The following is a 72,089-nucleotide window of genomic DNA, read 5'->3' as shown; positions in this document are numbered from 1 at the left end:
GACCGAAGCTTTCACTGAAAGCTTGGCTGACTAATAAGCCATGTCTAATTCCTGGACCGGAGTTCTAGACTAATATTGCATGATTTCTGGAATTCTCATTAAGAATTTCGAATTCCTTATTTTCTTTTTCCAAGTAATTTTCGAAAAATACAAAAAAAAACAATAAAATCATGAAAATAAAAAATACTTTGTGTTTCTTGTTTGAGTCTAGTATCAATTTTTAAGTTTGGTGTCTTGCATGTTTTTAATTTCCTTGCATTTTTCGAATATATGAAGTATGTTCTTCATTAATCTTCAAGTTGTTCTTGATGATCTCCTTGCTCTGATCTTTAAATTCTCTTGTTTTGTGTCTTTTGTTGTTTCTCATATGCATTCTCAATTTGTTAGTGTCTCTAATATGAAAATTTCTAAGTTTGGTGTCCTGCATGCATTGTTTATTTGATCTTAGTCTTCCATGATTAGTTTCATTTTGTTGTTTCTCATCATTAAAAATTCAAAAAAAATTTCAAAATTATGTCTTTTCAAGTCAATAATACAGAGAATTGAAGATTCAGAACATACAGCAGAGGAATCACAGAGAAAAAGCTGGGTGTTCAAAACGCCCAGTGAGGAAGGAAATCTGGCGTTTAAACGCCAGCCAGGTACCCTGACTGGGCGTTAAACGCCCAAAAGGGTAGTATTTTGGGCGTTAAACGCCAGAATGGTATCCTTTTTGGCGTTTAACGCCAGGATAGCACAAGGGAGCTAAGTTAGTTTTTAATTCAAATCTTTTTCAAATTTTCATCAAATCTTTCTAATCATATCTTTTTCAAAATCAAATATTTTCCATTTTTCTTCACAATTTTCGAAAATCCTTGCTAACAATTAATGATTTGATTCAAAAATTTCAAGTTTGTTACTTTCTTGTTAGGAAAGGTTTAATTTTTGAATTTTATAATCATATCTTTTAAATTTCTTGTTAGCCAAGTCATTAATTTTAAAATCAAATTTTTTTAAATTATTTTTTAATCATATCCTTTCAATCATATCTTTTTAAAACCATATCTTTTCAAACATATCTTCTCACTCATATCTTTTTTTTCAAAATAATTTTCAATCATATCTTTTTGATTGCCAATTTCAAAATCTTTTTTTTAACCATTTAACTACTTTCTCAATTTTAATTTTCGAAAACCATCAACCACTTTTTCAAAATTCCTTTTAATTATTTCAAAATATTTTTAAATTTATTTTTGAAAATTCTTCCCCCCCTTTTCACCTACTTCTATTTAAGGACTAACATTCCTCCTCTATTAGTAATTCGGACTCTCTCTCTATAAGTTCGAATTCTCCTCTCTACCTTCTCCTTCTATTCTTCCTTTCTCTGACACCTCAAGGAATCTCTATACTGTGACATAGAGGATTCCATACTTTCTTGTTCTCTTCTCTTTCATATGAGCAGGAGCAAAGACAAAGGCATTCTTGTTGAAGCTGATCCTGAACCTGAAAGGACCTTGAAGAGAAAGCTAAGAGAAGCTAAAGCACAACTCTCTAGAGAAGACCTGACAGAAATTTTCGAAAAAGAAGAAGACATGGCAGCCAAAAATGACAACAATGCCAACAATGCAAGGAAGATGCTTGGTGACTCCATTGCACCTTTTTCTAACTTCTGTGGGAGAAGCATCTCTATTCCTGCCATTGGAGCAAAAAAATTTGAGCTTAAGCCTCAATTAGTTTCTCTAATGCAACAGAACTGCAAGTATCATGGACTTCCATTGGAAGATCCTCATCAGTTTTTAGCTGAATTCTTGCAAATCTGTGACACTGTTAAGACCCATGGGGTTGACCCCGAGGTCTACAGACTTATGCTCTTCCCTTTTGCTGTAAGAGACAAAGCTAGGACATGGTTGGACTCACAACCTAAAGAAAGCTTGAACTTTTGGGAAAAGCTGGTCAATGCCTTCTTGGCAAAGTTCTTTCCACCTCAAAAATTGAGTAATCTTAGAGTGGAAGTACAGACCTTCAAACAGAAGGAAAGCGAATCCCTCTATGAAGCTTGGGAAAGATACAAGCAGTTGATCAGAAGGTGTCCTTCTGGCATGCTTTCAGAATGGAGCATCATATGCATATTCTATGATGATCTGTCTGAACTGTCCTAGATGTCACTGGACAACTCTACAGGTGGATCTCTTCATCTGAAGAAGACGCCTGAAAAAGCCCAGGAACTCATTGAAATGGTTGCAAATAACCAATTCATGTACACTTCTGAAAGGAATCCTATGAATAATGGACAACTCAGAAGAAATGAATTCTTGAGATTGACACTCTGAATGCCATATTGGCTCAGAATAGAATATTGACTCAGCAAATCAATATGATTTCTCAGAGTCTGTCTAGAATGCAAGCAGCAACAGGCAGTACTAAAGAAGCTTCATCTGAAGAAGAAGCATATAATCCTGAGAACCCAGCAATGGAAAAGGTGAATTACATGGGAGAACCCTATGGAAACACCTATAATCCTTCATGGAGAAATCATCCAAATCTCTCATGGAAGGACCAATAGAGGCCTCAACAAGGCTTCAACAACAGTAATGGTGGAAGAAATAGATTTAGCAATAGCAAACCTTTTCCATCATCTTCTCAGCAACAGACAGAGAATTCTAAGCAGAGCCACTCTGACTTAGCAACCATAATCTCTGATCTGACTAAGACCACTCAAAGTTTTATGACTGAAACAAGGTCCTCCATTAGAAATTTGGAGGCACAAGTGGGTCAGCTGAGTAAGAAAGTTACTGAACTCCCTCCTAGTGCTCTCCCAAACAATACAGAAGAAAATCCAAAGAGAGAATGCAAGGCCATAAACACGTCCCACATGGTCGAATGCATAAAGGAGGGAAAGACAGTGATTTCCACTAAGGAAGACCTCAATGGACATCCACTGGCCTCCAAAGAGTTCCCTAATGAGGAACCATGGGAATCTGAGGCTCATACAGAGACCATAGAGATTCTATGGAATCTACTTCTGCCATTCATGAGCTCTGATGAGTACTCTTCCTCTGAAGAGGATGAAGATGTTACTGAAGAGAAAGTTGCTAAGTACCTTGGAGCAATCATGAAGCTAAATGCCAAGTTATTTGGAAATGAGACTTGGGAGGATGAACCCCCTTGCTCACCAAAGAACTGAATGACTTGACTAGGCAGACATTATCTCAGAAGAAGCAGGATCCTGGAAAGTCCTCAATACCTTGTACCATAGGCACCATGACCTTTGAGAAGGCTCTGTGTGACCTGCGGTCAAGTATAAACCTTATGCCACTCTCTGTAATGGAGAAACTAGGGATCCTTGAGGTACAAGCTGCAAGAATCTCACTAGAGATGGCAGACAATTCACAGAAACAGGCTTATGGACTTGTAGAGGATGTTCTGGTAAAGGTTGAAGGCCACTACATCCCTGCTGACTTCATAATCCTAGACACTGGGAAGAGCATGGATGAATCCATCATCCTTGGTAGACCCTTTCTATCCATAGCAAAAGCTGTGATTGATGTTGACAGAGGAGAGTTGGTCATTCAAGTGAATGAGGACTACCTTGTGTTTCAGGCTCAAGGATCTCTCTCTATAACCATGGAGAGGAAGCATGAAAAGCTTCTCTCAATGCAGAGTCAAACAGAGCCCCACATTCAAACTCTAAGTTTGGTGTTGGGAGGCCAACACTAAGCTCTGAACATCTGTGAGGCTCCATGAGAGCTCACTGTCAAGCTATTGACATTAAAGAAACACTTGTTGAGAGGCAACCCAATTTTATTTAATTATATCTATTTATTTTCTGTTGTTATTTTATGTTTTCTCTAGGTTGATGATCATGTGGAGTCACAAAAACAACTGAAAAAGCAAAAACAGAATGAAAAACAGCATTAAAAATAGCACACCCTGGAGGAGAAGCTTGCTGGCGTTTAAACGCTAGTAAGGATAGCAGAATGGATGTTAAACGCCCAATCTGGCACCATTCTGGGCGTTAACACCAGAAATGGGAACCAGACTGGCGTTTAATGCCAGAAATGGGCACAAAGCTGGCGTTTAACGCCAGAAAAGGGGAGAAAAGTTGGCGTTAAACGCCAGAAATGGGCAGCAACCTGGCGTTTAACGCCAGGATTGGCAATCAAGGTGGCGTTTACATGCCAACATGGTGCAGGGATGAGAAATCCTTGACACCTCAGGATCTGTGGATCCCACAGGATCCCCACCTACCTCAACTCTATCTCTTTTCTTCTCTCTCTTTCACACCTTTCCATAACACTCTTCCCACCCACCATTGACCAATCACCTCAATACCTCTTCCCCAAAATCCCCACCTACCTCACCATTCAAATTCAAATCACTTCCCTTCCAAACCCACCCACACATGGCCGAAAACCCTCTGTCTCTTACCCTATAAATACCCCTCCTCACTACCTTCATTTTCACACAACATACACACTACTACCCCCCTTGGCCGAAACCTTCACTACCCTCTGGTGCACGAAAATTACTTCACACTATGTAATTCCGCACAACTAACCAGCAAGTGCACTGGGTCGTCCAAGTAATACCTTACGTGAGTAAGGGTCGAATCCCACGGAGATTGTTGGCTTGAAGCAATCTATGGTTATCTTGTAACTCTTAGTCAGGAAAACAATTCACTTATCAAATTGAATTACGAAAAATAAGAGAGTATGAAATAAATACTTATTATGCAGTAATAGAGAATATGTTGGGGTCTTGGAGATGCTTTGTCTTCTGAATTTCAGCTTTTCTCTTGTATTCCTCTTCCCTCATGCATGGAAAAGTGCAAAGTTCCTTCCATGGCAAGCTCTATGTAAGGTGTCACCGTTGTCAATGGCTACTTCCCATCTCCTCAGTGAAAATGGTCCAAATGCTCTGTCACAGCACGGCTAATCATCTAGAGGTTCTCGATCATACTGGAATAGGATTTACTATCCTTTTACGTCTGTCACTACGCCCAGCACTCGCGAGTTTGAAGTCCATCACAGTCATCCAATCCCAGAATCCTACTCGGAATACCACAGACAAGGTTTAGACTTTCTGGATTCTCCTGAATGACGCCATCAATTCTAGCTTATACCACGAAGATTCTGATTATGGAATCTAAGAGATACTCATTCAATCTAATATAGAACAGAAGTGGTTATCATGCACACGTTCATGGGTTGAGGAAGGTGATGAGTGTCATGGATCATCACCTTCTCCATAATTAAGCGTGAATGAATATCTTAGATAGGAACACGCATGTTTGAATGGAAAATAGAAGTACTTGCATTAATTCATCGAGACGCTGCAGAGCTCCTCACCCCCAACAATGGGGTTTAGAGACTCATGCTGCCAAAAGGTACAAATTTCAGATCTAAAATGTCATGAGATACAAAATAAATCTCTAAAAGTTGTTTAAATACTAAACTAGTAACCTAGGTTTACAGAAAATGAGTAAACTATGATAGATAGTGCAGAAATCCACTTTTGGGGCCCACTTGGTGTGTGCTGGGGATGAGACTAAAGCTTCTCACGTGCCTGGGCTGTTTTGGGCGTTCAACGCCAGGTTGTAACCTGTTTCTGGCGTTGAACTCCAACTTGTAACCTGTTTCTGGCGCTGGACGCTAGACTACAACATGGAACTAGCGTTGAACGCCAGTTTACGTCATCTATCCTTGATCAAAGTATGAACTATTATATATTTCTGGAAAGTCGTGGATGTCTACTTTCCAACGCAATTGGAAGCGTGCCAATTGGACTTTTGTAGCTCCAGAAAATCCATTCTGAGTGCAGAGAGGTCAGAATCCAACAGCATCAGCAATCCTTTTTCAGCCCGAATCAGATTTTTGCTCAGCTCCCTCAATTTCAGCCAGAAAATACCTGAAATTACAGAAAAGCACACAAACTCATAGTAAAGTCCAGAAATATGAATTTTTTCTAGAAACTAATGAAAATATACTAAAAACTTAACTAAAACATCCTAAAAACTACATGAAATTAACCCCAAAAAGCGTATAAAATATCCGCTCATCACAACACCAAACTTAAACTGTTGCTTGTCCCCAAGCAACTAGACAAATAAAATAGAATACAAATAAGTCATGAAGCAATAATATCTCAGAGTTTTTGAGTGAAGCTCAGATTCTAATTAGATGAGCGGGACTAGTAGCTTTTTGCTTCTGAACAGTTTTGGCATCTCACTTTATCCATTGAAGCTCAGAATGATTGGCATCTATAGGAACTTAGAATTCAGATAGTATTATTGATTCTCCTAGTTCAGTATGTTGATTCTTGAACACAGCTACTTTATGAGTCTTGGCCGTGGCCCTAAGCACTTTGTTTTCCAGTATTACCACCAGATACATAAATGCCACAGACACATAATTGGGTGAACCTTTCCAGATTGTGACTCAGCTTTGCTAAAGTCCCCAATTAGAGGTGTCCAGGGTTCTTAAGCACACTCTTCTTTTTGCTTTGGACCTTGACTTTAACCGCTCAGTCTCAAGTTTTCACTTGACACCTTCACGCCACAAGCACATGGTTAGGGACAGCTTGGTTTAGCCGCTTAGACCAGGATTTGGTTTCCTCAGGCCCTCCTATCCACTGATGCTCAAAGCCTTGGATCCTTTTTATTACCCTTGACTTTTGGTTTTAAGAGCTATTGGCTTTTTCTGCTTGGTTTTTTTTTTTGCAAGCTTTGTATTCACTGCTTTTTCTTGCTTCAAGAATCATTTTTATGATTTTTCAGATTACCAATAACATGTCTCATGTTCATCATTCTTTCAAGAGCGAATATATTTAACATTCAAGAACATCAAATTCTAAAGACATATGCACTGTTCAAGCATTCATTCAGAAGGCAGAAAGTATTGCCACCACATGTAAACAATTAGAATTTGTTTTATTAAAAACTCAAAAAATATTGCCTCCTTATTCTAAAGAAAATCTTCTATTTTATTCATGTTTAATGATGATGAGAAAAATAAATTATAGCTTAATTGGAGATAAAATCACTACTAATTACTACTATAACTTTTAAAGTAAAACTCAAATAAGAACAATTATCACAGAGTTAAGGCTAAGATTAGAACTCAACAACCTTGAGTTTGGGATGTGGATGTTCCTCTAGTCTGTGGGGTGCTTGGTCCTTCCAGAGATAACTTCTGACACTTTAGTTCCTTTAAGTCACGCCCTTGCTCTTCTTGTTCCCTGAGCAGTTTGCAGAGCATACTATTTTGATTTTGCTGTTCTTCCTTTATTTGGTCCATAGATTCTTGCAACTTGGTGACAGATTCTTCAAGCTGTTCCCAATATTCAAATTGAGGGACTTCCGAGAGGAATTCTTGCACCCTCCTCTTGATGGGGTCATCCTGCATTTGTTGTTTTTCCATTGTGGTTTTAGTGATTGGTTGCTCCACTGAGATGTACTCCGTTATTCCCATCCTTACTCCAGCATCTTTGCAGAGCATAGAGATTAGTCTTGGATAAGCCAACCTGGCATCTTTGGAGTTCTTGTTTGCAAGTATGTAAAATTCAGATGGAATCAGTTGATGAACTTCCACTTCTTTTCCCAACATAATGCAATGGATCATCACTGCTCTTTTGACGGTGACTTTAGAACGGTTGCTAGTTGGCAATATAGAACGCCCAATGAAGTCCAGCCATCCTCTGGCAACTGGTTTGAAATCTTTTCTCTTGAGTTGATTTGGGACACCCTTGCTGCTGGTGGTCCACCTGGCTCTAGGGATGCATATATCCTCTAGAATCTTATCCAGGCCCTTGTTTGTTCTCATCATTCTCCTATTGAAGGAGTCTGGGTCATCTTTCAGCTGAGGTAGCTTAAAGATCTCCCTGATTTTGTCAAGGTGGATGTGAACAATCTTTTCTCTGACCATATTCTGATAGTCATAGAGGGAAGTTCCAGATATTCTCTGTCTGTCTGTTTGCCATAGATTAGCGTAGAATTCCTGAACCATATTCCTTCCCACTTTCGTTTCAGGATTAGCTAGGACTTTCCAGTTCCTGTTTCGAATCTGCTCTTAGATCTCCGGATATTCATCTTCTTTCAGATCGAACTTGACTTTCGGGATCACTGATCTTAGACCCATTATTTTGTAGTAATGGTCTGAATGTTCTTTGGTTAAGAACCTCTCTTGATTCCAAAGTGGTTTTGGAATACTCTCTTTCTTGCCTCTTGGAGTGGGTTGTTTTCCTTTAGGAGCCATGATCTTAGTGGGTATGGTTTAGTGATCACGGATAAACACACCAAACTTAGAGGTTTGCTTGTCCTCAAGCAAAAGAAAAGAAAGGAGATGGGTAGAAGGAGAGCTTGTGTCGAATGATGGATGAGAGGAGGGAGGCCGAATGTGGTTTTAAAAGGGAGGGGGGTGGGATTTTCGAAAATATTAAAAAGATAAGATAAAAGATATGATTTAAAAAAAGTATGATATGAAAAGATGTGAATTAAGATTGAAAAGATAAGAAAGATATTTGAAAAAGATAAATTTGGATTTTGAAAAAGATAATGTGGAGATTTGAAAAAGATATTGATGAGTTGAAAAGATTTTAGAAGGAAAAGAGATAGATTTGTTTTAGAAAATTTGAAAAAGAGTTGGATTGGATTGAAAAAGAATTTGTGTTTATGGATTAAGATACATTTGATATTTTTAAAGTAGGGTTTTTAGAAATTAGGGTTCTTAGAAATCAGGGTTTGTAACATGTTTATGCAAGAAATCATGAATTGAAACATGAAAATCAAAATTAAAATGAAAAATATAAAAAAAACGAATTTATCTCCTCCCCACCATCCTGGCGTTAAACGACCAAATGCTGCATGTTTTGGGCGTTTAACGCCCAATTGCTGCTTCTCCTGGGCGTTCAACGCCCAGCTGTTGCTTCTTTCTGGCGTTGAACGCCAGGAACTCCTTTGTCACTGGGCGTTTTTTTGAACGCCCAGGACACTGTAAATCTGGCGTTAAACGCCCAGAAGGAGCTTCTTTCTGGCGTTTAACGCCCAGATAGCTATCCTTACTGGCGTTCAACGCCCAGTGGATGCTTCTTTTGGGCGTTGAACACCCAATTGTGCCTCTTACTGGCGTTTTCTTGCCAGTGAGCTTTTTCTCTCTGTTTTGCGTGCTGAATCCTTCTGTAACTCTGTGAACTTATGCAATGGACTCTTTACCTTATTAACAATGAACTTTATATAAACAAATAGAATCAAGAATAGGGCAAAATGCCAGAGAAAGTGATGCCAATGGCTGGGTTGCCTCCCAGCAAGCGCTTCTTTATTGTCTTTAGCTGGACCTTGCTGAGCTTTTTAATCTAGCCTCAGCCTTGAGCACTCTTGCTCAACATTACCTTCAAGATAGTGCTTGATTCTCTGTCCATTAACAATGAACTTTCTATCAGAGTCAATGTCTTGAAGCTCCACATAACCATATGGTGATACACTTGTAATCATATATGGTCCCCTCCACCGGGATTTCAGTTTTCCGGGAAATAGCCTGAGCCTAGAGTTAAACAACAGAATCTTTTGTCCTGGTTTAAAGATTCTAGATGACAGCTTTCTGTCATGTCACCTTTTAGATTTCTCTTTATAAAGCTTGGCATTTTCGAAAGCAGTGAATCTGAATTCCTCTAGCTCATTCAGCTGGAGCAATCTTTTTTCTCCAGCTAGTTTGGCATCAAAGTTTAGGAATCTGGTAGCCCAGTAGGCCTTATGTTCCAGTTCCACGGGCAGGTGACAAGCCTTACCATACACAAGTTGGTACGGAGAGGTCCATATAGGAGTCTTAAATGCTGTTCTGTAAGCCCACAGAGCATCATCCAAGCTTCGTGCCCAATCCTTTCTACGGGTACTTACAGTTCGTTCCAGGATTCTTTTTAGTTCTCTGTTAGAAACTTCAGCTTGCCCATTTGTCTGTGGATGATATGGAGTCGCCACCTTGTGGCAAATCCCATACCGGACCATGGCAGAGTAAAGCTGTTTGTTGCAGAAGTGAGTGCCCCCATCACTGATTAGTACCCTAGGGACACCAAACCTTCTGAATATATGTTTCTGGAGGAACTTCAGCACAGTTTTAGTATCATTGGTGGGTGTGGCAATGGCCTCTACCCATTTTGATACATAGTCAACTGCCACCAGAATATAAGTGTTCGAGTATGATGGTGGGAAAGGCCCCATGAAATCAATTCCCCATACATCAAACAACTCAATCTCTAAGATTCCTTGTTGAGGCATGGCATAACTATTAGGCAAATTACCAGCTCTCTGGCAACTATCACAGTTACGTACAAACTCTCGGGAATCTCTGTAGAGTGTAGGCCAGTAGAAACCACAATGGAGGACCTTGGTGGCTGTTCGCTCACCTCCGAAATGACCTCCATATTGTTACCCATGGCAATGCCATAAGATGCTCTGTGCTTCTTCTCTAGGCACACACCTACGGATTATTCCGTCTACACATCTCTTAAAGAGATAGGGTTCATCCCACAAGTAGTACTTTGCATCAGAAATTAATTTTTTCTTTTGTTGCCTGCTGTACACCTTGGGTATGAACCTTGCAGCTTTATAGTTTGCAATGTCTGCAAACCATGATGTTTCCTGAATGGCGAACAAATGTTCATCTGGAAAAGTTTCAGAGATCTCAATAGAGGGAAAGGGCGCCCCTTCTACTGGCTCTATTCGGGACAGATGATCAACCACTTGGTTTTCTGTCCCTTTTCTGTCTCTTATTTCTATATCAAACTCTTGCAGAAGCAATACCCATCTTATAAGCCTGGGTTTTGAATCCTGCTTTGTAAGTAGATATTTAAGAGCAGCATGGTCAGTGTACACAATCACTTTTGATCCTACTAAGTATGATCTAAACTTGTCAATGGCATAGACCACTGCAAGCAATTCATTTTCTGTGGTTGTGTAATTTTTCTGGGCATCATTTAAAACACGGCTAGCATAATAAATGACAAGCAGAAGTTTGTCATGCCTCTGCCCCAGTACTGCACCAATGGCGTGATCACTGGTATCACACATTAATTCGAATGGTAATGTCCAGTCTGGTGCAGAGATAACTGGTGCTGTGACCAGCTTAACTTTCAGAGTTTCAAACGCCTGCAGGCGCTCTGTGTCAAACACAAATGGCGTGTCAGCAGCTAGCAGGTTGCTTAGAGGTTTTGCAATTTTTGAAAAATTCTTTATAAACCTCCTATAAAATCCTGCATGCCCCAGAAAGCTTCTGATTGCCTTAACATTGGTAGGTGATGGTAATTTTTCAATTACCTCTATTTTAGCTTGATCCACCTCTATTCCCTTGTTTGAAATTTTATGCCCAAGGACAATCCCTTCAGTCACCATAAAGTGACATTTTTCCCAGTTTAAAACCAGGTTGGTCTCTTGGCATCTTTTCAGAACCAGTGTCAGCTGATCAAGATAGGAGCTAAATGAGTCTCCATATATTGAGAAGTCATCCATGAAGACTTCCAGAAATTTTTTCACCATATCAGAGAAAATAGAGAGCATGCATCTCTGAAAGGTTGCAGGCACATTACACAGCCCAAATGGCATCCTTCTGTAAGCAAACACTCTAGATGGACATGTGAATGCTATTTTCTCTTGATCCTGGGGATCTACTATAATTTGGTTGTAGCCTGAATAGCCATCCAAAAAGCAGTAATAATCATGACCTGCTAGTCTTTCTAGCATCTGGTCTATGAATGGTAAAGGAAAATGATCCTTTTTGGTGGCTGTATTGAGCCTTCTGTAGTCAATACACATGCGCCACCCTGTAACTGTTCTTGTAGGAACCAGTTCATTTTTTTTATTATGAACCACTGTCATGCCTCCCTTTTTGGGGACAACTTGGACAGGGCTCACCCAGGGGCTATCAGAAATAGGATAAATAATCCCAGCCTCCAGTAATTTGGTGACCTCTGTCTGCACCACTTCCTTCATGGCTGGATTTAGCCGCCTTTGTGGTTGAACCACTGGCTTAGCATTATCCTCCAATAAGATCTTGTGCATGCATCTAGCTGGGCTTATTCCCTTAAGGTCACCTATGGACCACCCAAGAGCTGTCTTGTGTGTCCTTAGCACTTGAATTAGTGCTTCCTCTTCCTGTGGATTTAAAGAAGAGCTTATGATCACTGGAAAAGTGTCACATTCTCCCAGAAATGCATATTTTAGGGATGGTGGTAATGGTTTAAGCTCGGGTTTAGGAGGTTTTTCTTCTTTCTGAGGAAATTTCAGAGGCTCTTTCAATTCCTCTGAATCCTCTAGATCAGGCGGAACATCTTTAAAGATGTCTTCCAGCTCTGATTCGATACTCTCAGCCATGTTGATCTCCTCCACCAGAGAATCAATAAGATCAACTTTCATGCAGTCTTTTGGTGTGTCTGGATGCTACATGGCTTTGACATCATTCAACTTAAACTCATCCTCATTGACTCTCAGGGTTATTTCCCCCTGTTGGACATCAATGAGAGTTCGTCCAGTTGCTAGGAAGGGTCTTCCTAGAATGAGAGTAGCACTCTTGTGCTCCTCCATTTCCAGCACTACAAAGTCAGTGGGAAAGGTGAATGGCCCAACCCTAACAATCATGTCCTCAATCACGCCTGATGGGTATTTAATGGAGCCATTAGCAAGTTGGAGACATATCCGGGTCGGTTTAACTTCTTTAGTTAAACCAAGCTTTCTGATGGTGGATGCAGGTATTAGGTTGATGCTTGCCCCAAGATCGCATAGAGCTGTCCTGGTGCAATTACCTTCTAATGTGCATGGTATCAGAAAGCTTCCGGGATCTTTAAGCTTTTCTGGAAAGCTTTTCAGAATGACTGCACTGCATTCTTCAGTGAGGAGAACTCTTTCAGTTTCTCTCCAATCCTTCTTATGACTCAAGATCTCTTTCATGAACTTGGCGTAAGAAGGTATTTGCTCAAGTGCCTCTGCAAACGAAATCTTTATTTCAAGAGTCCTGAGATAATCTGCAAAGCGAGCAAATTGCTTATCCTGGTCCTCTTGGCGGAGTTTTTGAGGATAAGGTATCTTGGCTTTATATTCCTCAACTTTGGTTGCTGCAGGTTTATTTCCTACAGAAGTGGTTGAAGAAGCCTTTTTAGAGGGGTTGTCATAAGCACTTGTGTGTGTCTGATCCCTCACTGGCAATTGAGTGCCAGGGTTGGAAGCTGGAGTGACGTTAGACGCCAACTCCTCATCTATTCCTGGCGTCTGAACGCCAGAACTGTGCTTTCTTTGGGCGTTCAACGGCAGTTCCTTGCTTGTTTCTGGCGTTGAACGCCAGTCCTGAGCATGGTTTGGGCGTTCAGTGCCAGCCTTCCACCCAATTTCTGGCGTTTTAGCGCCAGAATTATTTTTCCATGGGCTCTTACTGTCCTCAGATGGATTTTGGGTAGTTTGCTCATTTCTTGGCTTCCTGCTGCCTTGAGGTGGGGTATTTAATATTTTTCCACTTCTTAATTGAACTGCTTAACATTCTTCTGTTATTTGTTTTGACAGCTGCTACTTTGTTTGCTTTAATTGTACTTCCATATTTATATTAGCCATCCTTGTCTCTTGTAGTCTATCCTTGAATTCGGCTAACTGCTTTGTTAGAAAATCCAATTGCTGATTGAATTCAGCAGCTTGTTCTACAGGACTGAGTTCAGCAGTTACTGTTTTAGCCTCTTCTTTCATGGAAGGGTCACTGCTTAGGTACAGATGCTGATTTCTGGCAACTGTATCAATGAGCTCTTGAGCTTCTTCAATTATCTTTCTCATGTGGATAGATCCACCAGCTGAGTAGTCTAGAGACATCTGAGCTCTTTCTGTAAGCCCATAATAGAAGATGTCTAGCTGAACCTACTCTGAAAACACTTCAGAGGGGCATTTTCTTAGCATCTCTCTGTATCTCTCCCAGGCATCATAAAGAGATTCATTATCTCCTTGTTTAAAGCCTTGGATGTCCAGCCTTAGCTGTGTCATCCGTTTTGGAGAAAAGTATTGATTCAGAAATTTTTCTGTCAGCTGTTTCTATGTCTTTATGCTAGCCTTAGGTTGGTTATTTAACCACCTCTTAGCTTGGTCTTTTACAGCAAATGGGAATAGTAATAATCTGTAGACATCCTGATCTACTTCCTTATCATGTACTGTGTCAGCAATTTGTAAAAACTGTGCCAGAAACTCTGTAGGTTCTTCCTGTGGAAGACCGGAATACTGGCAACTTTGCTGCACCATGATAATGAGCTGAGGATTCAACTCAAAGCTACTGACTCCAATGGAGGGTATACTGATACTACTCCCATATGAAGCAGTGGTGGGGTTAGCATATGACCCCAGAGTCCTTCTAGACTGTTCATTTCCACTTAGATCCATGATGGAGAAGGGGAGATGATGTAAAATAGAGAAAAAATATTTTTATTTATTTATTTATTTATTTATTTTGAAAATAAAATAAATTAAAATAAAATAAATAAAAATGGGTGAAGATTTTTGAAAAATGGAGAGAGAGAAAGAGAAAAAAAAATATGGTTAGGAAGTTTTGAAAAAGGTAAGATTGAAAGGATATGATTGGAAAAGATATGATTTGAAAAAGATATGATTTTTAAATTTGATGACTACTTTAATGCTAATTTTTCGAAAATTATGAGTGGAATGAAGAAAATATATATTTTTTTATTTTTGAATTTTATGATGAAAGAGAAAAACACACAAAAGACACACAACTTAAAATTTTTAAATCTAAAGCTTCTTGTTTTCAAAAATTTTGGAGGAAAAACACCAAGGAACACCAAACTTAAAAATTTTAAGATCAAAACACAAGAAAGACTCAAGAACACTTTGAAGAATCACAAGAACAACAAGAACATGAAGGTAGAACACCAAACTTAAAATTTTTAGAAAACCAAAATAAAATTTTCGAAAATTATCAAAAGATTAACAAGAAAACACCAAACTTAAAGTTTGGCACAAGATTTAATCAAAGAAAAAATATTTTTGAAAAGAAAGATCTTAAAAATAAGATACCCAATTACCAAGAACATAGACCAATGCTCTAGCCAATTGGACAGTAAATGTAACACTTGTTTTGAAGAAGTATTTTTTATAACTAAGAATAAAACTTTTTTTTTTGTTTTAAAAAGAAAATAAAAACATGCAATTGACACCAAACTTAAAATATGAAACTAAACTCAAACAGAAGAACTCAATTATCAGTTTATAAAATTTTTGAAAAATTAAAAGAAAAGAGAAAATAAGGATTTAAAAAAAGAAAATTTCAACCAAAAACAATAATAGAAGACTCTAAACCAAAAAGAAAAATTTTCCTAATCTAAGCAACAAAATGAACCGTCAGTTGTCCAAACTCGAACAATCCCCGGCAACGGCGCCAAAAACTTGGTGCACGAAAATTACTTCACACTATGTAATTCCGCACAACTAACCAGCAAGTGCACTGGGTCGTCCAAGTAATACCTTACGTGAGTAAAGGTCGAATCCCACGGAGATTGTTGGCTTGAAGCAATCTATGGTTATCTTGTAACTCTTAGTCAGGAAAACAATTCACTTATCAAATTGAATTATGAAAAATAAGAGAGTATGAAATAAATACTTATTATGCAGTAATGGAGAATATGTTGGAGTTTTGGAGATGCTTTGTCTTCTGAATTTCAGCTTTTCTCTTGTATTCCTCTTCCCTCATGCATGAAAAAGTGCAAAGTTCCTTCCATGGCAAGCTCTATGTAAGGTGTCACCGTTGTCAATGGCTACTTTCCATCTCCTCAGTGAAAATGGTCCAAATGCTCTGTCACAGCACGGCTAATCATCTAGAGGTTCTCGATCATACTGGAATAGGATTTACTATCCTTTTGCGTCTGTCACTACACCCAGCACTCGCGAGTTAGAAGCCCGTCACAGTCATCCAATCCCAGAATCCTACTCGGAATACCACAGACAAGGTTTAGACTTTCCGGATTCTCCTGAATGATGCCATCAATTCTAGCTTATACCACGAAGATTCTGATTATGGAATCTAAGAGATACTCATTCAATCTAATATAGAACGGAAGTGGTTGTCATACACACGTTCATGGGTTGAGAAAGGTGATGAGTGTCACGGATCATCACCTTCTTCATAATTAAGCGCGAATGAATATCTTAGATAGGAACACGCATGTTTGAATGGAAAATAGAAGTACTTGCATTAATTCATCGAGACGCTGCAGAGCTCCTCACCCCCAACAATGGGGTTTAGAGACTCATGCTGCCAAAAGGTACAAATTTCAGATCTAAAATATCATGAGATACAAAATAAATCTCTAAAATTTGTTTAAATACTAAACTAGTAACCTAGGTTTACAGAAAATGAGTAAACTATGATAGATAGTGCAGAAATCCACTTCTGGGGCCCACTTGGTGTGTGCTGGGGCTGAGACTAAAGCTTCTCACGTGCCTGGGCTGTTTTGGGCGTTCAACGCCAGGTTGTAACCTGTTTCTGGCGTTGAACTCCAACTTGTAACCTGTTTCTGGCGCTGGACGCCAGACTACAACATGGAACTGGCGTTGAACGCCAGTTTAAATCGTCTATCCTTGAGCAAAGTATGAACTATTATATATTTCTGGAAAGCCCTGGATGTCTACTTTCCAACGCAATTGGAAGCGTGCCAATTGGACTTCTGTAGCTCCAGAAAATCCATTCTGAGTGCAGAGAGGTCAGAATCCAACAGCATCAGCAATCCTTTTTCAGCCCGAATCAGATTTTTGCTCAGCTCCCTCAATTTCAGCCAGAAAATACCTGAAATTACAGAAAAGCACACAAACTCATAGTAAAGTCCAGAAATATGAATTTTTTCTAGAAACTAATGAAAATATACTAAAAACTTAACTAAAACATCCTAAAAACTACATGAAATTAACCCCAAAAAGCGTATAAAATATCCGCTCATCACCCTCCATCTCCTCCATTTCATCTTCTTCTACTCTTTTCTTTCTTCTTTTGCTTGAGGATGAGCAACCATTCTAAATTTAGTGTGGGAAAAGCTGAAGCTTTTTGTTTTCCATAACCACTAATGGCACCAAAGGCCGGAGAAACCTCTAGAAAGAGGAAAGGGAAGGCAATTGCTTCCACCTCCGAGTCATGGGAGATGGAGAGATTCATCTCAATGGTGCATCAAGACCACTTCTATGAAGTTGTGGCCAAGAAGAAGGTGATCCTCGAGGTCCCTTTCAAGCTCAAAAAGAGTGAAAATCCGGAGATCCAACATGGGATCCGAAGAAGAGGTTGGGAAATTCTCACCAACCCCATTCAACAAGTCGGGATCTTAATGGTTCAAGAGTTCTATGCTAATACATGGATCACCAAAAACCATGATCAAAGTGTGAACCCGGACCCAAAGAATTGGCTTACAATGGTCCGGGGGAAATACTTAGATTTCAATCCAAAAAATGTAAGATTGGCATTCAACTTGCCAATGATGCAAGGAGATGCACGCCCCTACACTAGAAGGGTCAACTTTGATGAAAGGTTGGACCAAGTACTCATAGACATTTGTGAAGAGGGTGCTCAATAGAAGAGAGATTCAAGAGGGAAGCTGGTTCAACTAAGAAGGCATGACCTCAAGCCCGTGGCTAGGGGATGGTTGGAGTTTATTCAATGCTCAATCATTCCTACTAGCAACCGGTCTGAAGTTACCATAGACCGGGCTATCATGTTCCATAGCATCATGACTGGAGAGGAAGTAGAAGTTCATGAGGTTATATCCCTAGAACTCTACAAGGTGGCAGACAAGTCCTCTACCTTGGTAAGGTTAGCCTTTCCTCATCTTATTTGTCACCTCTGCAATTCAACTGGAATTGACATAGAGGATGACATCTTCATTGATGAGGACAAGCCCATCACTAAGAAAAAGATGGAGCAAACAAGAGAGCCCACTCATGGACCTCAACAAGAGCATGAGGAAATCCCTCATCATGAAATCCCTGAGATGCCTCAAGGGATTGATGCCAGGGCATTTTGGCCAGTTTCACTGACCTTTTCTTTATGATTTTAAGGTAGTTTCATGCATTTTCTTACGAAATAAGCAAGTTTTGGGTAAATAATCACTTACATCTTGATTCAAGCAAACATTGTGAATTTTACATGATTTCATGAGAATTATGCATGAATTAAAGGACAAATTGAATGATGCATGTCTCATAACTTGGATCAGAGCTTTGATGCAATTTATTGCTTCATTTCAGGATAAAGGAAGCAAGGAAGAACCACGTTAGCAGCCACGATAGTCTAGCTAATGTGACCATTAACGTGGAATGAAGACTAGCTTGCAACGTTAATGAGAAAAGTGATTGCCAATAACGCCTTCGTGAGCCATCATAGCCCACGTTAGTTGCCACGTTAACTATGTTAACGTGGAAGCTAACGTGGAAGAGAAGTAGAACTCCAACGTTAGTGGTAAAAGTAAGTGCCACTAACGTTCCAAAAGGGGCAATTGGCCACATTAAGAGCCACGTTAACTTAGTTAACGTGAGCTCTAACGTGGAAGAAGAAGATGATGCCAACATTAGTGACACTCACCTTTGTCACTAATGTTGGACTAAGCACATACTGGCTACGTTAAAAGCCACGTTAACCTAGTTAACGTGGACTCTAACGTGGAGGGAGCAAGAATCATCAACGTTAGTGACACTCACCTTTGTCACTAACGTTGGATTGAGCCACTATGAGGCACGTCAGTTGCCACGTTAATTACATTAACATGGAAGCTAACGTGGAGAAGAGGGATGATGAGCCAACGTTAGTGACACTCACCTTTGTCACTAACATTGGAGATGGCTATCAATACCACGTTAGAAGTCACGTTAACTTAGTTAACGTGAACTCTAACGTGGAAAGTAGGGGCGTTCTGAAGCGTTAGTGACAAAGGTAAGTGTCACTAACGCTCTCGAAGATTTGGCAAGCCTACGTTAAAGGCCACGTTAACTATTCTAACGTGAACTCTAACATAGGAAGAAAGGGGTACTTTCAACGTTATTGAAAAAGGTAAACCCCAGTAACGTTTGCAAAGGGCCAAGGGTCAACGTTAGTGGTCACGTTAGTGCCACTAACGTTGAAGTTAACGTGGACCACTTTGGGTTAGGAACGTTAGTGAAAAAGGTGATTGTCACTAACGTTCTCAATCCCACATTTTCACTTAACGTTAACACCACTAACGCCCTAAGCTAAAGTCCCTGCCTACTTCACACTTTCTCTGCAAGTAAAGCTGAGCCTACTGAAGAAAATAACTGCTTCAACTCAAGATCCAAAGGCCCACATCCAAGACTTGAAGAATCAACTACAAGATCAGAAGAGTAGTATATATAGGAGTAGCTTTGAACTAGAGAAAGGGGGCTTTTGGGCATTATTAGAATTACTCTCTGTATTTTACTTTCTCTGCACTTCTAGTTTAACTTTCAAAATGTACTCTCCATCTTTGCTTTCCATTCCCAGAGCTATGAACAACTAAACCCCTTTCATTGGGTTAGGGAGCTCTGTTGTAATCTGATGGATTAATAATAGTTTTCATTATTCTTCTTCTTTCTTTTCTCTTGATTTTACTAGAAAGCTTTCAATCTTCATCCAATAGAGTAGTTATCTTGGAAAAGAAACTATTCATACTTGGATCTCTTCTGAACATTGGAAAAGGAATGAAGAGATCATGCTAGAAATGCTTTCTCATGTTGGACCAAATTGGGGTTTAGGCGGATATGGTGACATATAATTCTCCCAATACTTTGATTTGGAAATACATGTGGTATAATCAGTGACCACACTTCATCTCTTCTCATGAGTAATTAGACCAAGGAATTGGCTATTGATCTGATTTGAGAGATTGAATTACCAAGGAATTGGAATTCAATCACTTAAGATTGCCAAGGAGATCAATGAATGCATTGATTGAGGAAGAGATGAAAATGAACTTGATTCGGAGAATGCAACATCTCCTAAGCCCAATGAATTCCCCATTTCTGATCTTACCCATTCTCTTTACTTATTGCCATTTACTTTCATGCTAAACTTCCCTTCCCCATTTAAGATTTTGCAATTTACTTCCCGTCATTTATTTTCTACAATTCTCAACTCACTTTCTGCTTAGCTCAACTAGAACATTCTTCCAATTAAAGTTGCTTGACCAATCAATCCATGTGGGATTCGACCTCACTCTACTGTGAGTTTTTACTTGACGACAATTCGGTATACTTGCCGAAGAAAATTTGTTGAGAGACAAGTTTCCGTGCATCAAGTTTATGGCGCCGTTGCTGGGGATTGATTTTGTATCAACAATGATTAAATTGGTGGATAACTAGATTGAGCATTTTTTTTTATTTTGTTTGATTTAAGTTCATTTGAGTAATTTACTTTCTGTTTAGCTATTTTCTTCCCTTTCCCCTACCCATTTTCTTAGTTGTTTGCAATTCAGTCACTAACCCACTAACTGTTTGATATATTGCATCACTCACACTAACAGCATTACTGTAGAAATTACTGTCTACATCTATCTCTCTTGCTTTTGCTTTGTTGGTTGTATGACAGGTAGAAGAAACGGGGCTTCAACTTCCTTTGACTCTGAACCTGAGAGGACCTTCCTTAGATTAAGGAGGGATGCAAGAGGAAAGAGAGTAGTTGGTGTTGAGGAAGAGGAAGAGTACTTTGAACCAGACATGGAGGAGAATATGGAGAACCATCATGAAGAAGAGGCTCACAACCATGGCAGAGAAGGTCCAGCGCATCAGGGTGGACAAGAGAGAAGAGTTCTGGGTTCCTACATCAATTCAAACCCAGGAAACTGTGGAAGTAGCATCCAAAGGCCAACCATACATGCTAACAACTTTGAACTAAAGCCACAGCTCATCACCCTTGTTCAGAACAATTGTTCATTAGGAGGAAGTATCCAAGAAGACCCCAATCAACATCTAACCACCTTCCTGAGGATATGCGACACTGTGAAGTCTAATGGTGTTCATCCTGACACCTATAGACTATTTTTGTTTCCCTTCTCACTCAAGGACAAAGCATCTAAATGGCTGGAATCCTTTCCAAAGGAGAGTTTAGCAACCTGGAAAGATGTGGTGAACAAGTTCTTGGCAAGATTCTATCCTTCTCAACGGATCAACAAGTTGAGAGCTGAGGTACAAACATTCAGGCAGCAGGATGGTGAGACTCTATATGAAGCATGGGAGAGGTTTAAAGACTTGACAAGAAGATGCCCGCCAGATATGTTCAATGAATGGGTGCATTTGCACATCTTCTATGAAGGCCTTTCGTATGAATCAAAGAAGGCAATAGACCACTCATCCGGGGGATCTCTGAACAAGAAGAAGACTATTGAAGAAGCCATAGATGTCATTGAGACTGTAGTAGAGAATGACTACTTCTATGCTTCTGAAAGAGGCAATACTAGAGGAGTGATGGAGCTGAACAATATGGATGCACTGCTAGCTCAAAAGAAGATGATTACCAAGCAATTAGCTTACCTCACCAAGAAGATGGAGAGGAATCAAGTAGCAGCAATCACCACTTCAGTAACAACCCAAGAAGGAGTGAATGAAGAAGCAGAGGGTGATCAGGAACAAGCCAACTACATTGGGAGTTCACCTAGGCAGAACCATGACCCATACTCGAAAACATATAATTCTGGTTGGAGAAACCACCCAAACTTTGGGTGGGAAAATCAACAAGACCAAGGCCAAGATCAGAGATGCCACAACCCCAACAACAATGCAACTCACCAACACTCCACACAGAGGTCATACCAACACCCACCCAACAACACTTCTCAACATCCATACCAAAGTCAAAATGGCCATTCTCATCCCTCCAATCTCAACTCACCATCACCATCCGAGGAAAGACTCTCAAAGATTGAGACCCTACTCGAGAGCATATGTAAGGAGATTCAAGATAGTAAGATGTTCCGAGAAGAGGTGCGATCCAACATGCAGAATCAAGAGGCTGCCATCAAGAAACTTGAGACACAAGTTGGTTACCTACTCCAGCAAACTCCTGTTCATAACCATGGTCGCAACATTGAGCCAAACCCAAGGGAGGAGTGTCAAGCTATCACCCTCAGAAGTGGTAAGGAGTTGAAGGAGACCTCCAAAAAACCACAAGAGGAGGACCCAGCTGAAAGGAATGAGGAACAAGAGGAAGTTCAAGTTCCCATTTCCAATTCGCGTAAAAGGGGAGAAGAGCTGAAGCCATATGTTCCAAGAGTCCCATATCCTCAGCAGTTGAGAAAAAGGGGGATGACAGCCAATTCTCAAGATTTCTGGAAATCTTCAAGAAACTACAGATTAACATACCCTTTGCTGAAGTAATAGAGAAAATGCCGCTCTATGCCAAGTTCTTGAAGGAATTGATGACCAAAAAGAGAAGTTGGAAGAACAACGAAACGGTGATACTAACCGAGGAATATAGTGCCATCATTCAGCACAAGCTACCCTAGAAATTGAAGGATCCTGGGAGCTTCTAGATCCCCTGTATTATAGGAAAGATCACGGTGGAGAAGGCTCTATGTGATTTAGGAGCCAGCATAAATTTGATGTCAGTAGCCATGATGAAAAAAATGAAAATTGAGGAGGCCAAGCCAACAAAAATGGCCCTACAACAGGCAGATCGATCATTCAAGTTTCCTCACGGCATAGTAGAAGACTTGCTAGTGAAGGTAGGAGACTTTATCTTCCCAGCAGACTTTGTGGTGTTGGATATGAAGGAAGGAGCCAAAGCTTCTATCATTCTGGGCAGACCATTCCTAGCCACTGTTGGAGCTATCATTGATGTCCAGAAAGGTGAACTGACACTGAGGTTACATAATGAGAAGATGATATTCAATGTGTTCAAAGCCATGAGTTACCCACAAGAACCAATAGGAGAGTGTATGAGGTTGGATTCACTAGAAGATATAGCACAAGATACTCTCGAAGAGGAAGAATTTAAGGGGTTAACAGAAGAAGAGTCAGCTTCAAGCGAAGAGGTTACAGCAGCAGAGGTTCACATTCAAGGCACATTAGAAGGGAAGAGTGAAGGAAAGGAAGCACCTAAACTTGAACTCAAAACACTGCCACCCACCCTCAAATATGCATACTTAGGGGAGAATGAAAGTTACCCAGTGATCATTAACTCAGCCCTCAGCCACAAGCAAGAAGAGGAACTACTCAAAGTGTTGCGAAAGCATAAGGATGCCATTGGATGGACCCTCGCTGACCTGAAAGGAATCAGTTCGGCCATATGCATGCATAAGATATTGTTGGAAGATGATGCCAAACCATCCATTCAACCCTAAAGGAGGCTAAATCCAGTCATGAAGGAAGTGGTAATAAAAGAAGTTATGAAGCTATGGCAGGGAGGGGTAATCTACCCGATCTCAGACAGCCCCTGGGTCAGCCCCGTGCATGTTGTGCCAAAAACGGGAGGAATCACTGTAGTCCCCAATGAGAAGAACGAACTGATTCCCACCAGGACCGTCACAGGATGGCGGATGTGCATAGACTACAGAAAATTGAATGAAGCTACAAGAAAAGATCATTTCCCCCTTCCATTCATGGATCAGATGCTGGAAAGACTTGCAGGACACGCATATTACTGTTTTCTCGATGGTTATTCAGGATACAATCAAATAGTGGTTGATCCGAGAGACCAAGAGAAAACCTCATTCACGTGCCCATATGGAGTGTTCACCTACAGGCACATGCCATTTGGGCTATGTAATGCACCTGCGACTTTCCAACGCTGCTTGCTTTCTATCTTCTCAGATATGATAGAGAAATTTATTGAAGTTTTTATGGATGATTTCTCGGTATTCGGAGATTCCTTCCCTAGTTGCCTAAATCACCTGGCCCTGGTATTAAAAAGATGTCAAGAAACTAATTTGATCTTAAATTGGGAGAAATGTCACTTTATGGTGACAGGAGGAATAGTTCTTGGTCATAAGGTTTCTAACCAAGGCATTGAAGTGGACAGAGCCAAGGTGGAACTCATTGAAAAATTACCTCCACCAAGTGATGTCAAGGCAATTAGGAGTTTTCTAGGGCATGCTGGCTTTTACAGAAGGTTTATTAAAGATTTTTCAAAGATAGCCAAGCCCTTAAGCAATCTCCTTGTATCTGATACACCATTTATCTTTGATGAAAAGTGCATGCTGGCATTTGAAAACTTGAAAAAGAGGTTGTCCTCTGCCCCTATCATTTCCCCACCTGACTGGAACCTACCATTTGAACTGATGTGCGATGCATCTGATTTTGCAATTGGGGCAGTGTTAGGACAGAGGAAAGATAACTTGGTCCATGTGATATACTATGCCAGCAAAGTCCTCAATGATACCCAAAGAAACTATACCACTACTGAAAAGGAGTTGTTGGCAATAGTTTTTGCATTTGACAAGTTTAGATCATACCTCATTGGTGCAAAAGTGATTGTCTTCACAGATCACACAGCACTTAAATATTTGTTTGCCAAGCAAGAATCAAAACCAAGACTAATAAAATGGATCTTATTGTTGCAGGAATTCAATATTGAAATCAAAGACAAGAAAGGAGTGGAGAACAAGGTAGCAGATCACCTATCCAGAATCCCTCATGATAAAGGAGGAACACATGATACAAATGTAAATGAGTTCTTCCCAGATGAGCAGTTGATGACGATTCACAGAGCACCCTGGTTTGCAGATATTGCCAATTTTAAGGCAACTAGGGCTTTACATCCAGACATCAACAAACACCAGAAAAGAAAGCTCATCAATGACGCAAAGTATTTTATCTGGGATGAACCATATCTCTTCAAGAAGTGTTCAGATGGAATTCTGAGAAGATGTGTCTCGGAAGAAGAGGGACAAGAGGTCTTGTGGAACTGCCACAGCTCATGCTATGGAGGCCATTTTGGAGGGAACAGAACTGCAGCCAAGGTATTACAAAGCGGATTCTTTTGGCCCACCCTTTTCAAGGATGCCAAAAAGAACTGGTAAAGAATTACAATGAATGTCAAAGAGCTGGAAACTTACCCAAAAGAAATGAGATGCCACAAAATTTCATCTTAGAACTGGAACTGTTTGATGTGTGGGGAATCGATTTCATGGGACCTTTCCCAACCTCATATTTAAACAAGTACGTCTTGGTAGCAGTGGATTATGTTTCCAAGTGGGTAGAGGCTATTGCAACCCCAACGAATGATAACAAGGTGGTCATGAACTTCCTCAGAAAGAATATCTTTAGCTGGTTCGGAGTCCCACGAGCACTCATCAGTGATGGAGGGAGCCATTTTTGTAACAGACCACTAGAAGCTCTCCTCCTACGATATGGGGTGAAACACAAGATTTCCACGCCTTACCACCCCCAAACAAGTGGGCAAACTGAGATATCTAGCAGAGAGCTAAAAAGGATTCTGGAAAAGACTGTGGGAGCATCAAGGAATGATTGGTCGAAGAAGCTGGATGATGCTCTTTGGGCATACAGAACGGCATTTAAAACACCAATCGGGATGTCCCCATACCAACTGTGTATGGAAAGGCTTGTCATCTACCATTGGAGCTGGAACACAAAAGCTCTTTGGGCTCTCAAGCTGCTAAATTTTGATAGCATTGCTGCTGGTGCAAAGAGGGTCTTGCAGCTACAAGAAATGGAGGAATTCAGATCTCAAGCCTATGAAAATGCCAAGATTTATAAAGAAAAGGCAAAGAGAAGGTATGACCTCCATTTAACACCCAGAAGCTTTGAAGAAGGACAGCAAGTGCTCCTCTACAATTCCAAATTAAGACTCTTCCCTGGGAAACTCAAATCAAGGTGGTCAGGACCCTTTCTTGTCACAAATGTCTCGCCGTATGGGCACATAGAAATCATGGAGGAAAGTTCAAAGAGGAAGTTCACTGTTAACGGACAGAGGCTCAAACACTACATGGGTAACATGGGGGAAAACCCCAAAGTGAAGTATCACCTCAAGTGATGGAGGAATCGTCGAGCTAGCGACGCTAAAAGAGCGCTTCGTTGGGAGGCAACCCAACCTAAGGTAGTTCTCTTTTCATTTGCATTTTAATAAAAATCACAAGTAGTTTCCCCCGTATTGTGAGGAGCTAAGTTTGGTGTTACACACCAAAATAATACAAGAGTGAGTGTGTAATTCTAAGTTTGGTGTTCCACCAAAGATTTCAGTTAGAATCACACTACACTCCTTCAAGGGCAAATTGCTAGATCCAACCAATCAGGAGAACCACTTAACAGTAGTTAGTTTCTAGTTGTCTTGCTAATAACCACACATGAGATTTTCTGCATGCATTCAACCTGCTGTATTAGGCAAGGAACTAAGTTTGGTGTTCACACACCAAGTTAAGTTCCGAAATGCGCAAGCATACATGCATACTAACTATCTCTCAAGTGCTTTGGGGACAAGCAACTTCCAATAACTTTGCAGGGATTCAATCAATCTTTTGGAAAAACAGTGCACCACCATCCAAGGAAGCGAGGAAAGATGCAGAAGCTATGGAGGATGACAACAAATGGGTAGCTGGAAGGCATCACCAAAAGGTTGTATTGTTACTTGATTCCATATGCTTGGAAATAATCAATTTGAAAGTCTGAATGTGCCCTTGATTAATAGTCACTCTTTAAGTTTAATGCACTAGAATTTGATGTTTGTTTTTGCTTAGGTCTATGCTTGCTAGTCAAATTGCCTGTTTTCATTCTCATCTTGCTTATTGTATACTTGTCCTTTTAAGTCCAATAAAAAGAGATGTTATGAAAGACCAGAGTGATGTTCAAGTTGTGGAGTAGGTCCTTAAATTTGTGGTGTAGTAATCACTTAGCTAAGTTGGTTCACCAACAAGGTGGGAAGACAACTATCTGTCTTGAATCATATGCTTGAAACACACCCCATGAGACTAGCTAAATAATAAGATCATAATAAGAAAAAGGAAAAAAACAATAAGGGTTGAAAAAGAAAGAAAAAGTTAATAAAGAATATGGCTAGGCACCAAGGGCTTGAATCTTGAGGGATGTGTCTGTGGTGCTCTTGTACCAAGGATCTGCGTGGATGAAAAAGTTCTTAGGAGTGCTTCATCACTTGGTAACTTGGGTTAACTAACACGGGATTATCAACTGAAAATCCACTATCAAGAGCAACCTTGCTATAGAACATTTAGTAACCCAAAGAGGTGCTAGACACCAAGACCTCAAGGAAAGAAAATAACAAACCATGTGCCTGTGGTGTGCATGTATAGGGGAGAGAGACTTGAGGGAGTAAGTCCTTAGGGGTGTTTCAACACCTAGCACCTTGAACCAACTGGTTCGGGAGTGTTGGCTGAAAGCTTATCTTAAAGAGTCGCCCCCTCATAGAACACTTAGACTAAGGATGAAATAAACCTTGGAAAGACAAAGGGATCAATAAATAAAAGTCTCAAAGGGTGCAATCAAGTGAGTATTCCAAGGCATGATAAAGGTCTGAAAGCCAGTAAAGGAATGAACCTAAGTTGCTATGCATGAAACCCCATAAAACCAAGAACATGACTTCCACAATAATGATTTATTCCTCTTGTTATTTCATTCATCATTCTCTTGTTTCAGTACTTGCTTAGGGACAAGCAAGCTTTAAGTTTGGTGTTGTAATGTCAGGGCATTTTGGCCAGTTTCACTGACCTTTTCTTTATGGTTTTAAGGTAGTTTCATGCATTTTCTTAGGAAATAAGCAAGTTTTGGGTAAATAATCACTTACATCTTGATTCAAGCAAACATTGTGAATTTTACATGATTTCATGAGAATTATGCATGAATTAAAGGACAAATTGAATGATGCATGTCTCATAACATGGATCAGAGCTTTGATGCACTTTATTGCTTGATTTCAGGATAAAAGAAGCAAGGAAGAACCACGTTAGCAGCCACGTTAGTCTAGCTAACGTGACCATCAATGTGGAATGAAGACTAGCTTGCAACATTAATGAGAAAAGTGATTGCCAATAACGCCTTCGTGAGCCATCATAGCCCATGTTAGTTGCCACGTTAACTATGTTAACGTGGAAGCTAACATGGAAGAGAAGTAGAACTCCAATATTAGTGGTAAAAGTAAGTGCCACTAACATTCCAAAAGGGGCAATTGGCCACATTAAGAGCCACGTTAACTTAGTTAACGTGAGCTCTAATGTGGAAGAAGAAGATGATGCCAACGTTAGTGACACTCACCTTTGTCACTAACGTTGGACTAAGCCCATACTGGTTACGTTAAAAGCCACGTTAACCTAGTTAACGTGGACTCTAACGTGGAGGGATCAAGAATCACCAACGTTAGTGACACTCACCTTTGTCACTAACGTTGGATTGAGCCACTATGAGCCACGTTAGTTGCCACGTTAATTACATTAACGTGGAAGCTAACGTGGAGAAGAGGGATGATGAGCCAACGTTAGTGACACGCACCTTTGTCACTAACGTTGGAGATGGCTATCAATACCACGTTAGAAGTCACGTTAACTTAGTTAACGTGAACTCTAACGTGGGAAGTAGGGGCGTTCTGAAGCGTTAGTGACAAAGGTAAGTGTCACTAACGCTCTCGAAGATTTGGCAAGCCTACATTAAAGGCCACGTTAACTATTCTAACGTGAACTCTAACGTAGGAAGAAAGGGGTACCCTCAACGTTATTGAAAAAGGTAAACCCCAGTAACGTTTGCGGAGGGCCAAGGGTCAACGTTAGTGGTCACGTTAGTACCACTAACGTTGAAGTTAACGTGGACCACTTTGGGTTAGGAACGTTAGTGAAAAAGGTGATTGTCACTAACGTTCTCAACCCCACATTTTCACTTAACGTTAATGATGCACGGAAAACTTGTCTCATAACAAATTTCCTTCGGCAAGTGTACCGAATTTGTCGTCAAGTAAAAACTCACAATAGAGTGAGGTCGAATCCCACAAGGATTGATTGATCAAGCAACTTTAATTAGAGGAATATTCTAGTTGAGCGAATCAGAAATTGAGTTGAGAATTGAGGAAAATTAAATGGTGGGAAAGTAAATGGCAGAAAGTAAATTACAGAATCTTAAATGGGAATGGGAAAATTGCTCATAAATGTAAATGACAGAAATTAAAGAGAATGGGTAAGATCAGAAATGGGGGGTTCATTGGGCTTAGGAGATGTTGCATTCTCCGGATCAATCTCATTTTCATCTCTTCCTCAATCAATGCACTCATTGATCTCCTTGGCAATCTTAAGTGATTGAATTACAATTTCTTGTAATTCAATCTCTCAAATCTTGATCAATAGCCAATTCCTTGGTCAATTGCTCATGAGAAGAGATGAAGTATGGTCACTGATTATACCACATGCATTTCCCAAATCAAGTGTTGAGAGGATTATAGTCACATATCCATCCAAACCCAACTTGGTCCAGCATGAGAAAGCATTTCTAGCTTGATCTCTTCATTCCTCTTTCAAGGTTAAGAAGAGATCCAAGTATGAATAGCTTATTTTCCAAGATAACTACCCAATTGGATGAAGATCGAAAGCTTTCAAGTAAAATCAAGAGAAAAGATAGAAGAAGAATAATGAAAACTAGTATTGATCCATCAAATTACAACAGAGCTCCCTAACCCAATGAAAGGGGTTTAGTTGTTCATAGCTCTGGAAAATGAAAACAAAGATGGAGAATACATGATGAAAACTAGAAGTGCAGAGAAAGTAAATACAGAGAGTAGTTCTATGCCAAGAGGCTCCCTATATTTTCCAACTCCCAAAATATTTCAAAGCTACTCCTATATATACTACTCTTCTGTTCTTCTAGTTGATTCTTCAAGTCTTGGGCCTTTGGATCTTGAGTTTGAAGCAGTTCTCTTCTTCATTGGGCTTAGCTTTTACTTGCAGAGAGAAAGTATGAAGTGGGCAGGGGCTTTGGCTCAGGAAGTTAGTGGTGTTAACATTCAGTGAAAATATGGGTTCGAGAACGTTAGTGACAATCACCTTTTTCACTAACGTTCCTCACCAAAGTTAAAAGCCACGTTAACCTCAACGTTAGTGGCACAAACGTTGCCACTAACGTTTCCACTATGTCCTTCGCACACGTTATTGGGGCTCAACTTTCCCAATAACGTTGAGAAGCCTCTCCCTTCCCTACGTTAGAGTCCATGTTAACTTAGTTAACGTGGCTCTTTTAACGTAGGCTTGCCATCCTTCGAGAACGTTAGTGACACTTACCATTGTCACTAACGTTCCAAATTGCCTTTATTTTCCACGTTAGAGTCCACGTTAACTAGGTTAACGTGGCTTCTAACGTGGCCTTGCTAGCCATCTCCAACGTTAGTGACAAAGTTGAGTGTCACTAACGTTGGCTTATCTTTCCCTTATCCACGTTAGCTTCCACGTTAACTTAGTTAACGTGGGAGTTAACGTGGCTCATGGTGGCATGTGTGGCTCCTTCCAACGTTAGTGACAATGTTGGGTGTCACTAACGTTGTCGACCACTTTGTTCCTTCACGTTAGCTTCCACGTTAACTAGGTTAACGTGGGAGTTAACGTGGCTTAATGTGCCTTGGCCAACGTTAGTGACATTGTTGAGTGTCACTAACGTGGGCTTCCCCCCCCCCCCCTTTCTTCTTAACATTAGAGGCCACGTTAACTAAGTTAACGTGGACTCTAACATGGCCACTCATGATCTTGGTCTAACGTTAGTGATAATGTTAAGTGTCACTAACGTTGGCTCCATTTCTTTACTTCCACGTTAGAGTTCACGTTAACTTAGTTAACGTGACTCTTAACGTGGGCAATGATGGCTTCAAGAGCATTATTGGCAATCACTTTTCTCATTAACTTTGCAAGTTACTCCCATTCCACGTTAGTGTTAACGTTAGTGTAACTAATGTAGCCACTAATCTGGTTCTTCTTTGCTTCCTTTGTCCTGAAATCAAGCAATAACGTGCATCAAAGTTCTAGTCCAAGTCATGGGAAATGCAACATCCAATTTTATCCTTAAATTCATGCAAAATCCTCATGAAATCATGTAAAGTGCACAATGTATGCTTGAATCAAGATGTAAGTGAATATCTACCCAAAACTAGCTTATTTCCTAAGGAAATGCATGAAACTACCCTAAAAACAGTAAAGAAAAGGTCAGTGAAACTGGCCAAAATGCCCTGGCATCACAACACCAAACTTAAAGCTTGCTTGTCCCTAAGCAAGTACTGGAACAAGAGAATGATGAATGGAATGCCAAGAGAAATAAGTCATTCTTGTGGAAGTCATGTCCCTGGTTTTATGGTGGTTTCATGCATAGCAACTTAGGTTCATTCCTGGCTTTCAGACCTTTATCTTGTCATAAAACACTCACTTTGATTGCATCCCATGAGACTTTTATTCATTGATCCTTTTGTTGTTATTTCAGGGCTTATTTGTGTTCTTAGGCTAAGTGTTCTGCAAGGGGGCAACTCTTTAAAATAAGCTTTCAGCCAACACTCCCGAACCAGTTGGTTCAAGGTGCTAGGTGTTGAAGCACTCCTAAGGACTTACTTGCTCAAGTCTATCCCCCATACATACACACCACAGGCACATAGTGTATGTATTTTCTTTTCTTGAGACCTTGGTGTCCAGCACCTCTTTGGGTTATTAAATGCTCTGTAGTGAGGGTTACTCTTGATAGTGGACTTTCAGCTGGTAATCCCAGGTTAGTTAACCTAAGTTACCAAGTGATAAGGCACCCCTAAGAGCTTATTCATCCAAGTAGATCCCTCATACAGGAGCACCACAGACACATGTTTCAAGATTAAAACCATTGGTGCCTAGCCTTATTGCTTAACATTTTTCTTTTATTCCTCAACTTCTATTGTTCTTTCCCTTTTTCTTATTAGGATCTTCTTATTTATCTAGTCTCATGGGGTGTGTCTCAAGCATAGTATTCATGACAGATAGTTGTCTTCCCTCCTTATGGTTGAACCAACTTAGCTAACTTATGACCACACCACAAACTCATGGACTTACTCCCTAGTATGAACTCCACTCTGGTCTTTTGAAAACAATCATTCTCTTTTCATTTGATTTAAAGGGGACAAGCATAAAAGTAAGTAAAGAAATGATGCAGTAACATAAAGACCAGCGACAAAAGACCTATGCATCAAAACTTTAAAAGACAGAATTAAAATAAAATTCAAACTACGAGCAACTATTAATCGAAAGTGCATCTGGAATTCCAATTTTCAACAATTTTGGGTACAATGGTATTAAGTAACAATACAACCTTCTGGTGACGATTTCTAGTTGCCTTCTTTCTTTGTCACCATCCTAATCCTTGCTACCTCACTTCCTTGGGTGAAAGTGCACCATTTCCTCATAAGATTCCTGTAAAGTTATTTGAAGTTGCTTGTTCCCAAAGCACTTGAGAAATAGTTAGCTTGCATGTATGCTTGTGATTTCTGAACTTAATTTGGTGTGTGAACACCAAACTTAGTTCCGTGCCTAGTACCAAACCTTGCATATATGCTGAGAACCTCATATCTTATTGTTAACAAAACACTTATTAACTAAAGTCTAACTACATCTAAGTGGTTTTCCTTGATTGGTTGGAGCTAGCAATGTGTTTTGGGAGTGGAGTGTAATTCTAACTACTGTCCTTTGGTGGAACACCAAACTTAGAATTACACTATCACTCTTGGATTGTTCTGGTGTGGAACACCAAACTTAGCTCCTTAAAATACAGGGGAAATAACTTGTGATCTTTATTGAAATAAAGGTGAAAAGGAAAATACCTGAGGTTGGGTTGCCTCCCAACAAAGCGCTTCTTTATCGTCACTAGCTTGACGATTCCTCCTTCACTTGAGATGATAGTTTACTCTGGGGTTCTCCCCCATGTTGCCCAGGTAATGCTTGAGTCTTTGTCCATTAACTGTAAAAGTCCTCTCTGAACCTTCATCCATGACTTCGATGTATCCATATGGCGAAACTTTTGTGACAAGAAAAGGTCCGGACCACCTTGATTTGAGTTTTCCTGGGAACAGTCTCAATTTGGAATTGTAGAGAAGTACTCGCTGCCCCTTTTCAAAACTTCTGGGTGCAAGACGCAGGTCATGTCTTCTCTTTGCCTTCTCTTTGTACATCCTGGTATTTTCATAGGCTTGTGACCTGAATTCCTCCATCTCTTGCAGCTGTAAGATCCTCTTTGCACCAGCGGCAATGCTATCGAAGTTTAGTATCTTGATAGCCCAGAGAGCTTTGTGTTCCAGCTCTAGTGGTAAATGACAAGCCTTACCATACACCAGTTGATATGGGGACATTCCAAGTGGTGTTTTGAATGCTGTTCTGTATGCCCAAAGAGCATCATCCAGCTTTTTCGACCAATCCTTTCTTGATGCACCCACAGTCTTTTCCAGAATCCTCTTTAGCTCTCTGTTGGATATCTCAGTTTGTCCACTTGTTTGGGGATGGTATGGTGTGGCTACCTTATGTTTTACCCCATATCGTAGGAGAAGAGCTTCTAGTGGTTTGTTACATAAATGGCTTCTTCCATCACTGATGAGTGCTCGTGCGACTCCGAACCGGCTAAAGATATTCTTCCTGAGGAAGTTCATGACCACCTTGTTATCATTTGTTGGGGTTTCAATAGCCTCTACCCACTTGGAGACGTAATCTACTGCCACCAAGATGTAATTGTTTGCATATGAGGTTGGGAATGGTCTCATGAAATCAATTCCCCACACATCAAACAGTTCCAGTTCCAAGATGAAATTCTGTGGCATCTCATTTCTTTTGGGCAAGTTTCCAGATCTTTGGCATTCATTGTAGCTCCTTACCAGTTCTTTTGCATCTTTGAAAAGGGTGGGCCAAAAGAATCCGCTTTGTAACACCTTTGCTGCAGTTCTGTCTCCTCCAAAGTGGCCTCCATAACATGAGCCGTGGCAGTTCCATAGGACCTCTCGTCCTTCTTCTTCCGAAACACATCTTCTAAGGATCCCATCTGAACACTTCTTGAAGAGATATGGCTCATCCCAGACAAAGTACTTTGCATCATTCATGAGCTTCCTTTTTTGATGTTTATTGATCTCTGGAGGTAATGCTCCAGATGCCTTAAAGTTGGCAATGTCTGCGAACCATGGTGCTTTGTGAACTGTCATCAACTGCTCATCAGGGAAGAGCTCGTTTACACTTGTATCATGTGCTCTACCTTCATTATGAGGAATCCTGGATAGGTGATCTGCTACCTTGTTCTCCACTCCTTTCTTGTCTCTGATCTCAATATTGAATTCCTGCAACAATAAGATCCATCTTATTAGTCTTGGTTTTGATTCTTGCTTGGCAAACAAATATTTAAGTGCTGTGTGGTCTGTAAAAATAATCACTTTCACACCAATGAGGTATGATCTAAACTTGTCAAATACAAAAACTATTGCTAGCAACTCCTTTTCAGTAGTGGTATAATTTTTTTGAGTATCATTAAGGACCTTGCTAGCATAGTATATCACGTGGACTAAGTTATCTTTCCTCTGTCCCAACACTGCCCCAACTGCGAAATCAGATGCATCACACATCAATTCAAAAGGTAGGCTCTAATCAGGTGGGGAAATGATAGGAGCAGAGGACAACCTCATTTTAAAATTTTCAAATGCTAACATGCATGTTTCATCAAAGATAAATGGTGCATCAGATACAAGGAGATTGCTTAAGGGCTTGGCTATTTTTGAAAAATCTTTAATAAACCTTCTGTAAAAACCCGCATGCCCTAAAAAGCTCCTAATTGCCTTCACATCACTGGGTGGAGGCAGTTTTCCAATAAGCTCTACTTTAGCTCTGTCAACCTCAATGCCTTGGTTAGAAACTTTGTGACCAATTACTATTCCTCCTGTCACTATAAAGTGACATTTTTCCCAGTTCAAAACCAAATTGGTCTCTTGACATCTTTTCAATACCAAGGCAAGGTGATGTAGGCAGCTAGGAAAGGAATCTCCGAATACCGAGAAGTCATCCATAAAAACTTCAATGAATTTTTCTATCATATCTGAAAAGATAGAAAGCATGCAGCGTTGGAAAGTCGCAGGTGCATTACATAGCCCAAATGGCATGCGCCTGTAGGCAAACACTCCATATGGGCAAGTGAATGAGGTTTTCTCTTGATCTCTGGGATCAACCACTATTTGGTTATATCCTGAATAACCGTCGAGAAAACAATAATAAGCGTGCCCTGCGAGTCTTTCCAACATCTGATCCATGAATGGAAGGGGGAAATGATCTTTTCGTGTAGCCTCGTTGAGCTTCCTGTAGTCTATGCACATCCGCCATCCTGTGACTGTCCTTGTAGGAATTAGTTCGTTCTTCTCATTGGGAACCACGGTAATTCCTCCTTTTTTTGGGACGACATGCACGGGGCTAACCCAGGGGCTGTCTAAGATTGGGTAAATTACCCCCCTTGCCACAACTTCATAACTTTCTTCTGTACCACTTCCTTCATGATTGGGTTCAACCTCCTTTGGGATTGAATGGATGGTTTGGCATCTTCTTCCAGCAGTATCTTGTGCATACATATGGCCGAACTTATCCCCTTCAAGTCAGCAAGAGTCCAACCAATAGCATCTTTGTGGTTTCGCAGTACTTTGAGCAGTTCATCCTCTTGATCTTGGCTGAGGAAGGAGCTTATAATCACTGGGTAATTTTCATCTTCTCCTAAGTACGCATATTTGAGGGAGGGTGGTAATGCTTTGAGTTCAAGTTTGGGTGCTTCTGACTTTTCGTTCTCTTCCTTTGGTGCACCTTGTATTTGACTTTCTGCTGTTGCAACCTCTTCACTAAACGTAGACTCCTCCTCTATTATACCTTCAGGTTCTTCTTCTTCAAAATCTTCCTGTACTGTGTCTTCAAGTGAGTCCAACCTCATACACTCTCCCATTTGCTCTGGTGGATAACTCATGGCCTTGAACACATTGATCGTTATCTTTTCATTGTGTAATCTCAGGGTGAGATCTCTTTTTTGTACATCAATGACAGCTCCAGCAGTGGCCAAGAATGGCCTTCCCAGAATAATGGAAGCCTTGGCTTCTTCTTGCATATCCAGCACTATAAAGTCTGCTGGGAAGATAAAATCTCCCACTTTCACCAGCAAATCTTCTACGACGCCATGCGGGAACTTGAACGATCTGTCTGCCAATTGTAAGGCCATCTTTGTTGGTTTAGCTTCCTCAATCTTCATCTTTCTCATCATGGCTACTGACATCAAATTGATGCTGGCTCGTAAGTCACACAGAGCCTTTTCCACTGTGATTTCCCCTATAATACAAGGGATTTGAAAACTCCCGGGATCCTTCAATTTCTGGGGTAATTTGTGCTGAATGATAGCACTACATTCTTCGGTTAGTATCACAGTTTCGTTGTTCTTCCAGCTTCTCTTCTTAGTCATGAGCTCCTTCAAAAACTTGGCGTAGAGTGGCATTTGTTCTATTGCTTCAGCAAAGGGTATGTTGATTTGCAGTTTCTTGAAGATTTCCAGAAATCTCGAAAACTGATTGTCATCCCCTTTCTTCCTTAATTACTGAGGGTATGGGACTCTTGGGGCGTCTGGCTTCAGCATTCCTTCCCCTTTTTGTAAATTCAAAGTGGGAACTCGAGCTTCGTCCTGCTCTTCTTCCTCTTTAGTTGAGTCCTCTTTTTGTGGTTTCTGGGGGGTTTCCTTCAGTTCCTTCCCACTCCTAAGGGTGATTGCCTGACACTCCTCCCTTTGTGTTGAGCTAGTCTTGCTGCGAAGGTTGTGGCGGGGGATTTGTTTGAACAAGTAGCCAATTTGTGTCTCAAGTTTCTTGATGGCAGCATCCTGATTCTGCATATTGGATATCACCTCTTCTCGGAATGCTTTACTATCTTGAATCTCTTTTCTTAGGCCTTCAAGTAGATTCTCAATCCTTGAGATTCTTTCATCAAATGATGACAGGTCAGGCTGAGTAGGGTTATTCTGGCCTTGATATGAATGTGGGGAGGTGTTGTTATGGGGGTGTTGATATGGTCTAGATGTGAAGTGTTGGGTGGCTGCATTGTTTGGATTTAGGCGTCTTTGATCAATGCTTTGGTCTTGTTGATTTCCCCACCCAAAGTTTGGGTGATTCCTCCATCCAGGGTTGTAGGTCTTGGAGTATGGATCATGATTTTGCCTAGGTGAATTCCCAATGTAGTTGGCTTGCTCCTGGCTAGCCTCTGCTTCTTCATTCACTCCTTCTTGGGATGTTGATGAAGTGGAGACTGCTGCTACTTGGTTCATCTCCATCTTCTTGGTGAGGTCAGCCAGCTGCTGGGTAATGAGCTTGTTTTGGGCCAGCAGAGCATCTACATTGTTTAACTCTATTACTCCTCTTGTGTTCCCTCTTTCGGAAGCATAGAAGTAGTCGTTCTCTGCTACTGTTTCAATGACATCTATGGCTTCCTCAATAGTCTTCTTTTTGTTCAAAGATCCTCCGGATGAATGGTCTACGGCCTTCTTTGACTCATAAGAGAGCCCTTCATAGAAAATGTGCAGCTGCACCCATTCGTTGAACATATCCGGTGGGCACCTCCTTGTTAAGTCTTTAAACCTCTCCCATGCTTCATATAAAGTCTCACCATCTTGTTGCCTGAAAGTTTGGACCTCAGCTCTCAGCCTATTGATTCGTTGAGGGGGGTAAAATCTTGCTAAGAATTTGTTCACCACGTCTTCCCAAGTTGTCAAGCTCTCCCTTGGGAAAGACTCCAGCCACTTAGCTGCCTTATCCCTGAGTGAGAATGGAAATAAGAGCAGTCTATAGGCGTCAGGATGAACACCATTAGACTTCACTGTGTCACATATTCTCAGGAAGGTGGTTAGATGTTGATTGGGGTCCTCTTGGACACTCCCTCCGAACGAACAGTTGTTCTGAACAAGGGTGATGAGCTATGGCTTCAGTTCAAAATTATTGGCATGGATGGTTGGCTTTTGAATGCTACTTCCACAGTTCCCTGGGTTTGGATTGATATAAGAGCCTAAAACTCTTCTATCCTCCCCAGCATGATTTGCTCCACCTCCTCTGCCATGGTTGTGATCCTCTTCTTCATGATGGTTTTTCATGTTTTCTTCCATGTTTGGTTCAAAGTATTCCTTAAGATGTTCCTCCTCTTCTTCACCACCAACTACACGTTTTTCTCTTGCCTCCCTCCTTAGTCTGAGGAAGGTTCTCTCAAGTTTAGAATCAAAGGAAGTTGAAGCCCCGCTTCTTCTCCCTGTCATACAACCAACAAGTACAAGCAAAGAGAATAGGTGCAGAAAGTATATCTGTCAGAATTACTGTTAGTGTGAGTGATGCAATATATCAAATAGTTAGTGGGTTAGTGCGATGAATGGTAAACAGCAAAGAAAAAGTAGGGGGAAGGGAAGAAATTAACTAAACAGGAGGTAAATAACTCAAACAGAAATTTAAATAAAAAAATGCTCAATCTAGTTATCCTCCAATCCAATCATTGTTGATGCACAATCAATTCCCGGTAACGGCGCCATAAACTTGATGCACGGAAAACTTGTCTCATAACAAATTTCCTTCGGCAAGTGTACCGAATTTGTCGTCAAGTAAAAACTCACAATAAAGTAAGGTCGAATCCCACAAGGATTGATTGATCAAGCAACTTTAATTAGAGGAATGTTCTAGTTGAGCGAATCAGAAATTGAGTTGAGAATTGTGAAAAATTAAATGGTGGGAAAGTAAATGGCAGAAAGTAAATTGCAGAATCTTAAATGGGAATGGGGGAATTGCTCATAAATGTAAATGACAGAAATTAAAGAGAATGGGTAAGATCAGAAATGGGGGGTTCATTGGGCTTAGGAGATGTTGCATTCTCCGGATCAATCTCATTTTCATCTCTTCCTCAATCAATGCACTCATTGATCTCCTTGGCAATCTTAAGTGATTGAATTACAATTTCTTGTAATCTCTCAAATCTTGATCAATAGCCAATTCCTTGGTCAATTGCTCATGAGAAGAGATGAAGTATAGTCACTGATTATACCACATGCATTTCCCAAATCAAGTGTTGAGAGGATTATAGTCACATATCCATCCAAACCCAACTTGGTCCAGCATGAGAAAGCATTGCTAGCTTGATCTCTTCATTCCTCTTTCAAGGTTTAGAAGAGATCCAAGTATGAATAGCTTCTTTTCCAAGATAACTACCCAATTGGATGAAGATCGAAAGCTTTCAAGTAAAATCAAGAGAAAAGATAGAAGAAGAATAATGAAAACTAGTATTGATCCATCAAATTACAACAGAGCTCCCTAACCCAATGAAATGGGCTTAGTTGTTTATACCTCTAGAAAATGAAAACAAAGATGGAGAATACATGATGAAAACTAAAAGTGAAGAAAAAGTAAATACAGAGAATAGTTCTATGCCAAGAGGCTCCCTATATTTTCCAACTCCCAAAATATTTCAAAGCTACTCCTATATATACTACTCTTCTGTTCTTCTAGTTGATTCTTCAAGTCTTGGGCCTTTGGATCTTGAGTTTGAAGCAGTTCTCTTCTTCATTGGGCTTAGCTTTTACTTGCAGAGAGAAAGTATGAAGTGGGCAGGGGCTTTGGCTCAGGAAGTTAGTGGTGTTAACGTTCAGTGAAAATATGGGTTCGAGAACGTTAGTGACAATCACCTTTTTCACTAACGTTCCTCACCAAAGTTAAAAGCCACGTTAACCTCAACGTTAGTGGCACAAACGTTGCCACTAACGTTTCCACTATGTCCTTCGCACACCTTATTGGGACTCAACTTTTCCAATAACGTTGAGAAGCCTCTCCCTTCCCTACGTTAGAGTCCACGTTAACTTAGTTAACGTGGCTCTTTTAACGTAGGCTTGCCATCCTTCGAGAACGTTAGTGACACTTACCATTGTCACTAACGTTCCAAATTGCCCTTATTTTCCACGTTAGAGTCCACGTTAACTAGGTTAACGTGGCTTCTAACGTGGCCTTGCTAGCCATCTCCAACGTTAGTGACAAAGTTGAGTGTCACTAACGTTGGCTCATCGTTCCCTTATCCACATTAGCTTCCACGTTAACTAAGTTAACGTGGGAGTTAACGTGGCTCATGGTGGCATGTGTGGCTCCTTCCAACGTTAGTGACAATGTTGGGTGTCACTAACGTTGGCGATTACTGGTGCACGAAATTGTGATCTCTGGTAATGGCTCCAAAAACTTGGTGCTCTAATCTCAATTCATAATTTGTCACAACTTCGATACAACTAACCAGCAAGTGCACTGGGTCGTCCAAGTAATAAACCTTACGTGAGTAAGGGTCGATCCCACGGAGATTGTCGGCTTGAAGCAAGCTATGGTCACCTTGTAAATCTCAGTCAAGCGGATAATAATTGATTATGGAGTTTTCGAAAATAATATTAATTAAACAGAAAATAAGGATAGAAACACTTATGTAATTCATTGGTGAGAATTTCAGATAAGCGTGTAGAGATGCTTTCGTTCCTCTGAATCTCTGCTTTCCTGCTGCCTTCATCCAATCAATCCTACTCCTTTCCATGGCTGGCTTTATGCAAGGGCATCACCGTTGTCAATGGTTACATCCCATCCTCTTGTGAAAATGGTCCAAATACTCTGTCACCGCACGGCTAATCATCTGAGGTTCTCGATCATGCTGGAATAGGATTCACCCTCCTTTTGCGTCTGTCACTACGCCCAGCACTCGCGAGTTTGAAGCTTGTCACAGTCATTCAATCCCAGAATCCTACTCGGAATACCACAGACAAGGTTTAGACTTTCCAGATTCTCATGAATGCCGCCATCAATCTAGCTTACACCACGAAGATTCTGATTAAGAGATCTAAGAGATAATCATTCAATCGAAGGTAGAACGGAAGTGGTTGTCAGGCACGCGTTCATAAGGAATGATGATGATTGTCACGTTCATCACATTCAGGTTGAAGTGCGAATGAATATCTTAGAAGCGGAATAAGTTGAATTGAATAGAAAACAGTAGTACTTTGCATTAATCTTTGAGGAACAGTAGAGCTCCACACCTTAATCTATGGAGTGTAGAAACTCTACCGTTGAAAATACATAAGTGAAAGGTCCAGGCATGGCCAAATGGCCAGCCCCCAAAACGTGATCTCGGATAGCATACAACTGATCAAAAGATATCTAATACAATAGTAAAAAGTCCTATTTATACTAAACTAGTTACTAGGGTTTACAGAAGTAAGTAATTGATGCATAAATCCACTTTCGGGGCCCACTTGGTGTGTGCTTGGGCTGAGCTTGAGTGTTCCACGTGCAGAGGCTCTTTCTGGAGTTGAACGCCAGCTTTTGTGCCAGTTTGGGCGTTGAACTCCACTTTGCAACTTGTTTCTGGCGCTGGACGCCAGGATTGGGCAGAGAGCTGGCGTTGAACGCTAGGATTGGGCAGAGAGCTGGATATCTACTTTCCAACGCAATTGGAAGCGCGCCATTTTGAGTTCTGTAGCTCCAGAAAATCCATTTTGAGTGCAGGGAGGTCAGAATCCAACAGCATCAGCAGTCCTTCTTCAACCTCTGAATTTGATTTTTGCTCAAGTCCCTCAATTTCAGCCAGAAAATACCTGAAATCACAGAAAAACACACAAACTCATAGTAAAGTCCAGAAATGTGAATTTAACATAAAAACTAATGAAAACTTCCCTAAAAGTAACTAGATTCTACTAAAAACATGCTAAAAACAATGCCAAAAAGCGTATAAATTATCCGCTCATCACAACACCAAACTTAAATTGTTGCTTGTCCCCAAGCAACTGAAAATCAAGTAGGATAAAAAGAAGAGAATATACTATAAATTCCAAACTATCAATGAAACATAGCTCCAATCAGATGAGCGGGACTTGTAGCTTTTTGCCTCTTGAATAGTTTTGGCACCTCACTTTATCCATTGAGGTTAAGAATGATTGGCATCTATAGGAACTCAGAGTTCAGATAATGTTATTGATTCTCCTAGTTCAGCATGATGATTCTTGAACACAGCTATTTTATGAGTCTTGGCCGTGGCCCTAAGCACTTTGTTTTCCAGTATTACCACCGGATACATAAATGCCACAGACACATAATCGGGTGAACCTTTTCAGATTGTGACTCAGCTTTGCTAAAGTCCCCAATTAGAGGTGTCCATGGTTCTTAAGCACACTCTTTTTTTGCTTTGGACCTTGACTTTAACCGCTCAGTCTCAAGTTTTCACTTGACACCTACACGCCACAAGCACATGGTTAGGGACAGATTGGTTTAGCCGCTTAGGCCAGGATTTTATTCCTTTAGGCCCTCCTATCCACTGATGCTCAAAGCCTTGGGATCCTTTTTATTTGCCCTTGCCTTTTCGTTTTAAGGGTTATTGGCTTTTTGCTCTTGCCTCTTGGTTTTAAGAGCTTTTGGCTTTTTCTGCTTGCTTTTGCTCTCTTTTTTTTTTTTGCCTATTTTTTTTTCTGCAAGCTTTATTCTTTGCTGCTTTTTCTTGCTTCAAGAATCATTTTTATGATTTTTCAGATTATCAAATAACATGTCTCCTTGTCATCATTCTTTCAAGAGCCAACATATTTAACATTCTTAAACAACAACTTCAAAAGACATATGCACTGTTTAAGCATTCATTCAGAAAACAAGAAGCATGGTCACCACATCAACATAATTAAACTAAGTTCAAGGATAAATTCAAAACTCATGTACTTCTTGTTCTTTTGAATTAAAACATTTTTCATTTAAGAGAGGTGATGGATTCATAGGAAATTCATAACTTTAAGACAAAGTTACTAACTAATAATGATCATGTAATGAAGACACAAACATGGATAAGCACTTAATATAGAAAACGAAAAACAGAGAATGTAAGAACAAGGAATGAGTCCACCTTAGTGATGGTGGCGTTTCCTTCTTGAGGAACCAATGATGTCCTTGAGCTCTTCTATGTCTCTTCCTTGTCTTTGTTGCTCCTCCCTCATTGCTTTTTGATCTTCTCTTATTTCATGAAGGATGATGGAGTGCTCTTGATGTTCCACCCTTAGTTGTCCCATGTTGGAACTTAATTCTCCTAGGGAGGTGTTGATTTGCTCCCAATAGTTTTGTGGAGGAAAATGCATTTGAGGCATCTCCGGGATCTCATGGTGATGAGCTTCCTACGCCTCTTAAGCTCCATGAATGGGCTCTCTTGCTTGCTCCATCTTTTTCTTAGTGATGGGCTTCTCTTCCTCAATGTGAATGTCTCCTTCTATGAAAGCTCCAGCTGAGTAACATAGATGGCAAATAAGATGAGGAAAAGCTAGCCTTGCCCCAGGGGAGGGCTTTTTGGCTATTTTGTAGAGTTCAAGGGAGATGACTTCATGAACTTCTACTTCCTCTCCAATCATGATGCTATGGATCATGATGGCCCGATCCACAGTAACTTCAGATTGGTTGCTAGTGGGGATGATGGAGCGTTGGATGAACTCCAACCATCCTCTAGCCACAGGCTTGAGGTCCAGTCTTCTTAGTTGAACCGGCTTGCCTTTGGAGTCAATCTTCCATTGAGCTCCTTCCACACATATGTCCATGAGGACTTGGTCCAACCTTTGATTAAAGTTGACCCTTCTAGTGTAGGGGCGTTCATCTCCTTGCATCATAGGCAAGTTAAACGCCAACCTCACATTCTCCGGACTAAAATCTAAGTATTTCCCCCGAACCATTGTAACATAATTCTTTGGATTCGGGTTCTTACTTTGATCATGGTTCCTAGTGATCCATGCATTGGCATAGAACTCTTGAACCATTAGGATGCCGACTTGTTGGATGGGGTTTGTTAGAACTTCCCAACCTTTTCTTTGGATTTCATGTCGGATCTCCGGATACTCATTTCTCTTGAGTTTGAAAGGGACCTCGGGGATCACCTTCTTCTTGGCCACAACATCATAGAAGTGGTCTTGATGAGCTTTGGAGATGAATCTTTCCATCTCCCATGACTCGGAGGTGGAAGCTTTTGTCTTCCCTTTCCCTTTTCTAGAGGATTCTCCGGTCTTGGGTGACATCAATGGTAATGGAAAAACAAAAAGCTTATGCTTTTACCACACCAAACTTAGAATTTTGCTCGCCCTCGAGCAAGAGAAGAAAGAATAGATGAAGAAGAAGAAGAAAATATGGAGAGGGGGAGGTGTGTTTCGGCCAAGAAGAGAAAAAAGGGGTGTGTTGTGTGAAAATGAGGAAGAATGGAGGGTTATATATAGGGAAGGGAGGGGGGTAAGTTCGGTCATTTAGGGTGGGTTTGGATGGGAAATTGATTTTGAATTTTGAAGGTAGGTGGAGTTTATGAGGTAGGTTTATGGGGAAGAGTGGATGGATGTGAGTGGTGAAGAGGTGATGGGGAAGAGAGATTGAGGTGATTGGTGAAGGGGTTTGGGGAAGAGTGTTTATGGGATTGTGTGAAAGAGGGGTGAGAAGAAGTAAGTGGAGGTAGGTGGAGATCCTGTGGGGTCCACAGATCCTAAGGTGATCTTGTGGGGTCCACAGATCCTGTGGTGTTCAAGGATTTACAACCTTGCACCCAATTAGGCATGTAAAATGCCCTTGCACACAACTCTGGGAGTTCAGCGCCAGATTGGTGCTTGTTCTGGGCGTTGAATGCCCATTTGTTGCCCATTTATGGCGTTGAACGCCAGAACCATGCTTGTTCTGGGCGTTCAGCGCCAGCTCTTCTCCAGGGTGTATTTCTGGCGTTCAAACGCCCAGATGCTACCCATTTCTGGCGTTCAGCGCCAGAACCATGCTCTGTTCTGGCGTTGAACGCCCAAAACATGCTTCTTACTGGCGTTTAAACGCCAGTAAGGTCTTCCTCCAGGGTGTGATTTTTCTTCTGCTGTTTTTGATTCCGTTTTCAATTTTTATATTTATTTTGTGACTCCACATGATCATGAACCAAATAAAACATGAAAAACAATGAAAATTAGATAAATAAACATTGGGTTGCCTCCCAACAAGCGCTTCTTTAATGTCAATAGCTTGACAGTGGGCTCTCATGGAGCCTCACAGATGTGCAGAGCTTTGTTGAGACCTCCCAACACCAAACTTAGAGTTTGGATATGGGGGTTTGACACCAAACTTAGAGTTTGGTTATGGCCTCCCAACACCAAACTTAGAGTTTGACTGTGGGGGCTTTGTTTGACTCTGCTTTGAGAGAAGCTTTTTATGCTTCCTCTCCATGGATGTAGAGAGAGATCCTCGAGTTGTAAACACAAGGTTGTCCTCATTTATTTGAAGGATCAATTCTCCTCTGTCCACATCAATCACAGCTCTTGCTGTGGCTAGGAAGGGTCTTCTAAGGATGATGAATTCATCCTCATCCTTCCCAGTATCTAGGACTATGAAATCATTAGGGATGTAAAGGCCTTCAACCTTTACTAGCACGTCCTCTACTTGTCCATAAGCCTGTTTTCTTGAATTGTCTGCCATCTCTAATGAGATTTTAGCGGCTTGCACCCCAAAGATTCCCAGTTTCTCTATTACAGAGAGGGGCATGAGGTTTATTCCTGAACCAAGGTCACACAGAGCCTTAAAGATCATGGTGCCTATGGTACAAGGTATTAAGAACTTTCCAGGATCCTGTTTCTTCTGAGGCAATGTCAGTTGATCCAGATCACTTAGTTCATTGGTGAACAAGGGAGGTTCATCTTCCCAAGTCTCAATGCCAAATAATTTGGCATTCAGCTTCATGATTGCACCAAGAAACTTGGCAGCTTGCTCTTCAGTGACATCCTCATTCTCTTCAGAAGAGGAATACTCATCAGAGCTCATGAATGGCATAAGGAGGTTCAATGGAATCTCTATGGTCTCTAGATGAGTCTCAGATTCCTTTGGTTCCTCAGAGGGAAGCTCCTTATTGATCATTGGACGTCCCAGGAGGTCTTCCTCCTTGGGATTCACATCCTCTCCTTCCTTCACAGGTTCGGCCATGGTGATTAGTTCAATGGCCTTGCACTCTCCTTTTGGATTTTCTTCTGTATTGCTTGGGAGAGTATTAGGAGGGATTTCAGTGATCCTTTTACTCAGCTGGCCCACTTGTGCCTCTAAATTTCTAATGGATGACCTTGTTTCATTCATGAAACTCACAGTGGGCTTAGATAGATCAGAGACTAAGTTTGCTAGATTAAAAGTATTTTGTTCAGAGTTCTCTGTCAGTTGCTGAGTGGATGATGGAAAAGGTTTACTATTAGTAAACCTGTATCTTCCACCATTATTAAAGCCTTGTTGAAGCTTTTGTTGATCCTTCCATGAGAGATTTGGATGATTTCTCCATGATGGATTATAGGTGTTTCCATAAGGTTCACCTAAGTAATTCACCTCTGCTATTGCAGGGTTTTCAGGATCATAAGCTTCTTCTTCAGAAGATGCCTCTTGAGTACTGTTGGATGCAGCTTGCATTCCATTCAGACTCTGAGAAATCATATTGACTTGCTGAGTCAATATTTTGTTCTGAGCCAATATGGCATTCAGAGCATCAATTTCAAGAACTCCCTTCTTCATAGGCGCCCCATTACTCACAGGATTCCTCTCAGAAGTGTACATGAACTGGTTATTAGCAACCATGTCAATGAGTTCTTGAGCTTCTGCAGGCATTTTCTTTAGGTGAATGGATCCACCTGCAGAAGTATCCAATGACATCTTTGATAGCTCAGATAAACCATCATAGAATATATCCAGGATGGTCCATTCTGAAAGCATGTCAAAAGGACACTTTTTGGTCAGCTGCTTGTATCTTTCCCAAGCTTCATAGAGGGATTCACCCTCTTTCTGTCTGAAGGTTTGAAAATCCACTCTAAGCTTGCTCAGCTTTTGAGGAGGAAAGAACTTGGCTAAGAAAGCCGTGACCAGCTTATCCCAAGAGTTCAGGCTGTCCTTAGGTTAAGAGTCCAACCATATTCTAGCTCTGTCTCTCACAGCAAAAGGGAAAAGCATGAGCCTGTAGACTTCAGGATCTACTCCATTAGTCTTAACAGTATCACATATCTGCAAGAATTCAGTTAAGAACTGAAAAGGATCTTCAGATGGAAGTCCATGAAACTTGCAGTTCTGCTGCATCAGAGAAACTAATTGAGGTTTTAGCTCAAAATTGTTTGCTCCAATGGCAGGAATGGAAATGCTTCTTCCATGTAAATTGGAATTAGGTGCAGTAAAGTCACCAAGCATCTTCCTTGCATTATTATTATTTTCGGCTACCATCTCCTCTTCCTGTTCGAAAATTTCTGAAAGGTTATCTCTGGATTGTTGTATTTTAGCTTCTCTTAGTTTTCTCTTCAAAGTCCTTTCAGGTTCTGGATCTGCTTCAACAAGAATGTTCTTGTCCTTGCTCTTGCTCATATGAAAAAGGGGGACAGAAAAATAATAATAATAGGGGTCCTTTTTACCACAGTATAGAGGTCCCTGTGTGAGTAGATGAATAAATAAATAGAAGGAGATGAGAGAGAGGGAGAATTTTCGAAAATAATTTTTGAAAAAGAGTTAGTGATTTTTGAAAATAGTTTTTGAAAAAGGTTAGTAATTTTTCGAAAATTAAAATAAAAAATTAAAATAATTAGTTAATTAAAAAGAAATTTTGAAAAAGAGGGAAGATATTTTTGAAAATTAGAGAGAGAGAGAGTTAGTTAGGTAGTTTTGAAAAAGATAAGAAGCAAAAAAAAAGTTAGTTAGTTAGTTGAAACAAATTTGAAAATCAATTTTGAAAAGATAAGAAGTTAGAAAGGATATTTTGAAATCAAATTTTGAAAAAGATAAGATAAGGAGATATTTTTCAAAAGATATGATTGAAATTAGTTTTGAAAAAGATTTGATTTTTAAAATCACAATTAATGAGTTGATTCACAAGAAATCACAAGATATGATTCTAGAACTCAAAGTTTGAATCTTTCTTAACAAGCAAGCAACAAACTTGAAATTTTTGAATCAAAACATTAATTGATGATGTTATTTTCGAAAATTAGGAGATAAAGATAAGAAAAAGATTTTTGAAAAATATTTTTGAAATTTTCAAAAATAAATAAGAAGAATGAAAAAGATTTGATTTTTGAAAAAGATTTTGAAAAAGATAAGATTTTTAAATTGAAAATTTGATTTGACTCATAAAAACAACTAGATTTTAAAAATTTTTGAAAAAGTCAAATCTAATTTTCGAAATTTATGAGTGAAAAAGGGAAAGATATTTTTTTGATTTTTGGATTTTTAATGATGAGAGGGAAAAACATGAAAAAGACTCAATGCATGGAAATTTTAGATCAAAATAATGAATGCATGCAAGAATGCTATGAATGTCAAGATGAACACCAAGAACACTTTGAATGTCATGATGAACATCAAGAACTTATTTTTGAAAAATTTTTAATGCAAAGAAAACATGCAAGACACCAAACTTAGAAATCTTTCATGTTTAGACACTATGAATGCAAAAATGTATAAGAAAAACAAGAAAAGACACAAAACAATAAAACATCAAGATCAAACAAGAAGACTTACCAAGAACAACTTGAAGATCATGAAGAAAACTATGAATGCATGAATTTTTTCGAAAAATGCAAGATGAACATGCAATTGACACCAAACTTTCAACTTGACTCAAGACTCAAACAAGAAACACAAAATATTTTTTATTTTTATGATTTTATGATTTTTTTGTATTTTCTTTTAATTTTTTTCGAAAATCATTTTGAAAAAGAAAAATAAGGATTCCAAAATTTTTAATATGAATTCCAGGAATCTTTTGCTCTTTAGTCTAAAGTTCCAATCAAAGGGTCAGGCATGGCTTAATAGCCAGCCAAGCTTTAGTATGTAACTCAGACATGACAAGCCTAACATGCCCTACAGAGGAATTAGACATGGCTTTACAGCCAGCCAGGCTTCAACATGATTCATGAAACACTAGAATTCATTCTTAAAAATTCTGAAGAAAAATATATTTTTGAAAACATTTTTATTTTAAAATTTTTTTCGAAAACAAAGGAGAAATTTTTGAAAGATTTTTTGAAAAATTTTTTGAAAAGAAAACAAAAAGAAAATTACCTAATCTGAGCAACAAGACGAACCGTCAGTTGTCCAAACTCGAACAATCCCCGGCAACGGCGCCAAAAACTTGGTGCACGAAATTGTGATCTCTGGTAATGGCTTCAAAAACTTGGTGCTCTAATCTCAATTCATAATTTGTCACAACTTCGATACAACTAACCAGCAAGTGCACTGGGTCGTCCAAGTAATAAACCTTACGTGAGTAAAGGTCGATCCCACGGATATTGTCGGCTTGAAGCAAGCTATGGTTACCTTGTAAATCTCAGTCAGGCGGATAATAATTGATTATGGAGTTTTCGAAAATAATACTAATTAAACAGAAAATAAGGATAGAAACACTTATGTAATTCATTGGTGAGAATTTCAGATAAGCGTGTAGAGATGCTTTCGTTCCTCTGAATCTCTGCTTTCCTGCTGCCTTCATCCAATCAATCCTACTCCTTTCCATGGCTGGCTTTATGCAAGGGCATCACCGTTGTCAATGGTTACATCCCATCCTCTTGTGAAAATGGTCCAAATGCTCTGTCACAGCACGGCTAATCATCTGAGGTTCTCGATCATGCTGGAATAGGATTCACCCTCCTTTTGCGTCTGTCACTACGCCCAGCACTCGCGAGTTTGAAGCTTGTCACAGTCATTCAATCCCAGAATCCTACTCGGAATACCACAGACAAGGTTTAGACTTTCCGGATTCTCATGAATGCCGCCATCAATCTAGCTTACACCACGAAGATTCTGATTAAGAGATCTAAGAGATAATCATTCAATCGAAGGTAGAACGGAAGTGGTTATCAGGCACGCGTTCATAAGGAATGATGATGATTGTCACGTTCATCACATTCAGGTTGAAGTGCGAATGAATATCTTAGAAGCGGAATAAGTTGAATTGAATAGAAAACAGTAGTACTTTGCATTAATCTTTGAGGAACAGTAGAGCTCCACACCTTAATCTATGGAGTGTAGAAACTCTACCGTTGAAAATACATAAGTGAAAGGTCCAGACATGGCCAAATGGCCAGCCCCCAAAACGTGATCTCAGATAGCATACAACTGATCAAAAGATATCTAATACAATAGTAAAAAGTCCTATTTATACTAAACTAGTTACTAGGGTTTACAGAAGTAAGTAATTGATGCATAAATCCACTTTCGGGGCCCACTTGGTGTGTGCTTGGGCTGAGCTTGAGTGTTCCACGTGCAGAGGCTCTTTCTGGAGTTGAACGCCAGCTTTTGTGCCAGTTTGGGCATTGAACTCCACTTTGCAACTTGTTTCTGGCGCTGGACGCCAGGATTGGGCAGAGAGCTGGCGTTGAATACCAATTTGCGTCATCTAAACTTGGGCAAAGTATGGACTATTATATATTTCTGGAAATCCCTGGATGTCTACTTTCCAACGCAATTGGAAGCGCGCCATTTTGAGTTCTGTAGCTCCAGAAAATCCATTTTGAGTGCAGGGAGGTCAGAATCCAACAGAATCAGCAGTCCTTCTTCAACCTCTGAATCTGATTTTTGCCCAAGTCCCTCAATTTCAGCCAGAAAATACCTGAAATCACAGAAAAACACACAAAATCATAGTAAAGTCCAGAAATGTGAATTTAACATAAAAACTAATTAAAACATCTCTAAAAGTAACCAGATTCTACTAAAAACAATGCCAAAAAGCATATAAATTATCCGTTCATCAATCACCTTCTTTCTTCACGTTAGCTTCCACGTTAACTAGGTTAACATGGGAGTCAACGTGGCTCATTGGGGGCTTGTGTGCTTCCAACGTTAGTGACAATGTTGGGTGTCACTAACGTTGTCGACCACTTTGTTCCTTCACGTTAGCTTCCACGTTAACTAGGTTAACGTGGCTTAATGTGCCTTGGCCAACGTTAGTGACATTGTTGAATGTCACTAACGTTGGCTCCCCCCCCTTTCTTCTTAACGTTAGAGGCCACGTTAACCACGTTAACTAAGTTAACGTGGACTCTAACGTGGCCACTCATGATCTTGGTCCAACGTTAGTGATAATGTTAAGTGTCACTAACGTTGGCTCCATTTCTTTACTTCCACGTTAGAGTTCACGTTAACTTAGTTAACGTGACTCTTAACGTGGGCAATGATGGCTTCGAGAGCGTTATTGGCAATCACTTTTCTCATTAACTTTGCAAGTTATTCCCATTCCACGTTAGTGTTAACGTTAGTGTAACTAACGTAGCCACTAATCTGGTTCTTCTTTGCTTCCTTTGTCCTGAAATCAAGCAATAACGTGCATCAAAGTTCTAGTCCAAGTCATGGGAAATGCAACATCGAATTTTGTCCTTAAATTCATGCAAAATCCTCATGAAATCATGTAAAGTGCACAATGTATGCTTGAATCAAGATGTAAGTGAATATCTACCCAAAACTAGCTAATTTTCTAAGGAAATACATGAAACTACCCTAAAAACAGTAAAGAAAAGGTCAGTGAAACTGGCCAAAAGCCCTGGCATCAGTTAACACCACTAACGCCCTAAGCTAAAGTCCCTGCCTACTTCACACTTTCTCTGCAAGTAAAGCTAAGCCCACTGAAGAAGATAACTGCTTCAACTCAAGATCCAAAGGCCCACATCCAAGACTTGAAAAATCAACTAGAAGATCAGAAGAGTAGTATATATAGGAGTAGCTTTGAGCTAGAGAAAGGGGGCTTTTGGGCATTATTAGAATTACTCTCTGTATTTTACTTTCTCTACACTTCTAGTTTAACTTTCAAAATGTACTCTCCATCTTTGCTTTCCATTCCCAGAGCTATGAACAACTAAACCCCTTTCATTGGGTTAGGGAGCTCTGTTGTAATTTGATGGATCAATAATAGTTTTCATTATTCTTCTTCTTTCTTTTCTCTTGATTTTACTAGAAAGCTTTCAATCTTCATCCAATTGAGTAGTTATCTTGGAAAAGAAGCTAGTCATACTTGGATCTCTTCTGAACCTTGGAAAAGGAATGAAGAGATCATGCTAGAAATGCTTTCTCATGTTGGACTAAATTGGGGTTTGGGCGGATATGGTGACATATAATTCTCCTAATACTTTGATTTGGAAATACATGTGGTATAATCAATGACCACACTTCATCTCTTCTCATGAGCAATTAGACCAAGGAATTGGCTATTGATCTGATTTGAGAGATTGAATTACCAAGGAATTGGAATTCAATCACTTAAGATTGCCAAAGAGATCAATGAATGCATTGATTGAGGAAGAGATGAAAATTAACTTGATCCGGAGAATGCAACATCTCCTAAGCCCAATGAATTCCCCATTTCTGATCTTACCCATTCTCTTTACTTATTGCCATTTACTTTCATGCTAAACTTCCATTCCCCATTTAAGATTCTGCAATTTACTTCCCGTCATTTATTTTATGCTATTTACTTTCCCGCCATTTAATTTCCTGCAATTCTCAACTCACTTTCTGCTTAGCTCAACTAGAACATTCTTCCAATTAAAGTTGCTTGACCAATCAATCCCTGTGGGATTCGACCTCACTCTACTGTGAGTTTTTACTTGACAACAATTCGGTATACTTGCCGAAGGAAATTTATTGAGAGATAAGTTTCCGTGCATCAGGGATGCACTTTCCTCCACAAAACTATTGGGAGCAAATTAACACCTCCTTAGGAGAATTAAGTTCCAATATGGAACAACTAAGGGTGGAGCACCAAGAACATTCCATCCTCCTCCATGAAATTAGAGAAGACCAAAGAGCCATGAGGGAGGAGCAACAAAGGCAAGGAAGAGATATTGAGGAGCTCAAGCACTCCATAAGATCTTCAAGAGGAAGAACAAGCCGCTATTACTAAGGTGGACCCGTTCTTTAATTTCCTTGTTCTTATTTTTCTGTTTTTCGAAAATTATGCTTTATGTTTTATTTATGTTTGTGTCTTATTACATGATCACTAGTGTCTAAGTGTCTATGCCTTAAAGCTATGAATGTCCTATGAATCTGTCACCTTTCTTAAATGAAAAATGTCTTAATTGAAAAAGAAAAAGAAGTACATGAATTTCGAATTTTAAAATAGCTTAATTATTTTCATGTGGTGGCAATACTTTTGTTTTCTGAATGAATGCTTGAACAGTGCATATTTTTTATATTGTTGTTTATGAATGTTAAAATTGTTGGCTCTTGAAAGAATAATGAAAAAAGAGAAATGTTATTGATAATCTGAAAAATTATAAAATTGATTCTTGAAGTAAGAAAAAGCAGTGAAAAAGAAGAAGCTTGCGAAAAAAAAAGGCGAAAAAAAAAAGAAAAAAAGAGAAGAAAAAGCAAGCAGAAAAAGCCAATATCTCTTTAAACCAAAAGGCAAGAGCAAAAAGCCAATAGCCCTTTAAACCAAAAGGCAAGGGTAAAAAGGACCCAAGGCTTTGAGCATTAATGGATAGAAGGGCCCACAGGAATAAAATCCTGGCCTAAGCGGCTAAACCAAAGCTGACCCTAACCATGTGCTTGTGACGTTAAGGTGTCAAGTGAAAAGCTTGAGACTGAGCAGTTAAAGTCGTGGTCCAAAGTGAAAAGAGTGTGCTTAAGAGCTTTGGACACCTCTAATTGGGGACTCTAGCAAAGCTGAGTCACAATCTGGAAAGGTTCACCCAGTTATGTGTCTGTGGCATTTATGTATCCGGTGGTAATACTGGAAAACAAAGTGCTTAGGGTCACAGCCAAGACTCATAAAGTAACTGTGTTCAAGAATCAACATACTGTACTAGGAGAATCAATAACACTATCTGAATTATGAGTTCCTATAGATGCCAATCATTCTAAACTTCAAAGGATAAAGTGAGATGCCAAAACTGTTCAGAAGCAAAAAGCTAAAAGCCCCGCTCATCTAATTAAAACTGATCTTCATAGATGTTTTCGGAATTTATTGTATAGTCTCTTCTTTTTATCCTATTTTTTTTTAGTTTCTTGGGGGAAAGCAACAATTTAAGTTTGGTGTTGTGATGAGCAGATAATTTATACGCTTTTTGGCATTGTTTTAGTATGTTTTTAGTATGTTTTAGTTAATTTTTATTATATCTTTATTAGTTTTTAAATAAAAATCACAATTCTAAGCTTTACTATGATTTTGTGTATTTTTCTATGATTCCAGATATTTTCTGGCTGAAATTGAGGGACCTGAGCAAAAATCTGATTCAGAGGCTGAAAAGGACTGCAGATGCTGTTGGATTCTGACCTCCTTGCACTCAAAGTGGATTTTCTGGAGCTACAGAAGCCCAATTGACGCGCTCTTAATTGAGTTGGAAAGTAGACATCCTGGGCTTTCCAGCAATATATAATACTCTATACTTTTTCCGAGATTTGATGGCCCAAACTAGCGTTCCAAGTTAGCATAAAAATTCTGGTGTAAAACGCCCAAACTGACACCAGAATTGGAGTTAAACGCCCAAACTGGCACCAAAGCTGGCGTTTAACTCCAAGAACAGCCCAAGCACGAAAATGCTTCAATGCTCAGCCCAAGCACATACCAAGTGGGCCCTAGAAGTGGATTTCTACATCATTTACTCATTTTTGTAAACCCTAGGCTACTAGTTCTCTATAAATAGGACCTTTTACTATTGTATTTTCATCTTGAGATCTTTAGATCATCTTTAGATCACCTTTATATCATTGTTGAGACTATCTTTTGATATCTTGATCACGTTTTGGAGGCTGGCCATTCGGCCATGCCTGGACCTTGTTCTTATGTATTTTCAACGGTGGAGTTTCTACACCCCATAGATTAAGGTGTGGAGCTCTGCTGTTCCTCATGAATTAATGCAAAGTACTATTGTTTTTCTATTCAATTCAAGCTTATTCTTATTCCAAGATATTCATTCGCACCCAAGAACATGATGAATGTGATGATCAAGTGACACTCATCACCATTCTCACCTATGAACGCGTGCTTGACAAACACTTCTGTTCTACATGAAAACAAGCTTGAATGCATATCTCTTGGATATCTAATACAGGGGACCGAGTCCGAGATATTAGAGTTTTTGTGGTATAAGCTAGACTCCATGGCCAGCATTCTTGAGATCCGGAAAGTCTAAACCTTGTCTGTGGTATTCTGAGTAGGATCTGGGATGGGATGACTGTGACGAGCTTCAAACTCACGAGTGTTGGGCGTAGTGACAGACGCAAAAGGATCAATGGATCCTATTCCGACATGAGTGGGAACCGACAGATGATCAGCCGTGTGGTGACAGCGCATTTTGGACCATTTTCACTAAGAGGACGGACGGTAACCATTGACAACGGTGATCCCCCAACATATAGCTTGCCATGGAAAGGAGTATGAATGATTGGATGAAGGCAATAGGAAAGCAGAGGTTCAAGAGCAACAAGCATCTTCATACGCTTATCTGAAATCCTATCAATGAATTACATAAGTATTTCTATCCTATTTTATGTTTTAATAATATTTTAATTATCAAATCTCCATAACCATTTGAATCTGCCTGACTGAGATGTACAAGATGACCGTATCTTGCTTCAAGCCGACAATCTCCGTGGGATCGACCCTTACTCACGTAAGGTATTACTTGGACGACCCAGTGCACTTGCTGGTCAGCTGCACGGAGTTATGTGAAAAGTGTGCGATCACGATTTCGTGTACCAAAGGGGGGACAATTAGGATTAGCTTTTGTTATTTTTCTCTTAGTTTCTAGAGAGAGAAGCTCTCCCTCTCTCTAGAATTAGGGTTCTTTAGTTTAATTTCTTGTAATTTCTATGTTTAATTGTTGTTTTCATTTACTTTTCCTTGTCATTTATTATTATTACATCTTTCTTCTTCTTCTTCATTTTTCTTGCTATTTCCTTTATTTTGTCATTTTATATTTTATGAACATTCTTGTCATTTTGATTTTTAATTAATGCAATTTTATGTTTCCATGTCATTTATTGCTTTCTTTAGTTGTCATTGTCACTTTCTTGCTTTGGTAGTTGTAGAATTTATTTTATTGCAATTTAATATTATTTTATTTTCATGCATACCAAGTGTTTGATAAAATGCTTGGCTTAGTCTTCACTTAGTTTTTCTTACTCTTGGCTTGAAATTGTTGACTTTGGTGATCCTTGAGTCATTGATGTCCATTCTTGTTTGATATATTAGAGTAGTTAGTTGATTTGGTCTCCCTTGACTCTATGTGACCCCTTAGTGTTGACATAGGACTTAGGGATTGAAATTAACTATGCCTATTTGACTTATCTTCAATGCAAGGTTAACTAAGTAGGATTAACTCTTCATAATCATCATGTGTTTGTGGTCAATGTCTAGGATAGGTAACCTTAGCTCTCAATTACTTGCCAAGATGTTTTCTTGCATTCTAAGTTTCCTTTCCTTGCATTCTATTGCTTTGACTTTTATTGCTTTGATGTTTAATTTCTTGCATATTTAGTCTTCACACTCTTGGTTGAGAAATTAGATGTTTGGGTGGAATTGAGTTATAGATGTCCATTCCGCATTGTGTGAGAATAGTTAATTGGTTTGGTTTCCATTGACGCTAGTCTTTCACTAAGTAATTAGTGAGTTGACTAGGACTTATGGATTGAGATCAATTATGCTTTTGACTAATTCTCAAGGAGGATTGACTAATTTGAATTGATTCCACACAATTGCCATGTTTGTGGTCCATAACTAGGATAGGAATCCTAAACTCTCCAATTCTTGCCAAGAGTCGCCATTTATATTCCTTGCATGTTTACTTGCTTTCTTTTAATTCCTTGCATGATCATTTAATTTCTTGCTATTTACATTCTCTTTCTCTCTTGCTTTCATTCACAATTTCCCATGCTCTTGCTCTGTCAAAGCCAATAATTGTACATTTCATTGCAACTCCTAGGGAAGACGAACCGATGTTGAATTACTCTCGGTTTATATTTTGTATTGAATTTAATATTTGATCTTGGGAATTAATTGTTAGTCTAAACTATACTTTCAACGATGGAATCCTATTTTGTGAAAATCTAGACTAACAATAGTTTTCATTATCAGTCGTCCAAGTAATACTTGAGCGAGTCAGGGTCGATCCCACAGAGATTGTGGTTTGAAGCAAGATATGGTTATCTTGCAGGTCTTAGTCAAGCAGATCAAGAGGTTGTTGGTTGTGAAAGGAATACCGAATTGTAATAAAGGATAGGAATAGAGTTGAGAGTTGGAGTTGCTTTGCCTTTCTGAATTAACTCTGGTACTACTGTCTTCTTCTTTGCTTGTAAATAATCTTCTTATATGGCAGCCTGTATGTGATCAAAGCCATTGTCCATGGTCATTGATCTCCTCTGCTCCAGATCAAATGCCATTGCCCGTGGTCATTCAATCTGACGAAGGGTGAAGCTCTAGCAGTCCATTCTCTTGGCGCTCCTACTCAAAACGCCACAGACAAGGTCGAATCTTCCGGATCAGAGACTGCTACTTTTATGGATTCAATCCTATACCACGGAGACCCTAATCTCCCCAAAAATCGGCTGAACTGGTGTCTCGAAAAGTCCCCAACGAAGTCATGGATTAGCCGTCTGAGAGATGTATAAACATAGTTGTTGGTTCGTGCTTTTTCGGCCAGGTATTCACATGAACCCAAGTAAACGCGGGTGTTTGTCAGGCACGTTCATCTTAATATGATGAACAGAGATAATTTGTCAGATCATCCTATTCACCATGATGAAGATTGGATATACATCTTAGAGATAAATTAAACACGGATCGAAGAAGAAATAATAGTACTTTTATTATTTCATAGGACTCAGCAGGGTTTCTCCCCTCAACCTAGGAGGTTTAGAAACTCATGCTGATGCTAAAACCACACAGTAAACATGTATGATACGAAGATGGTCAAAAAAATCTCTAATTACATAAATAAAATCCCTTAAATACTAAATAGATGACTAGTAAGGGTAAAATAGTCTATTTTGTGCTAAAATCCACTTTTGGACCCACTTGGTGAGTGTTTGGGCTGAGCTTTGATAAGATCCACGTGCTATGAGGTCTCTGAGGCATGGAATGCCAGCTAGGGGGTCCTCTTTGGGCGTTTGTACATTGGTCTATGCTCTTTGGGCGCTGTACGCCTGGAAGGGACAGGAAACTAGCATTGGACGCCAGTTTTGGGCCTTCTAATCCGAAGCAAAGCATAAACTACTATATATTGCTGGAAAGTTTTAGAAGTCAAATTTTCATAGCCTTTGAGCACGCTCCATTTGGACTTCTTTAGCTCCATAAAAGCTCTTCCGAATGCAAGCAGGTCAGGTCCGAACAGCATCTGCAGTGCTTTCCCTGTCTCTGAATTAGACTTCTGCTCCAGCTCCTTAATTTCAGCCAGAAAATTCCTGAAATTGTACAAAAACACAAAAACTCATAGTAGAATCCAAAATTGTGAATTTAACACTAAAACCTATAAAAACTTGATAAAAACTAAACAAAAACTACTAAAAACTATATAAAAGTGATGCCAAAAAGCGTATAAAATATCTGCTCATCACAACACCAAACTTAAACCATTGCTTGTCCCCAAGCAACTAAAAACACAGTAGGACAAAAAAGAAAATTAAGATACAATAAATTTCTAAGTTTCAAATGAAGCTTAGTTACAATAAGATAAACGGGATTTAGTAGCTTTTTGCTTCTGAATAGTTTTGGCATCTCACTATCTATTGAAACTCAGAGATGCTGGCATCCTTAGGAACTTAGAATCCAGATGATATTATTGACTCTCTCAGTTAAGCTTATTTTGATTGTTGATCACAGCTTTCAGAGTCTTGGCCGTGACCCTGAGCACCTTGTTTTCCAGTATTACCACCGGATACAATAATGCCACAGACACTTTAACTGGGTGAACCTTTTCATATTGTGACTCAGCTTTGCTAGAGTCCCCAGATAGAGGTGTCCAGAGTTTTTAAGCACACTCTTTTCACTTTGGACCATGACTTTAACCGCTCAGTCTCAAGCTTTTCACTTGACACCTTCACGCCACAAGCACATGGTTAGGGACAGCTTGGTTTAGCCACTTAGGCCAGAATTTTATTCCTTTGGGCCCTCCTATCCATTAATGCTCAAAGCCTTGGGTCCTTTTACCCTTGCCTTTTGGTTCAAAGGGTTACTGGCTTTTTCAATCTGCCCTCCTTTTTTTGTATTTTTGTGCAGTAATGAATTTTTTTGCTTTTTATTTTTTTCTTTTTCTTTTTGCCATTTTTCTTTCTCTTTTGCATGAATTTATATTTTTTTTCTTTTGCAACATACCTTTTTCTTTTTCTTTTGCTGCTTTTTCTTGCTTCAAGAATCAATTTTTAGATTTTTCAGATTATCAATAGTATTTTTCCTTTTTCCTTTTTTCTTATTCTTTCAAGAGCTAACATTCTAAAATTTCAACTTCAAATATGCACTGTTTAATCATATATTCAAAAAACAAAAGTAAATGGAACCACATCAAACTAATTAAACTAATCTTATTTTAAACTTGAAATTCATGCATCTCTTAATTCTTTTAAAAAAATTATTTAAGTAAGGTGAGAGATATATGGAATATTTTACAACTTTTAAGACATCAATACAAATGATCATGCAACTAGAACAATAGAACAGATAAATAAACAGACAGAAAATAGAAAAATAACAAGAAAAGATGTAAAAGAGAATGAATCCACCTTTAAGGGTGGCGCCTGGTACTCCTCCTTGAGGATCCAATGTGATGCTTGATCTCTTCTATGTCATCCCTTTGCATTTGTTGCTCTTCCCTTATAGCCCTTTGGTCTTCCCTTATGGCTCTTTGGCCTTCTCTTATCTCATTGAGGGTGGTGGCATGTCCTTGATGTTCCATCCTCAATTGCTCTATGTTAGTGCTCAATTCTCCAAGAGAAGTTTGCCATTGATCCCAATAGCTTTGGGGAGGAAAATACATCCCTTGAGGCATCTCAGGGATCTCATGATGAGGCGGATGCACATGCTCTTGTGAATGCACTCTGGTTTGCTCCATTCGCCTCTTAGTGATGGGCTTATCTTCCCTAATGGAGATATCTCCATTTATGACAATTCCAGCTGAATTGCATAGGTGACAGATGAGGTGTGGGAATGCCAACCTGGTATTCGTGTGAGGCTTCTCAGCTACCTTGTACAATTCTTAAGGAATCACCTCATGTGAATAAAAAGAATACATTGAAATTGAAATAAAAATAAAAAGGATAGATTGAAATTGAGTACAAAGAGAATCACTCTACTTTCTACCCAATTTCTTGACGCAACAAGAAAGGGACTCCTCAACCTAACTTGTCAACGGCATAGTTTGGGAATTGAATTGAAGGGACTCCTCAACCTCAATTGTCCACACCATGGTTTCATCACGAAACCAAAAAGGGGTTTTGAAAACCTCTAAATCATTCTATACTACGACTACAATAGTTAATGAGGTATTTATAACCTCTTATTAGGTTAAAACAAAGAAAACCCTAAAGTCCATAAACATAAGGCCCAATCTAATAATTAAATAAATAAAATCAAAATACATCAAATTAAATTAAAACATTCTAAAAATGTAAACTAATAAAATCTTCTAAATAACACTCGAACTCTTCATATCATGAAATTTGAAGCACATATCATGAGGTGTGGGAATGCCAACCTGGTATTCGTGTGAGGCTTCTCAGATACCTTGTACAATTCTTGAGGAATCACCTCATGTACTTCCGCCTCAGTTCCAATCATGATGTAGTGAATCATGATGGCTCTGTCAACAGTCACTTCTGACCAATTGCTAGTAGGGATGATGGATCTTTGGATGAATTCCAACCATCCTCTAGCTGAGGGCATTAGGTAAACCCTTCTTTACTGAATGGGCTTGCCTTGGGAATCCCTTTTCCACTATGCTCATTCCACACAGATGTCTGAGAGCACTTGATCCAATCTCTTATGAAAGTTTACTCTCCTAGTGTAAGGATGAGGATCTCCTTGCAATAGAGGCAAGTTGAACGCCAACCTCACACTTTCCGGGTTGAAATCTAAGATTCTTCCTCGGACCATGGTGATCCAATTCCTTGGATTTGGGTTCACACTAGTGTCATAGTTTTTAGTAACCCATGCATTAGCATAGAAATCTTGCACCATAAGAATCCCAACATCTTAGATGGGATTGGTTAGGACATCCAAACCTCTTCTCCGGATCTCTCTTCGGATTTCTGGATACTCATTCTTCTTGAGCATGAAAGGGACCTCAGGGATCACTTTCTTCTCAGCCACTACTTCATAGAAGTGGTCTTGGTGGGCTTTGGTGATGAATCTCTCCATCTCCCAAGATTCAGAGGGATTGGCTACTGCCTTTCCTTTCCTCTTTCTAGAGGAGTCTCCAACCTTGGGTGCCATGAATGGTAATGGAAAGAAAAAAAGCTATACTTTTCCTACACCAAATTTAAAACTTTGCTCATCCTCGAGCAAAAATAAGTATAAGAGAAGAATGGAGTAGAAGAAGATGAAGAAGAAAATAGAAGGATATAGAGGGAGAGAGAGGGTCGGCCTTTGTGGGTGTAGTAGTATATGAAAGGTGTGTGTAGGAAGAGTGATGGAAAGGGGTATTTATAGGAGTAGGGAGTGGGTAGGTTCGGCCATAGGATGGGTTTTGTGTGGAAAATTTGATTTTGAAGTGGGTGGAGGTAAGTAGGAGTTATGATGGTCATGGGGAAGTGGTATGGATGTGATTGGGCTAGGGTTTATAGGGAACTGTGTATTGGGAAGTGTAAAGTAGGTGGGAATAAGTGGGGTAGGTGAAAGATGCTGTGGGACCCACTAATCCTGAGAGGCTAGGGAATTTAGATTTCCTGCTTCTCTGCACTAGCGTTTGAACACCCAGGGGCTGCTCCCTGGCTGGCATTCAACGCCAGCAATGCTTCCCATGAGGGGCGTTGAACGCCTAGTGAGGGCTTCTTCACTGGCGTTCAACTTTGACACTCCATCTAGAGTGCTCTGTTTTCACTGCTATGAACTTCTGTCTCTTGACTGATGCATATGATCATGACTCTAATAATTGATAGAAAAATAAAATAAATATGGTTGAGTAGGGTTGGGTTGCCTCCCAACAAGCGCTCTTTTAACGTCACTAGCTTGACCTTTAGCTCCTTATGGAGGTGAGTATGGGCTCAGATTTTTGCCCCTTGCAGTGAATCTTCTTCCTGTCCTCTTGTGAATGAGCTCTACATGCTCTAGAGATAGGACACGACTCACTGTATGTGGTAGGACTGGCTTCTTAGTGAAGACAACTTTCATGCCAGGTAAGAGTCCTTCAGTTGGGACTTTCTTGTCCCTTCAGCCTTTAGGTACTTTCTTTTTAGTACCTTTGTGCTTAAAGCTTGTTGATGGCTGCCCAACACCAAACTTAGAATTGATGTTTGGGGGCTCTGCAGAGCTCTGTACAGAAAGAGAGGGTTGGCATACTAGGTGTTGCACAGTTGTCTCTTTCTTATCAGAGGGAGAATTGGGATTGGACATCTTAAATAAGATATAGTCCTCTCCTAATTGGAAAATCATTTCTCCCTTAGCTACATTGATCATGGCTTTTGCAGTAGCTAAGAAGGGTCTCTCAAGGATGACACAGTCATCCTCATCCTCTCCAATATCCAAGATAATGAAGTTTGCAGGGATATAGTGGTTTTCAACATTTACCAGGACATCCTCTACTAAGCCATGTGGCTTCTTCATTATCTTGTCTGCCATCTCTAAAGAGATGTTTGCAGATTTTACCATAATGATGCCCAGTTTCTCCATTACAGAGAGTGGCATGAGGTTAATGCTTGACCCTAAGTCACACAGAGCCTTTTCAAAAGTCATAGTGCCTATGGTGCAAGGAATTAGAAAGCGTCCAAGATTTGGAAGCTTCTAAGGTAGCTCTTGCTGAACCAAAGCATGAAGTTCTTTGGTAAGCAGTGGAGGTTTTTCCTCCATTGGCTTTCTACCAAATAACTTGGTATTCAGCTTCATAAGAGCTCCTAGGAAATGAGCAATTTACTCTTCCCTAGTATTCTCATCCTCATCTGAGGATGAGTAGTCATCAGAACTCATGCACTGCAGAAGTGTATTCAAAGGAACCCCAATAGTCTTTGTGGTTTCCTTTGGTTCTGGGCTAGAGGGTTCTTGAGTAGGCCTTGAGCACTCAAAGGGTATGCTTTGACTGGCATTCAATGCCAGCTCTGTCAGCTTATTGGACATTGAACGCCCTTGCTGTCCACCCTGACTGACGTTCAACGCCAGCTTCCTTGGGTGAATGGGTGTTGAACGCCCAGTGATGGGTTCCTCACTGGCGTTCAGTGCCAGAATGGCTGCATGGTTGGGCATTGAATGCCCAATGAGGGGTTCTTCACTAGCGTTTAGCGCCAGAAAGCTGGTTTGTTTGGGCGTTGAACGCCCAGCTAGTGCTCCCTGGCTGGCGTTCAACGCCAGCTTTTCTGCCAGGATGGGCGTTAAATGCCCAGTGAGGGGGTCCTCACTGGTGTTTAATGCCAGGGTTGCTGCCATTGTGGGCGTTGAACGCCCAGTGAAGGCTTCTTCACTGGTGCTCAATGCCTTCCCAATCTCCTCTGGTTCGGCCTCTACCTCCAAGGTTATGGGCTTGCACTCTTCTCTAGGATTAACCTCAGTATTACTGGGAAGAGTTTTAGGAGGAATCTCAGGGATCCTCTTACTCAGTTGACCAACTTATACCTCCAAGTTTCTAATGGAGGACCTTGTTTCATTAATGAAACTGAGTGGTCTTAGAGAGGCTAGAAACCAGAGTTACTAAGTCAAAGAGGCTCTGCTTAGAGGTTTCCATATTCTCTTGAGAAGATGGGAATGGTGGTTTTTTATTGAACCTATTCTGGTTCCTTCCACCTTGATTGTTATTGAAACTTTGCTGAGGTTTCTGTTGATCCTTCCATGAGAGATTAGGATGGTTCCTCCATGAAGGATTGTAGGTGTTTTCATAGGGTTCTCCCATGTAATTCACCTCCTCCATGGTGGGTTGGTCAGGATCATAAGCTTTTTCTTCAGAAGAAGCTTCCTGATTACTGCCAGCTGCAGTTTGCATTCCAGTCAGATGTTGAGAGATCATGTTGACCTATTGGGTCAAGATCTTATTCTGAGCCAAGATGGCATTTAGATTCTCAACTTCATGAACTCCTTTCTTTTGAGAGATTCCATGGTTAACATGGTTTCTTTCAGAAGTGTACATGAACTGGTTGTTAGTAACCATTTCAATGAGTTCTATTGCTTCTGCAGGTGTTTTCTTCAAGTGGAGTGATCCACCTGTAGAGCTATCCAAGGACATCTTGGATATATTAGACAAGCCATCATAGAACACGCTTATGATGGACCATTCTGAGAGTATGTCAGGAGGACATCTCCTGATCAGCTACTTGTATCTTTCCCAAACTTCATAGAGGGATTCACCTTCTCTTTGTCTGAAGGTTTGAACTTTCACTCTAATCCTGCTCATCCTTTGAGGAGGAAAGAACTTAGCCAGAAAAGTATTAACAAGCTTTTTCCAAGAGTCAAAACTCTCACTGGGTTGGGCATCCAACCACAGTTTAGATGTGTGTCTTACTACAAAGGGAAAGAGCATCAGCTTGTAGACTTCAGGATCAACTCCATTAGTCTTTACAGTATCACAGATCTATAAGAACTTAGCTAAGAACTGATGTGGATCTTCCATTGTAAGTCCATGGAATTTGCAGTTCTGCTGCAGAAGAGAGACTAACTGAGGCTTACGCACAAAATTGTTAGCTCCAATGGCAGGTACAGAGATACTTCTTTTATAAAAGTCAGAGGTAGGCATGGTGAAGTCACCAAGGACCTTTCTTGGCTCCTCTTGTGGTTCGGCCATATCCTCTGTTTCTTATTCAAAACTTTCTGGGTGTTGTGCTTTAGCTTGTTGTAAACGTCTGACGATTGGATTTCTGCTAATAAAGAAATTCACAAATATAATTGCGTTTTAAGTATAGTTTCTAAACCAACAGAGAATCCTTTCATACAAAAGTTTTGTTTGTCACTTAAGCAAACCCAATAAAATTTATAACCGAAGTATTGAAACCTCGGGTTGTCTTCTCAAGGAATTGTAGGGAAGTATGATTTATTATTGGTTATGTAAAAAGATATATTTTTGGGTTTTTGAAATAAGGAATAAGTAATTTAAATGACGAGAAAAATAAATTAATAATTAAATCTCTTGGCAAGGTATGAAAACTGGACGTCCTATCCTAGTTATCCTTATCAATTGTAATGAGGATTGGATTTTGCTCCCACCTTGTTAACCTCTAACTATGAAGGTAAGTTAAGTGGATGAATCAATTTGATTCCTCTAGTCCTAGTCAATTCCTATGGAAAGACTAGCTTTAGAGGGATCCAAATCAATCAGCAAAGATAACAATTATCAATCACAAGTAGTTTGATAACTCAAGTGTCTCCAATTAATCAATTCATCAATTAAGGCCAAGAATATAAAAAGCTAAGTAAAAATCACAGATCTGAAATACCTCAAACTGCATTAATGAAAGAAATCAAATCTAACATGAAAATTCATAAATTACATTGGGAAAATAAATAAAAGGAACATTGAACCTGTAATTGAAAAGAAGTAGCCTAAACATAATAGAAATCCTAAATCCTAAGAGAGAGGAGAGAGCATCTCTCTCTCTCTAAAACTACATTTAAATTCTAAAATTGTTAATATGAAAGTTGTGTGAATTGTTCAATGATGAATGGATACATTCTTCCACTTTATAGCCTCTAATCTGTGTTTTCTGGGCCGAGAACTGGGTTAAAAATAGCCCAGAAATTTCTAGTACGTACAGGTCGCTGCAAAGTCACGCGGAAGCGTCGTCCACGCGTTCGCGCGGATTGAGTTTTTGCCAGGCCACGCGTCCGCGTGATCCACGCATTCGCATCACCTGGATTCGGGGCAGCTATGACAAATTATATATCGTTGCGAAGCCCCGGACGTTAGCTTTCCAACGCAACTGAAACCGTGTCATTTGAACCTCTATAATTCAAGTTATGGTTGATTTAGTACCAGGAGATCAGGCTAGACAGCTTTAGCAGTTCCTTCAGTTTCTTGTATTCCTTCCACTTTTGCATGCTTCCTTTCCATCCTCTGAGCCATTCTTGCCCTGTAATCTCTGAAATCACTTAACACACATATCACGGCATCGAATGGTATAAAGGAAGGATTAAAATTAATAAAATTAAGGTCAAAGAAACATGTTTTCACTCATAGCACAAAATCAGGAAGAAAAATATAAAACATGCGAATTGTATGAATAAGTGTGAGAATAATGGATAAAATCCACTAGATTAAGCACAGGATAAACCCTAAAAATGGGGTTTATCAACCTCCCTACACTTAAACATTAGCATGTCCTCATGCTAAGCTCAAGAGAAGCTATAAATAATGAAGAGGAATGGTATGATGTATGAAATGCAACCTATCTATATGAATGCAACTATATGCTAAGAGTTTCTATCTACTTGGTTAAAAGTAAATAAGTTCTTTAAGACAAATATAAATCAAATTCCACTAATTCAAATCATACAATAAGAAGCAATTAAACTTGTAAGAAGATAGCTCATGAAAGCAGGGAACATAGAATCAAGCATTGAACCCTCACTGGTAGTGTATATCACTCTAATCTCTCAAGTGTCTAGGGTTAATCACTCTACTCTTCTCTAATCATGATTTCTAACTTTTGTTCTTCATCTAACCAATCAACAAAAATTTAGTATACCAATACAAACATCATGAGGTCTTTTCAAGGTTGTAATGGGGCTAAGGTAAGGGTGAGGATATATGTATGGCCAAGTGAGCTAAAATATGAATCTTTGACTAAGCTCTCACCTAACACACACACACTCTCTATGTAATTCTAAAATCATGCCTAGCTATCCAAAATTCCCACTTTTGCATCACATACTCATGTACCAAATTTTTCTTTTATTTTATCACATATGTATTGATCTTGGAGCTTATTTTAACTTGGAATTGGGGTAATTTTGTCCCCTTATTTATTTATTTATTTAATGAATATTTTTGGATTTTTTTTATTTTTTTATTTTTAAATAGAAAAATAAACATAACTTATCAATGCACATGGATTTTTAATTTTTCTGGTCTCACATGAGTAGGTACCCAAATTCCCAATATTTTATCAAAGTAAGAACATAACACATTCCCTTATTAACCCATGTTCCCACAATCTTCCCATACTTAATTGTTACACAATCTCTATCTTAAGCTAACCAAAGATTCAATTGGGGTATTTAATTGTTTTTCTGCTTAAGGCTAGTGATGTGGTAAAATATAGAACAAATGGGATTTACAAGGCTCAAAGTGGCTGACAAGGGTGATTTAAAGGTAGGCTTATTTGGGATAAGTGAGCTAAACAAGTAATGGCCTCAATCATATGCAAGCATGTAAATACACTAAATATTGGACATATAGTATGAACAAAATATAGATTACAATCATAGAGAAGAAAACACACAAGAATAAAAATTTATGGTTAAATAATATAACCATATAAATAAGCTCAAAATCTCACAGGTTGTGTGTTCTTAGCTTTTTAAACTATGTTCAAATACAACTTCAAACAAATTTAACATAAAAGTTTTGATTTAAATTAGTGAAATTTTTCAAAAATAGGGTCTTAGAAGAAACTTATTATTTTTCAATCAAGTAGAATATACATGCAATTAACCTATTACTATGCAATCTATCCTATTTTACAAAAGAAAAACTAACTAAATATCCTATTTTATTGGTGTTAAGGGAGAGAAATTACCTCCGAAAGTTAGGTACTGACTGACCTCCCCACACTTAAGGCTTTGCACCGTCCTCGGTGCCATCTGTCAGGAACAAAAGGGGGCTGGTAGTAGCATCTCCACCATTGGGACCGTCATGGCTCCCTGTGCTGGTAAATGAAGTGGAGTCTGGGGTGTCTGGGTCTTCTCTAGGTGGTTGGTCACCAACAAGTAGCTCCTTGAGGTATGTAAATCTGCGCTTGTTGCAGCGCTCTCTTTGCTTTCCTTTCCGCTCAAGCCGGTGTAACCTCTCAAGTATCTGATGGAGCAGTTGGGTTGTTGAAGGTGCTTGTGGTGTGGAAGAAGAATTGTCTTCAGCTGGTTCTGTAGGCTGACTGGTAGTGGCTGCTGGCGGTCTGATATATTTTCCGTTAGGGACGTACTGATCATCCCGTGGAAGCATGGCTTTGGTGTTCCCAGCTCTGTAGGAGACTCCAGCTGCTGAGATAAAAACTGAAATCAAGGCAGGAGAGGTAAGTTGCCCGCAATTTGTACGTGTCCCATTGCATTCCAGATGTGTCTTGGTAAGTTTAGGTGCTGGTCTGTAAGGATACACCAGAGTAAAACAGCCATGTCTGCAGTGAAGGAGGACTCGTGAGTGCTCGAAAAGACATAATGGGACATGATCTGTGCCCATACTCGAGCCTCCAATGTAAGTGCTGAAGCCGGTATCCCTTTAGGTTGGGATCGATGGTATCCGTAGATCCATTTGCTGCCAGGTTGTGCGATAACTCTGAGAACGGCATCCCAGTCAAATTGGTATGTCTGGCACTTGAGTGAGACTTCTTGGAATGCGTCCAATCCTTCTGGAGCAGGGGGGAGATCTAAAGCTCACTGAATGGCCTCTTCAGTTGTGGAGACTTATTTCTGACGGACGTAGACAGACTGCATGGTTGGCATGTGAAAGTTAGAGTAGAATTCTACTACCCACGAAAGATTAACCTGCCATGACTATCTCCGTAGGAATCCCCATTTTCTTCGTTCAATTTGCGGCTCAACAAATTCAGCAATGCGGGTCAGGAGGATAAGAAGGTATTCATTGTTGTAATTTCTCTCTGCCAGGATGGGGAACATCTGCTCACAGTAGCGGTTAGAAAACTGCGCAGTGTCCTTTGCTGGGAAGGTTTTTCTTTCTCATCGACCTTGATGATCCTCTTGATTTTTTTTGTTGAGGGCTTTACTGCTGTTGAAGATGGCTCTACCACTAATGCTCTTTTTGTTCCTCTCCTTGCTGGTGGTTTGGAAGTAGCTTTCTCCTTGCCTTTCTTGGTGGCCATCCTGAAAAAGGAAAGAGAAAGTAATATGTAAAGTGAAGGGTTCGAGCGAGGGAGTGGATATTATGGGTGGTAATCAATGCACGGTAAAGAAGGATGTCGTTAACACATGGTCTAGACTACATGTGAAAAGTTCATCAAAGGTAACATAGCAAGTGCATGTGATGGCAATTAAATGCAAGTTGTTTATTGGCATGCTGTCAAAGGCATGAGTAGCATAGATCAAGCATTCAATGTCCAAGTTAGATTACCAAGTCTTTCAAACTAATAATCTGTTTGTATTGACAATTATATTTAATCAATAAAACATAAAAGGGGTTTTGTGAAAAATATGCATTAAAGGATTAGAATAGAATAATTTCAAAATAATGCACAATGCCATACGGGCTTTTTCACAAACACGTAGCATTCATGGTAAATAGGTTCTTGAAAATATAAAATAGAACATGCAAACAACCCTTTAAGAAGTAATATTAATTGTCAAACAATTCCACAATAATCCACAAGAAAAATATAGAAAATAATGACCCAAATAAATTTCTAACACTAATTAAAGGAATAAAAAGAAAAAAGAAAGAAAAAGAAAATATAGACAAAGAAAGTGAAAAGAAAAAGAAGAAAAAAATATAAATAAAAATAAGAATAATAATGGAAAAGTAAAGAGGGGAAGAAGAAAAGAAAAACCTTGATAATGGTAGTGAAAAAAGAAATAGGAAGTAGAAAGTGAGAAAGAAGGAAGAATGAAGAAGGGAGAAGAATGAAATAAGAAAGGATAAGAAAAATTAGGATTTGGGGAAGAAAAGATAAGATATTTGGCTGATCTGGATAAGTTGTGCGCCGCATGTGATGCGGACGCGTGAGTGACGCAGTCGCATGGTGTGCGGTGTTTTCAAGTGACGCGAACGAGTGAGTCACGCGGTCACGTGAGTTGATTTGTGCTATTGGCGTGAGAGCAGCCTCACGTTCGCGCAACTCTCTGTTTGAAACTCATTTTGCCAAATTTTAGGGTGGCGCGGTCGCGTGGTTGACGCAATCGCGTGAATGGCTATACTTTGAAAAATGACGCGGACGCGTGGGGCACGCGGTCGCGTGATAGGGCTGGTGCTTCTAGCATCATTCCAGCCCCACTCCATCATAACTTGCTTCCATACACCTCTTTTACGTCAATTTTTAGGGGCACACGTTCGCGTGGGTGACGCAGACGCGTGGGAGGCTTATTTTCCAAATGACGTGGCCGCGTGAGTGATGCGGTCGTGTGGGCATGTTTGTGCCTAAGGCACGCCTCTAGCCACGCTTTCGTGTGACTCTCTGTTCAATTTTGTTTTCTTCCCAACGCACTTGTGACGCGGACGCGTCAGCGATGCTTACGCGTCGCGTGCGTTTTTTTTTATGATATGCAGAATGCTAATGTAAACTATATGCAGCCATATGCAGAGATGATGAGAAGAATACTGAGAGAAAAATTAAAACTGAAAGATCATACCATGGTGGGTTGTCTCCCACCTAGCACTTTTCTTTAACGTCCTTAAGTTGGACGGTCCACTAACTCAGTCTTCTGCTGTGGGTGGATCCTCCAAGATGAAGATCTCCAGCTCTTTGTTTCTCTTTATCTTCTCACCATGATATAGCTTTAAGCGATGTCCATTTACCTTGTTAAAGTTGGAGCTTGAGGGATGACTCAGGTGAAAAATTCCATAGGGCTCTGCCTTTTCTACTCTGTAGGGACCTTCCCATCTGGATCTCAGCTTGCCTGGCATGAGTCTCAGTCTGGAGTTGTAAAGGAGGACCAACTCCCCAGGTCTGAACTCTCTCCTTTTAATGTGCTTGTCATGTACAGCCTTCATCTTCTCTTTGTATCGCCTAGAATTATCATATGCTTCTAGGCGTAGATTCTCTAACTCTTGTAGCTGCATCTTCCTTTCAGCTCCTGCTTTTTCAAATTCCATGTTGATCTCTCTCACAGCCCAGAACGCTTTGTGTTCTATCTCTACTGGGAGGTTACATGCTTTTCCATAAACCAAGCGGAAGGGACTCATTCCTATAGGTGTCTTGTATGCAGTCCGATATGCCCAAAGCGCGTCTTGTAGCCTGGTGCTCCAGTCCTTCCTATGAGGCTTGACTATTTTCTCCAGGATACGCTTTATTTCTCTATTTGACACTTCTGCTTATCCATTAGTCTGCGGGTGATATGCTGTGGCTACTTTGTGAATAACGCCATACTTCTTCAATAGGACGGTCAGTCTCCTGTTACAGAAATGGGTGCCTTGATCGCTCACGATTGCTCGTGGTGATCCAAAGCGACAGATAATATGGTTTCTAACAAAAGAGACAACAGTGTTAGCATCATCAGCACGGGTAGGAATTGCTTCCACCCATTTAGAAACATAATCTACAGCTAACAATATGTATGTAAAACCGCTTGAGTTTGGAAACGGACCCATGAAGTCAATGCTCCAAACATAAAAAATCTCACAGAACAACATAATTTGTTGGGGCATCTCATCACTCTTGGATATGTTACCAAACTTTTGGCATGGGGAACAGGATTTACAAAAAGCAGTAGCATCTTTAAAAAGAATGGGCCACCAGAATCCACAGTCTAGAATTTTTCTAGCTGTCCTTTGAGGACCAAAATGTCCACCACTCTCAGATGAGTGGCAGGCCTCTAAAATGGACTGGAATTCTGATTAAGGCACAAATCTCCTAATTATCTGGTCAGCACCATACCTCCACAGATAGGGATCATCCCATATATAATATTTGGACTCGCTTTTCAGCTTGTCCCTCTCGTGCTTAGTAAATTTGGAGGGAAAGTATGGCTAACTAGATAATTAGCTACAGGTGCATACCAAGGAACTACTTCAGATATTGCATGCAAGCTGTCAAAAGGAAAGGCATCATTGATAGAAGTGGAGTCATCCTTAATGTGCTCAAGGCGACTCAAGTGGTCTGCCACTAAATTCTGAGAACCACTCATATCCTTAATTTCTAAATCAAATTCTTGTAGCAGCA

At 39.9% G+C, this 72,089-nt stretch overlaps 2 non-coding genes and 1 pseudogene across 2 annotated transcripts; 2 read left to right on the top strand and 1 right to left on the bottom strand.

Moving 5' to 3' along the window:
* Nucleotides 1-21,142: 21,142 nt before the first annotated feature.
* LOC148564339 (small nucleolar RNA R71) lies at nt 21,143-21,249 on the bottom strand. The gene has a single exon (XR_015883970.1). It is a non-coding gene; the product is annotated as a small nucleolar RNA R71 (small nucleolar RNA).
* A 16,246-nt stretch (nt 21,250-37,495) lies between these two features.
* LOC148564338 (small nucleolar RNA R71) lies at nt 37,496-37,597 on the top strand (annotated as a pseudogene).
* Nucleotides 37,598-46,661: 9,064 nt separating this feature from the next.
* LOC148564337 (small nucleolar RNA R71) lies at nt 46,662-46,769 on the top strand. Its single transcript, XR_015884730.1, has one exon. It is a non-coding gene; the product is annotated as a small nucleolar RNA R71 (small nucleolar RNA).
* The last annotated feature ends 25,320 nt before the right edge of the window (nt 46,770-72,089 follow it).

Source organism: Arachis ipaensis, chromosome B5 (genome assembly GCF_059453495.1).
Source record: "Arachis ipaensis isolate K30076 ecotype BB chromosome B5, ASM5945349v1, whole genome shotgun sequence".
In the NCBI taxonomy this organism is placed as follows: domain Eukaryota; kingdom Viridiplantae; phylum Streptophyta; class Magnoliopsida; order Fabales; family Fabaceae; genus Arachis; species Arachis ipaensis.
Note: the sequence above shows the minus strand (reverse complement) of the source record. Positions and strands in the feature narration are given on the sequence as shown.